The sequence below is a fragment of the Euphorbia lathyris genome, chromosome 3 (genome assembly GCF_963576675.1).
Source record: "Euphorbia lathyris chromosome 3, ddEupLath1.1, whole genome shotgun sequence".
Classification (NCBI taxonomy): Eukaryota; Viridiplantae; Streptophyta; class Magnoliopsida; order Malpighiales; family Euphorbiaceae; genus Euphorbia; species Euphorbia lathyris.
Window position 1 is genome coordinate 95145166 of NC_088912.1, and position 72089 is coordinate 95217254.

The window sequence follows — 72089 nt, forward strand, 5'->3', positions numbered from 1 at the left end:
AGATCCATGTCCAACCCTAATCACCTATCTTTCATGTTTAACACTTTCTAGCCCATCTTTTAACACGACATACAACTTTCGTTTTCTTTCATTGCTTTTAGTATGAGGCAATCAGCTGATGTGATTGTTTCCTCCACCATCTCAATCCAAAATTTCACCAAATTGATTAAAAATTTGTTGTTTCCGCCACTATCTTAATCCATTCATCTAGATTAATTCCTTTCAATTATCGGCCAACCATCACTAATAATTTTGGATTATCTTGGCACATTGTTACTATTTTCTAGTGCATTATTTCTGAATTTCAGTGTCATTGTTTCCTACAATTCCACCTTTCAATTTGAACACCTTCAATCTTCCTCACCTAAATCTTTCAACTCAAGGCTTTAATCAGCTTCCATTTTATCACAAATGTTTTTATGAACTGTAGTAAAAAGCACCTATTTTCTACTCTTTTTTATGTCAAAAAACCTTATCCTTATCTTGGCAAGGTCAACTCATGAGTGCACATTGACCAAGTGATGTCCTCTACTTTTATACTTCATTACACGACAACCTTAGCTTCATTCTAATCACATCTTGGATATTCTCTATATTAGACATGATCAAAACATTTAACAAACCTATTCGCTGGATTTCTTGGCACTTTGTTACTATTTTCTCGGCGCATTTCTGAATTTCAGTTTCATTATTTCCCACAATTCCAGCTTTCAATTTGAACACCTTCAAATCATCTTCCTCACCTAAATCCTTCAACTCAATGCTCTCGTCAGCTTCCATTTTATCACAAATGTTTTTATAAACTATAGTAAAAACCACTTTGTTTCAGCTCTTTGTTATGTCCAAAAACATGATCCCTATCTTGGCAAGGTAAACTCTCCCCTTCAGTCCTAAAAAATGATCACAAAGCTTGTCCATCTAAGAGCACCATATATTAGCGCACTTCTCCAAAGTTGTGTGCTTCTGTTCCATACTTCATTACTCGACAACCTCAGCTTCATTCTAATCACGTCTTAGATATTCTCTATAGTGGACCGGTTGGAAGATACAAGACGTAATCAAAACGTTCAACAAACTTGTTCGTTGGATATGTAAGCAAGGTGGTCTTTCCCATGCCCCCCATTATATATAAACCAACAACACAAACTTGTTCCTTCATAATGGATTTGAAAATAGTATGCAAACTAGACAACTTCACAATATTACACTCCAACTGTAGACGGTCAGAGGCACTTGTACCTTCTCTAAAAACGGTTTTTAAAGTAAACATCTTTGGATAAAGCAAACACATTTAGGGATGAGTGTGGATCTTAAATATATAATATTAGATCAAATATTCGAGGAAAAAATCCAAAATTCGACCAAACTGTTGACATTTTTTTATCAAACTGGTCGAATTCGGTCAAATATAATCAAAATTTCATTCTAATTTCTATCATTTCCCTTAAATATTTGGTCCAATCTAGTATCTCCAAAATTCATGTCCAACCCTAATCACCTTATCTTTCAAGTTTAACAATTTCTAGCGTATCTTTTCACACGAATTACAACTTTCGTTTCTTTCATTGCTTTTAGTATGAGGCAATCAGCTGATGTGATTGTTTCCTCCACCATCTCAATCCAGATTTTCACCAAATTGATTAAAAATCTATTGTTTCCTCCATTATCTTAATCCATTCATCTGGATTAATTCCTTTCAATTATCGGCCAACCATCGCTAATAATTTTGGATTTTCTTGGCACATTGTTACTATTTTCTAATGCATTTCTGAATTTCAGTGTCATTGTTTCCCATAATTCCACCTTTCAATTTGGACACCTTCAATCTTCCTCACCTAAATCTTTCAACTCAAGGCTTTAATCAGCTTCCATTTTATCATAAATGTTTTTATGAACTGTAGTAAAAAGCACCTATTTTCTACTCTTTTTTATGTCAAAAACCTTATCCTTATCTTGGCAAGGTCAACTCATGAGCGCACATTGACCAAGTGATGTCCTCTCCTTTCATACTTCATTACACGACAACCTTAGCTTCATTCTAATCATATCTTGGATATTCTCTATATTAGACATAATCAAAACATTTAACAAACCTATTCGTTGGATTTCCTTGGCACTTTGTTACTATTTTCTCAGCGCATTTCTGAATTTCAGTTTCATTATTTCCCACTATTCCAGCTTTCAATTTGAACACCTTCAAATCATCTTCCTCACCTAAATCCTTCAACTCAATGCTCTCGTCAGCTTCCATTTTATCACAAATGTTTTTATAAACTATAGCAAAAACCACTTTGTTTCTGCTTTTTGTTATGTCCAAAAACATGATCCCTATCTTGGCAATGTAAACTCTCCCCATCAGTACTAAAAAAGGATCACAAAGCTTGTCCATCTAAGAGCACTGTGTATTTGCACACTTCTCCCAAGTTGTGTGCTTCTGTTCCATACTTCATTACTCGACAACCTCAGCTTCATTCTAATCACGTCTTAGATATTCTATATAGTGGACCGGTTGGAAGATACAAGACGTAATCAAAACGTTCAACAAACTTGTTCGTTGGATATATAAGGAGGGTGGTCTTTCCAATGCCCCCATTCTATATAATCCAACCACACAAACTTCTTCCTTCATAATAGATTTGAAAATAGTATCAAAACTAGACAGCTTCACAATATTACACTCCAATGGTAGACGGTGAGTAGCACTTGTACCGTGTCTAAAAAAGTTTGTCAATAATGCAATCACCTTTAGGGATGCATGTGGATCTTAAATATATAATATTAGATCAAATATTCGAGGAAAAAATCCAAAATTCGACCAAACTGTTGACATTTTTTGATCGAACTGGTCGAATTCGGTCAAATATAATCAAAATTTCATTCTAATTTTTATCATTTCCCTTAAATATTTGGTCCAATATAGTACCTCCAAGATCCATGCCCAACGCTAATCACCTTATTTTTCAAGTTTAACACTTTCTAGCGCACCTTTTCACACGACATACAACTTTCGTTTTCTTTCATTGCTTTTAGTATGAGGCAATCAGCTGATTTGATTGTTTCCTCCACCATCTCAATCCAAATTTTCACCAAATTAATTAAAAATCTGTTGTTTCCTCCACCATCTTAATCCATTCATCTGGATTAATTCCCTTCAATTATCGACCAACCATCGCTAATAATTTTTTATTTTCTTGGCACATTGTGACTATTTTCTAGTGTATTTCTGAATTTCAGTGTCATTATTTCCTACAATTCCACCTTTCAATTTGAACATCTTCAATCTTCCTCACCTAAATCTTTCAACTGAAGGCTTTAATCAGCTTCCATTTTATCACAAATGTTTTTATGAACTGTAGTAAAAAGCACCTATTTTCTGCTCTTTTTTATGTCAAAAAACCTTATCCTTATCTTGGCAAGGTCAACTCATGAGCGCACATTGACCAAGTGATGTCCTCTCCTTTCATACTTCATTACACGACAACCTTAGCTTCATTCTAATCACATCTTGGATATTCTCTATATTAGACATGATCAAAACATTTAACAAACCTATTCGTTGGATTTCCTTGGCACTTTGTTACTATTTTCTCGGCGCATTTCTGAATTTCAGTTTCATTATTTCCCACTATTCCAACTTTCAATTTGAACACCTTCAAATCATCTTCCTCACCTAAATCCTTCAACTCAATGCTCTCGTCAGCTTCCATTTTATCACAAATGTTTTTATAAACTATAGTAAAAACCACTTTGTTTCTACTTTTTGTTATGTCCAAAAACATGATCCCTATCTTGGCAATGTAAACTCTCCCCATCAATCCTAAAAAATTATCACAAAGCTTGTCCATCTAAGAGCACTGTATATTAGCGCACTTTTCCCAAGTTGTGTGCTTCTGTTCCATACTTCATTACTCGACAACCTCAGCTTCATTCTAATCATGTCTTAGATATTCTCTATAGTGGACCGATTGGAAGATACAAGACGTAATCAAAACGTTCAACAAACTTGTTCGTTGGATATGTAAGGAGGGTGGTCTTTCCAATGCCCCCATTCTATATAAACCAACCACACAAACTTCTTCCTTCATAATAGATTTGAAAATAGTATCAAAACTAGACAGCTTCACAATATTACACTCCAATAGTAGATGGTGAGAAGCACTTGTACCGTCTCTAAAAAAGTTTGTCAAAGTAAACATCTTCGGATAATGCAATCACCTTTAGGGATGCATGTGGATCTTAAATATCTAATATTAGATCAAATATTCAAGGAAAAAATCCAAAATTCGACCAAACTGTTGACATTTTTTGATCCAACTGGTCGAATTCGGTCAAATATAATCAAAATTTCATTCTAATTTCTATCATTTCCCTTAAATATTCGGTCCAATCTAGTATCTCCAAGATCCATGCCCAACGTTAATCACCTTATATTTCAAGTTTAACACTTTCTAACACATCTTTTCACACGACATACAACTTTCGTTTTCTTTCATTGCTTTTAGTATGAGGTAATCGGCTGATGTGATTGTTTCCTCCACCATCTCAATCCAAATTTTCACCAAATTGATTAAAAATCTGTTGTTTCCTCCACTATCTTAATCCATTCATCTGGATTAATTCCTTTCAATTATCGGCCAACCATCGCTAATAATTTTGGATTTTCTTAGCACATTGTGACTATTTTCTAGTGCATTTCTGAATTTCAGTGTCATTGTTTCCTACAATTCCACCTTTCAATTTGAACATCTTCAATCTTCCTCCCCTAAATCTTTCAACTCAAAGCTTTAATCAGCTTCCATTTTATCACAAATGTTTTCATGAACTGTAGTAAAAAGCACCTATTTTCTCCTCTTTTTTATGTCAAAAAACCTTATCCTTATCTTGGCAAGGTCAACTCATGAGCGCACATTGACCAAGTGATGTCCTCTCCTTTCATACTTCATTACACGACAACCTTAGCTTTATTCTAATCACATCTTAGATATTCTCTATATTAGACATGATCAAAACATTTAACAATCCTATTCGCTAGATTTCCTTGGCACTTTGTTACTATTTTCTCGGCGCATTACTGAATTTCAATTTCATTATTTCCCACAATTCCAGCTTTCAATTTGAAAACCTTCAAATCATCTTTCTCACCTAAATCCTTCAACTCAAAGCTCTCGTCAGCTTCCATTTTATCACAAATGTTTTTATAAACTATAGTAAAAACCACTTTGTTTCAGCTCTTTGTTATGTCCAAAAACATGATCCCTATCTTGGCAAGATAAACTCTCCCCATCAGTCCTAAAAAATGATCCCAAAGCTTGTCCATCTAAGAGCACTATATATTAGCGCACTTCTCCCAAGTTGTGTGCTTCTGTTCCATACTTCATTACTCGACAACCTCAGCTTCATTCTAATCACATCTTAGATATTCTCTATAGTGGACCGGTTAGAAGATACATGACGTAATCAAAACGTTCAACAAACTTGTTCGTTGGATATGTAAGCAGGGTGGTCTTTCCCATGCCCCCATTCTATATAAACCAACAACACAAACTTCTTCCTTTATAATGGATTTGAAAATAGTATCAAAACTAGACAACTTCACAATATTACACTCCAATTGTAGACGGTCAGAAGCACTTGTACCGTCTCTAAAAACGGTTGTCAAAGTAAACATCTTTGGATAAAGCAATCACCTTTAGGGATGAGTGTGGATCTTAAATATATAATATTAGATCAAATATTCGAGGAAAAAATCCAAAATTCGACCAAACTGTTGACATTTTTTGATTGAACTGGTCGAATTCGGTCAAATATAATCAAAATTGCATTCTAATTTCTATCATTTCCCTTAAATATTTGGTCCAATCTAGTATCTCCAAGATCCATGCCCAACGCTAATCACCTTATCTTTCAAGTTTAACACTTTCTAGCGCATCTTTTCACACGACATACAACTTTCGTTTTCTTTCATTGCTTTTAGTATGAGGCAATCGGCTGATGTGATTGTTTCCTCCACCATCTCAATCCAAATTTTCACCAAATTGATTAAAAATCTGTTGTTTCCTCCACTATCTTAATCCATTCATCTGGCAAGGTCAACTCATGAGCGCACATTGACCAAGTGATGTCCTCTCCTTTCATACTTCATTACACGACAACCTTAGCTTCATTCTAATCACATCTTGGATATTCTCTATATTAGACATAATCAAAACATTTAACAAACCTATTCATTGGATTTCCTTGGCACTTAGTTACTATTTTCTCGGCGCATTTCTGAAGTTTCATTATTTCCCACAATTCCAGATTTCAATTTGGATACCTTCAAATCATCTTCCTCACCTAAATCCTTCAACTCAATGCTCTCGTCAGCTTCCATTTTATCACAAATGTTTTTATAAACTATAGTAAAAACCACTTTGTTTCTGCTCTTTGTTATGTCCAAAAACATGATAACTATCTTGGCAAGGTAAACTCTCCCCATTAGTCTTAAAAAATGATCACAAAGCTTGTCCATCTAAGAGCACTATATATTAGCGCACTTCTCCCAAGTTGTGTGCTTATGTTCCATACTTCATTACTCGACAACCTCAGCTTCATTCTAATCGCATCTTAGATATTCTCTATAGTGGACCGGTTGGAAGATACAAGACGTAATCAAAACGTTCAACAAACTTGTTCGTTAGATATGTAAGGAGGGTGGTCTTTCCCATGCCCCCATTCTATATAAACCAACCACACAAACTTCTTCCTTCATAATGAATTTGAAAATAGTATCAAAACTAGACAACTTCACAATATTACACTCCAATGGTAGACTGTCAGAAGCACTTGTACCGTCTCTGAAAACGGTTGTCAAAGTAAACATCTTCAGATAACGTAATCACCTTTAGTGATGAGTGTGGATCTTAAATATATAACATTAGATCAAATAATCGAGGAAAAAATCCAAAATTCGACCAAACTGTTGACATTTTTTTATCGAACTTGTCGAATTCGGTCGAATATAATCAAAATTTCATTCTAATTTCTATCATTTCCCTTAAATAGTTTGTCCAATCTAGTATTGCCAAGATCCATATCCAACGCTAATCACCTTATCTTTCAAGTTTAACACTTTCTAGCGCATCTTTTCACACGACATACAACTTTCGTTTTCTTTCATTGCTTTTAGTATGAGGCAATCGGTTGATGTGATTGTTTCCTCCACCATCTCAATCCAAATTTTCACCAAATTGATTAAAAATTTGTTGTTTCCTCCACTATCTTAATCCATTCATCTGGATTAATTCCTTTCAATTATCGGCCAACCATCGCTAATAATTTTGGATTTTCTTGGCACATTGTTACTATTTTCTAGTGCATTTCTGAATTTCAGTGTCATTGTTTCCCATAATTCCACCTTTCAATTTGAACACCTTCAATCTTCCTCACCTAAATCTTTCAACTCAAGGCTTTAATCAGCTTCGATTTTCTCATAAATGTTTTTATGAACTGTAGTAAAAAGCACCTATTTTCTGCTCTTTTTTATGTCAAAAACCTTATCTTTATCTTGGCAAGGTCAACTCATGAGTGCACATTGACCAAGTGATGTCCTCTCCTTTCATACTTCATTACACGACAACCTTAGCTTCATTCTAATCACATCTTGGATATTCTCTATATTAGACATAATCAATACATTTAACAAACCTATTCGTTGGATTTCCTTGGCACTTTGTTACTATTTTCTCGGCGCATTTCTGAATTTCAGTTTCATTATTTCCCACAATTCCATATTTCAATTTGAACACCTTCAAATCATCTTCCTCACCTAAATCCTTCAACTCAATGCTCTAGTCATCTTCCATTTTATCACAAATGTTTTTATAAACTATAGTAAAAACCACTTTGTTTCAGCTCTTTGTTATGTCCAAAAACATGATCCCTATCTTGGCAAGGTAAACTCTCCCCATCAGTCCTAAAAAATGATCACGAAGCTTGTCCATCTAAGAGCACTATATATTAGCACAATTTTCCCAAGTTGTGTGCTTCTGTTCCATACTTCATTACTCGACAACTTCAGCTTCATTCTAATCATTCTTATATATTCTCTATAGTGGACCACTTGAAAGATATAAGACGTAATCAAAACGTTCAACTAACTTGTTCGTTGGATATGTAAGGAGGGTGATCTTTCCCATGCCTCCCATTCTATATAAACCAACCACACAAACTTCTTCCTTTATAATGGATTTGAAAATAGTATCAAAACTAGATAACTTCACAATATTACAGTGCAATGGTAGACGGTCAGAAGCACTTGTACCGTCTCTAAAAAAGGTTGTCAAAGTAAACATCTTCGGATAACGTAATCACCTTTAGTGATGAGTGTGGATCTTAAATATATAATATTAGATCAAATATTCAAGGAAAAATCCAAAATTAGACCAAACTGTTGATATTTTTTGATCGAACTGGTCGAATTCGGTCAAATATAATCAAAATTTCATTCTAATTTCTATCATTTCGCTTAAATATTTGGTCCAACCTAGTATTTCCAAGATCCATACCCAACGCTAATCACCTTATCTTTCAACACGACATACAACTTTCGTTTTCTTTCATTGCTTTTAGTATGAGGTAATCGGCTGATGTGATTGTTTCCTCTACTATCTCAATCCAAATTTTTACCAAATTGATTAAAAATATGTTGTTTCCTCCACCATCCTATTCCATTTATCTGAATTAATTCCTTTCAATTATCGGCTAACCATCGCTAATAATTTTGGATTTCATTGGCACATTGTTACTATTTTCTAGTGCATTTCTGAATTTCACTGTCATTGTTTCCCAAAATTCCACCTTTCAATTTGAACACCTTCAATCTTCCTCACCTAAATCCTTCAACTCAAGGCTTTAATCAGCTTGAATTTTATCATAAATGTTTTTATGAACTGTAGTAAAAAGCACCTATTTTCTGCTCTTTTTTATGTCAAAAAACCTTATCCTTATCTTGGCAAGGTCAACTTGTGAGCGCACCTTGACCAAGTGTTGTCCTCTCCTTTCTTACTTCATTACTCGAGGAGGGTCATCTTTCCCATGCCTCCTACCATATAAACCAACCACAAAAACTCCTTCCTTCATGATGGATTTGAAAATAATATGAAAACCAGACAATTTCACAATATTACACTCTAATGGTAGACAGGCACAAACACTTATACCATTTGCCAAAAAGTTTGTCAAAGTATACATTTTCGGATAACGCATCACCTCATCTTTCAAGTTTAACACTTTCTTCCCCATCTTTTAACACGACATCCACCTTTCGTTTTCTTTCTTTGCTTTTATTATGGCATAATCAACTAATGTGATTGTTTCCTCCACCATCCTAATCCAAATTTTGACCAAATTGAGCACATCCATTAGCTTTTTTTATTTAAAATCCGTTGTTTGATGTCTTTTTTCTATTATCAAGTTGTATGCTTGCATCTTCTAAAGCCTAACCATTAATTCTCAGATTATTTAATGTTCTCGTGTGATATTGCAGTCAATTACAACATGGTTCAGTAAAGGTAGTAAGAAACTCAAGTATTTCAGTGATAGCCATAGAAGCTGCCAATAAAAGCACCGCAGTAATAGTCATAGAAACTCAACCATAGAATACTAAAAATCTTGCAAGTTTAAGCAAAAAAGAATATTAAAAATACACACATCAATACAAAGAAAAAGAAAATCATAAACTCTTTTGAAAAAACAAAGGGCAAAGTACGGAAAAAATGCTCATGGTTTCCCTTATTTGCAAATATAGGTCTGTGGTTTAAAAGTTTGCAAATAGAGCTATGTAGTATGCTTTTTTTTTTACAAAACAAAGTATTTAAAATTAAACTTTCAAGTAATTGATGAAAATCAAGAGCATTTTTTAATTTTTTTCAATTACATTTATATATTGACAAAACACAACTCCCAAAATCAAATTGCAACTGTGTAAAATGAACTTAAATATCAATTTAGTTTATAAACTATCAAATTAATAAAAAAAAACGTAAAATTCTACCATATTGTTTATTGTTTTGATTTTTGAAGTTGTTTTTTTTTGTTGTGTTTTGCTGATATGTAAGAATAATTTTTTTAAAGATAAAAAAGTCTTTCGTTGTAATTAGACCTGGGCATGGGCCGACGAGCCCGCCCGGTCCGTCCAGGCCCAGGCCTAGGCCCATTTAGCCAGACTTGGACACATGAAAATGCATTCAGGCCCGACCCAAGCCCGTATAAGTCCGTCAAAAACTGGACGGGCTTGGCCTTTACACATTTTACATCGGGTCGGCTCGGCCCGACCCGATATAACATATATTCTAAATTTATAATATATTATATATAATTATATAAATATTAATTATAATATAATTTTATAAACAAAAATAAAAATATTTAAAGTTTGGTGTTTAACCTAAATTCTCCTCTCCTCCATCCAAAGTTCCAAACGCCGCACACAACAAACACAAAGAGAAGAGCCCTCCTTCACTTCACGTTTCATGTCCTTCACCGCCGCCGTAGGGAGCCATCCTTCACGCCGCAGGTTTGTTTTCTATTTTTGTTTCTCTATTTTCGTTTTCTTTTTCTCTGTATTTTCGTTTCTCGTATCTTTTTCTCTGTGTTTTTGTTTTACACATTTTACATCGGGCGCCTCCTTTGCTTTCGTTTGTCTGTCGACTATCTCCTTCTCCCTCTTTCTTCCCACTCTCGTTTTCTCTCTCTAATCCTCTGCCCTGTAAGATTCTAGTAATTTCACTGTGTTTTTTTCATGATTTTGGTTTGTTGCATTGTTTAGCTCAGAAAGATCCATTGCTCTTTGATTTTGGTACTGTTTGAGCTTAATTTTGAACCGTTGTTGTTTTTGGCTCTATTTTGTTTTGTGAATTACATTTTTTTAAATATACAAATGGGCTTGGATGGGCGGGCTTGGGATTCATATCTCAGGTCCGAGCCCAGCCCGAGCCCGATTAAATTTCCTGCGGGTTGGGTTGGGCTTGGGCTCATCAGGCTTTATTAAAAGCACGACAGGCCCGGCCCGAGCCCGGTCCATGCCCAGGTCTAGTTGTAATCAGAACTTAACTGTGTATTTGTTATATTTTGCTTTGTAAATAAAACATACCACAGATCTTTATTTGTAAACTTTTAAACCACAGACCTCTGTTTACAAATTGGGCAAACTACGGGCATTTTTTTCGTACTTTTCCCAAAAAAAATAAAATTAAGAACAATATAATACTAATTAATATCTTACATTTAAGTAGGTCCAGCCAACAAAATAAGCATTTATAAGAATCATAACCTAAGTACAAACACACAATAACATAGTCATATCATGCCTTAAAATACAAACGGCAACTCCTAAAAAAAAGCTATTAACCCACCTATCTAACAACAAGTCTCCAGTTAATAGAACTTTAAATACCATCAACAAGTCTCAAGTTTGACGTTCGTGTTACTTACCAAGATCATCCACCATGGAGGTTAACGGTTTCTATTGGATGCCAGAAAGATGTCGTAGGAAAGACTCTTGAGCCCTGTTTAAGCACTTATCCACTGTATCTGTGGAGCCGTGGGTGGTTCTTGGGGACTTCAATGATCTTCTTCTCCAGTCAGAAAAATATGGCCCTCATCGTCATCCCCCATCTCTTTTGTGCGGCTTTAGCGAAACAGTTGTTCAATATGGTCTATTTGAAGTTCAAATGGTCAGTGAGCCATTCACTTGGGAAAAGGGTCGTGGTACAGTAAATTTTGTTAAGGAGAAGTTAGACCGTGTCCTTGCTTTGGAGTCCTAGATGGTGTTACATGGTTCTGTTATTGTTCACAATCAAGCTACAACCTCTAGTGATCACTTTGCCCTATTCTTGTCCTTAGCCAATACAACTAACTATTGGCCGAAGCAATTCCGCTTTGAGAACAGCTGGTATAATGAGGCTACATGTCGAGATAAGGCTATTGAAGGTTGGAATTTGGGAAGCGGGTTGAATATGGTAGGCAAGCTTCGGCTTTGCTGCAATTCACTTCTCTAGTAGGAGATAGTCTGTGTAACCAATGTAAGGAATAGATTAATCGGTGCAGGGGTCTCCTATGTCATACAAAATTTCAGGGATCTATTAGCACAACAACAGTACTCTGACATCAGGCTGCGACTGGATGAGTTGTTGCATCAGCGTGAAATTTAGGCAGAGGTCCAAACAGAAGTGGCTAGTGGACGGGGATCAGAATACAAAGTTCTTCCATACTGCTGCTTCGGCTCACCGAAAGAAGAATGATGTCTAGCGATTAAAGAATGACATCGGTTAGTGGGTTATATGGGATACATGTATGGACTCGTTACTGCTGCAATATTTTTCTTCAATTTTTACTTCGTTCGTATGTGAGGCAGATGCGGTTATTGCGAGTGTGGAGAGTAAGAATACACCAGAGACTAATATGGAGCTGGGTAAACCATTTACACCTAAAGAAATTAAAATTGATGTTTTCTCCATACACCCGGATAAGAGCCCGGGACCTGATGGTTTTAATCTGTTCTTTTACCAAAAATTCTGGGGTGTTGTAGGTGGTGCGGTAACTGAAGTATGTCGGTAATGGTTGAATGAAGGCTCGTTCCCTGAGGAAATTCATGATACTAACCTGGTCTTGATACCAAAGAAATCCCAGCCAGAGACAGCTGCAGATTTAAGACCTATTGCCTTATGTAATGTAATCTATAAGATCCTCTCTAAGGCTATTGCTTACCATTTGAAACCGGTACTAGACTCTATCATTTCAGAACAACAGAGTGCCTTTATCCCAGGACTAATCACTGATAATGTCATGATAGCGTTTGAGGTGAATCATTATTTATGCAGGATGACTCATGGTCGAATAGGGATGGCATCTCTCAAATTAGATATTTCTAAAGCTTATGACACGGTTGAGTGGAAATTTCTAGATTTGATGATGGGTGAACTCGGTTTTGAGGATAAGTGGATTGTGTTTATGATAGAGTGTGTTACTATAGCCTAACCATCTGGGTCTTCAACAAGGTGATCATATCTCCCCTTACCTGTTTTTGATTTATGTTGAAGGCATATCCTCTTATGTTTCTCTTCTTAAACGAAGAGGGTCGATTCATGGGTCTAAGGTTGCTGGACAGATGATGCTCGTAAAGTATATAGCATTTAATAGGACAAGTGTATCTTATCACAACAAGTAATATTGTGCTAAGCACGAGATCGAACCACAAAGACTATTTGTTACAACTAGTAAATCTACCTAAAGTGATCTAATTGTTTAGAGGGTTGGATAAAGATTTGGGTTTTTGATAAATAACTAATTGAATTAAATGAATTGATATGACAAAATAAGGTGAACAATTGACAGAGCAGAAGGTGAATTAATGGATGACACAACCTACGCTGAGGAATCCTTTGATTAAATCATATGTATGGGTTTAGGGAGTTCAGATTTATGTTTTACCAATGATTGAAGGTAATTGTCCTAAGTGAAAGACTAATGTGATCAGTATTGTCCTTCCTATTCACATGCATTCGGGTGATGGCTTGATTAGGCATATACCCTACGTCATGCAAAGCATTAGGTTTATTGACAACTAAGGCTAAAGCCGTAGCCCAGCCACAAAGCCTCATTCCTAGTGGTCTCTAGCGAAGTCAGGTTAATACAAATTCGGTATAGACGATTCCGTGGTCAGGTTCTCATCTATCTATAATCCTATTTAATGTCAGGGTCACAGGCATTAAGCACATTATATACATAAACAGGCTAGTTGATCATTATCAATGTTCATTCTAGCATAAATCATGTTCCTAACAATTTCTAGGCATTAAGCATGCATAAACTGATCAATCAAAGGTCCTAGATCCCTAATCATACATATTCATACAATCAATTTCATCCCCATCCCAAATTGGATGAAGATCAGTTCATAGACAAACCAATCATAGCAATAGGCATATATGAATAATCGAAAAAGCTTCAATTAAATATAAAAGGAAAAGATAAGAGGGAGAGATAGAAATCCAAAACCCGCTTGTCGATTCTGATTACAAAAATAGAAGATCTGGAGCTTCTCCCATCAATTGTTCTTGAAAGAAGTAACAAACTGAAAATAAACCTAATCTAGAAAGCAGGAAAACTAAACCAAAAGCTAAAAACTACATTGTGGAGGAGAGAAACCCCTAGTGGCTCTCTGATTTATTCAGTGGCTAATCCCCCCTCAAGGATTAGGATTAGCTCCCTATTTATAGAGTTAGGGAGGAAACCCTAATGCCTCAAGGGTAAAAAGGACATTTACAAAGTGTTTTTAATGGGCTTTAGGGCCCGATCCGCACATTTCAGCAAGAGGGAAGGCACTGGTGCGCCTTTCCCCGCCTCGTCTTGTCGAGACAAGGAGTGTCTCGACGAGACGAGGGCCTGTCTCGACGAGACAGGTATTGTCTCGACGAGACAGGTCCTAAATGGGGCGATTTTGCTCCGGCTTTTATCTGTTTAGGTCCCTGGGCTTTCGAAAAGTGCTCTAATAGTCCCTAATGAATCCCAAAAGTGCTCTGATGGTCCCTGAATAATTCGGAAATGCTCCAATAGGCTTGGGTCTGGTTCGAAAATGCTCAAATAGGCCTAAAAACACCTGAAAACACAAAAAATGCCAAAAATAACAGAAATTACTAATTCTAACTAAAAGATAACAAAACGATAATAAAATTAAAAGGAAATAAAGCAAAAACGAGCTAAAATGATCCTAAAAACCCTATACAAATGGGAGCTATCAACAGACCCCGGGAATTTTCAACTATCTAAAGAACATGATTAAGAAATGGGTTCGGAGCTGGAAGTCACAGTATCTGTCTAAGGTAGGTAAAGAAATTATGATTAAGTCGGTACTGCAATCCCTGCCATCCTATGTTATTAGCCTTTTTCTGCTTCCTAAACAACTATGTGGGGACATTGAAGGTATGTTAAATGCATTTTGGTGGGGGTCTGATCATGGGTAAACGCAACCATTGGCAGCGTCTCTATCGGCCAAAATCTATAGGTGGTATGGGGTTTAAACGATTACATTGCTTTAATTTGGCATTACTAGCAAACAAAAGGTGGCAGTTGCTAGTGTACCCGGACTCGTTGGCAGCTAGGGTATTTAAAGCAAGGTATTATCAACACCCAACTTTCCTAGAGGCGGCCCTTAAAGCAAATCTGAGTTTTGTGTGGCACAGTATCATGGAAGCACATGCCTTGATTAGACAGAATGTTTGTCGTCTTATTGGGGATGGCAATAGTATGAGTATCTGGACTGACTCGTGGCTTCCTATTAAGGTTAATCCTTGTGTTGAATCCATACCTGCTGTTGGTCTTGAGGATTGTCAAGTAAGCAGCCTATTTTGTGTGGAGCAAAGAGCATGGGGATATTGGAATAGTCTCTGGCCTTTTTAACTCCAAGGATCAGGCTTTGATCATGCGGATTCCTATGAGTCTCCGAGAGGTGGAGGATCATTGGTGGTGGTGAGGTAATAGGTCGAGTTCCTATTCAGTCAAATTGGGCTATCGACAGCTTCTTGGGAATTTCATGTCGAGTTCGACATCATCGGTCCCTAGAACGGTGTATGGTCACTGGTTGTGCCCCCCTCAATTCAGTCTTTCATGTGGCATGTGCTTTCTGACTGCATCCTAACTCTATGCAATCTTCGGCTTAAAAGAGTTGATATCAACCCGTTGTGTCCATTGTGTGCCAGATGTGAGGAAGATATTTTCCACGTGCTAATTGGGTGCTCTGTAGCGCGACAGACCTAGAATTTTTCTTTGTGTGGGGTTCGGAGTTCGCTGTTCAACTCATTTGTGGCGTTCTAGATGTGGCTTGACCAACAGTTAGATAGGCAAAAGGTTAAGAAAGCTTATAGGGGTCGAAAACCCCTTTAGGTACGTTTTTTAGGATGGTTTTGTTTAGTTTTCATTCAATAAGTAAGCAATTCTCGCACTTTTATGCATGTGTGCGTGTTAGTTAGTTTTAGTATATGTTTTATTTACTTTTGTAGTTTCTAGCTGATTTCGGATTGTTTTCAGGCAAATATTGCCAAAATAGCACACACGTGAACTGCCACTTATTTATTTTGGCTAGTTGATCCACCAAAGGTCGCACCAAACAGAGTTTTTACTCAAATCTGACGACTGGTGGATCAGTTTAGCCTTTAGACTAATGTCGTTTGGAGTTTATGTGCGTGTGCATGTCAAAACAGAATCAATTTCGGGTGAAAATCGTGTCTCGGGGAACCCCGACAGTCTCTCGACGAATTGGGCATGTTCAGCCCGCTGAACTGGCCTCTGTAGGCAAGGTTGTAAAAGACGCTAGGCACTAGTCGGGCGGAGAGGGCCCTTACTGATTAATCGGTGATTAATCGGCGATTAATCGGGATTAATCGGATTTGTATTTTTTATATTTATTTATTTTTTATTAAATAAAGTATTATATAAATACCATTAATATATTAATTATACTATGTAAAAATAAAAATATAAAATATTTAGGATAGAAAAACATATATATTTTAATATTATTTATATTAATGTCCTTAAAAAAATAACAAATAGATCAATAAAATAATATTTATAACAAAATGTGTCAAAATAAAATAAATTTAATATTCTTAAAAATAAATTTAATAGTTTATGGTTTTTTTTTAATTTTTTTGTTATTTAATATTTTTTTTAAAATTAAAAAGGTTGACCTAAAATTTAAGGACCAATTTTTTCAAAAAGGCCGTCTGGGAGCCACCTAGGACTGCCTGGAAGCCGCCTGGGACCGCCTAGGAGCCGCCTAGACCCGCCTAGCACCACCTGAGACCGCCTAGGCGGCCAAAAATTGGTCAACCGATTTATACCGCCCGATTAGTGAAAATCGGGACGGTGTTCTAAAAATCTCCGCCTAGACGGCCGCCTTGGCCGATTTTTAGAACACTGTCTGTAGGCCATCTGGACGAGCTGATCTTGCCAGTACGGCGAGCTGGCCCTCAGGTAAACGCCACAAAGAAAGATCGAATCCTTTACCATGGAGTGGGATCCCTTTATTTATAGGTTTTGTCTGTGGAAAGTACAAAGTCCTTAATGCCCTTGGTACATTAGGTACCATCCGCGGTCCTTAACCGTGCGCGGACGCAAGAGGCAAAAGAGCCTGGTTGATGGGCCAGTTTCTACGCGTGGGAAGCACGTGTAAGCCTTTGAACCCATTATTCATGGGTAACTATTAAACTCCATCACAATCTTTTCATTGGGAGAGTATGATTAAAAAGAGTATAATAAGTGGTTCATCATACCCCATTTAGATGCTCAAAGCGTCAAACAGGATTATTCCATATGTAGTTTGGGCAAATTACATCTATGCCTCTAAAATTATAACGCTATTAACATTATAATCCATTCATGACATAACTACAAATCCTTCAACTTTACATAATTTAACATTAAAATCCAAACAAAAAAATCCATTAAAAAATTAACAAATAAGGATGTGATCAATTTGACTAAATAATTGACTTTTTATACATGTTACTGTAAAAATATCTATTTCTAGATCATGGTAATTTTATAGATTTTTTTTATTTGAACTTTAATATTTAAAGTTGAATCATTTTTATTAGACTTAATACATCATTTTATTCAAAAAAAAGCTTGTATAGCCCCTGAACTTTCAAGGGAAAATTACACAGAAATTCATCTTTTCAAAACTATTTACAACTATGTCAAATCATAATTTTGGTTTATGTCAAACTAGTATAATCAGTACTTTTAATATATTTTAAAGATTAGAATTTATAAATTAGAAGTCTAGTATATATTTTTTAGGGTTTATGATATATGAATTGGAGTCTAGAACTTTTAAATTAGGGTGTAAAATCATAATATATAGAGAATAATGACATATTAAGAATTAAGTTTGGTGATATGACTTAGTTGTAATTTTGTACTTAATTATGATATTCATGTAATTAGGCCAACTTTCAAAGTGTCCCGATAGCCTCCTAAACTTGCATAAAATATTCATTAGCCCCTTGAACTTATGCAAACTGTAATCAATTGATCACTCGGTTGCAAAAAAAAAAAAAGTAAGTTAAATGCGGAATATGTATTGCACGCGTCTTAAAAAAAGTAAAACGATCAAGATTGGGGGTATACGGTTTTAATATTAGCGAAAACAAGTTTTATACCTTTATAATCTATTTTTGAATTATGTAATAACATTCTAAGATGCGTGGACATCCATATTTAATTTACTTTTTTTGCAACCGATTGATCAATTGATTACATGTTACGCATGTTCAAGAAGCTAGCTGAATATTTTATGCAAATTGAGAGGGCTATCAGAACATTTTGAAAGTTCAGGAGGCCAATCAAACTTTTTGAACAAGTTCTGAGAGCAAATAATGTATTAAGCCTTTTTTATTATGTTGAAAATGAAGTTCTTTAAAAACCATGATGCTAGTATCCGTATCGATATATTTTTACTGTCTTTTATGCTTGTTTTGGAGTTCACATCCAATGTGTTTACTCTTGTCACTGTTATCACAATTATACTAGCAGCAACTCCTGCAGTCATTTGCTTAGCCGCCATGCTGGAAGTTCCGTTTTCAGACACCGAAAGATTGGCAATATGTTATTCTTTATGTTCTCTGTGTTACCTGCACAGCTAGGAAAAGTTTCAGTCTTTCAATTCTTTTTCTCGTGCTAACTCGGGAGCTCATTGTTCTAAACCAAGGTTATCAGACATGGACATGATCAGCCAGACCGGAAACCAGCCAAGTCTCCGGTCTGGGTTTTGCTGGATTGTCAATCTTCAATAACCCACCAGAACCAGGGTCAACTCGGGTCCAGAACGACCCCAGTTTCTTGTAATCTATATCACTTACCCTAATTGAGTGTTGTTTGAGGCATAATGGGATTAAAGTTTGCATAATTTTGTGGTAATTGTACTAGTATTTAACACTGCACATCAGGACCAGACCAGTAGTAGCTTTTCTATTACAAAAGAATGATAACTACTTTGCTCAGAAACATACCTCACTTGACTTCCATGTAAGGAACTAATGCAATTACGATAAACGAAACATAAACAAACACACAAGAATTGTTTACCCAGTTCGCCACTCAATTTGAATGACTACGTCTGGAGGCACTACCAAGCCAGGATATTTTACTATAATTTTCGAAATGCGGATTACAAAGAAAGAGGCTATATTTATACTCCTCAAGAAACCCTAATCGCCCAAAAAAATTTCGGCCTATCGCTGAAGTTGGGCCTATCTATTAGTCTCCAAAGCCCAACATTCCAAGCACCGGATAGTGAACTTCGATTGCTTACTTGTGTCTCGCCATATGACTTCCAAAATAAGATTAATTGTAGCTTTGAGTGGATCTCCAAAAACTTCCATCACTCCTTGCTTGCTGCACTTAGTTGATGGACTACGGTGTGGGAATGATGTATTGCAGATCAATGATGTTGTGGATGTATTCACAATAGAGAAGAAAACTATGATCCATCGAAGCAAAGTCGTATCGTCTATTCCGGCCATGTACGAGGATGTTTGCGATGCATTGATGACTTTGAGACTGACAAAGTGGGGATTAAGCTAACCAACCAAAAGGTTTTGCACCGTGCCCCTTGCTCCGTAGGGATCTTCGTGGACATAGGACAAACAGGGTCTTCAACTACCAACCTCTTTCAGTGAAATGTGTAGCAGCATTGATTTTTGAAGAACCCGATGATTGCGATGCATTATTTACAAGGGTTGTGTCATACTGCACACTAGATCAACACTCATCTTGTTTCCTACCAGCATCACCAATTCAATGTCGCAGATGGTAAAGAAACAACGGAGACCCTAAAAGGATTGAGAAAGAGGTTTTCACTGCTAATAGTAGGAAAGGATGGGAGGACACTCGTCGGTGACAACCGGCTTAAGTGACTGGGAAGAGTGTCCAAATCTCGGGGTTGTTGGAGACCTCCTCGCTTCTTCAGGGTGTGACATTGATGCTTCAGTTTTTGTCATTCAACGACATGACCATCAATCAGAAAATGACTTCAGAGATAATTAGAAGTTAACATCTCATTTTGTTTTCAAATGCAATTAACTGTATATAAAATATAGAACAGTTAGGCTGATTCAGTCCTCATTTTCTGATTTATAACTCTCAACAAGACTCGAATTCTAGACCTTATCACCAGAATGCATCTAGACCTTATTTATAACTCTCAAATTGTTTTATTTTCAAACATAAATCTAACCACAAACAGTGCCTCATACTGCAAGTTGCAAGAGAAACTTGTATCAAGCTCTACGGAAGGGGGGGCATAAAATGTTAAAAAAATTCTTGCAGCAACGGCAAACAACATACTGCAGAAAAATAATATAGATATCGACAAGCACGCGCAGCAATCAAATAACCTAATCCTACAACAGAAATGTAAATTATGGCACATCGTGTTAAGAGTTCAAGCGAAAAGGCAAAAAGCAAAAGATTTTTGCATTGTATAAGAGCTTATCTGAATTGCCATGTTAGCGACTTTTCACGAGAATCCAGAGATGCAACAAGTACAAAGTTAAGAATATAATTTCCAATAGAAGCAGCATAGAAGGTAACCTTTCATTTAAATGGTTTGAGAAGATTTCCATTTTCGGGTTCAGTATCTACACTAAAAAAAAAACAGGGGTAGCGGCAGCTATTCTACAACTCACCGCACAGACGAGACCCCATGTCATGCACTTCTTAGTATACACAAAGTAGAAGAAATTGTGCAGAGCTAGAATTTACAAGGTTAAAAAAAGTAACCTAGGTTTCTGGTTGCTCTGATTTTATATGAGCACCTGATGAGGATGCACAACTCCCATTCTGAAGGTTCCCATTCTGAAGGTATAAGCTGTTGGCCACCATTGAATCACTAACCAAACCAACATCAACATCATCAAAGTTAAGGGAACCTCTAACCTTCCTGTTACTGAAGAAAAAAATAAAACAAAAAATCACAATATTACTGATTTAAATTAAAAGAATTGAGTTACTGTCTAGGGAAAATGCAAAAGGAAAGCATACCCATTCAAGCGGTTATTTATAGCAGCTAGGTCTTTTGAAGGGCTCTGGTATGCACGAGTGCTTTCTCCCACGCAGGCGTAGTAACTTTTTGAGCTATGCGATATTAGAGCATCCATCTAAAAGTAGGAAAACAGATCAAGTTACATAGACTACAATAAGTACACAGGTATACTGTGTTTACCATGCACCAGTTTAATTTCCAAGTTAATAGATGGATCCATAAACTTCTATTGGTGCAGCACCCTATGTTGCATGAAAAAGGAAATAGGAATTGAAATGAATATTGGGAAACAACATTGTAAACAAATGGGAACATGGAGTGAAACATGTAAATAATAAAAATATTGAATATTCATAAATTTTGAAACTATAAGGCTGCATTTGCAAAGAACTTGATTTTTTCATTTTGAAAGCTTGAAAAAATTTAACTAAAAACAAACAAGAGATTTAGTATGATGTGATCCATGCATGATGAACTGATCAAGAGAATAAGAAAATGATTAAGTGCATATTATTCTAAAAATTGAGTTTTCAATTTCCTTAAATCACTCCAAAACTTTTTATAGAAGATTTTGAAACCATCGGTGTCCGAAACGTCAAAACTCTTCAATATCAAAATTTGTGTGCAACGTGGATGGACCACATTTTTGCTAGGAAGTCTATGACAATCAGCAAGTAAAAAGGAAGGCCTCGGAAGGTTATGACCAAAAAGATCCAGATCAAACCCCAATCCATCTAGATTGAATTTTGAACTGATCCTTGACTGCGGCACGCCCTGATGGCAATATCCATACCATGCATGGAACATATAACACAAGGGCTGGGCTGCATTTTGCTTTTGCTAATGGTTCACAGAAATTTAATACGAGTGTGCTCAATCTATAAGGCACCCCAGTAAAATCAAATGCAGCTATTCCGCACTGCAGAATTACATTGACACCTTATGTTTAATCGATTTTTATAATATTACCACTTCTCATAGTTCATGTTAGAGATATTCAATTACAGCTATAATCATTCCTGATTTCACAAGGATGCCATGCATTTGAAAAATGTGTAGTAAAAGAAAAGGTGAGATGCAATCAAGGTCGCACTATAGCGAGGCAAACTAAGTATAGAACTCAATTTCTTACTGAGTGTTGAGATACAAGATAAACAATAACTTATATGACCTATTACTGGGAAGATCAAAAAGTAGAGATCGGCTAATTCTCAGAGAAGAACTGGAGACATAGTCTCTAAACAGGCACAGTTGAGAAATAACAAGTACCTTGGAAGTGCGCAATGGAGAGACATAAACATTATGCGTGGCAGAAACTTTTTTGGGGGACATATCTGGAAGACTTGGGAAAGGAGATGCTTTAGGTGATTGAGGACATGGACCTAAATAAGACAAACAAAAACATGTCAAATAACAACTTGGAACAGCAGCAGCAGGAGATACCAATTATAACATAAGCATAGATAAAAAAAAAAAAAAAAGTAATAATAATAATAAAAACATGCCAAAAAATTACCATCTTTGATGTTGATGACTTCAGGAACTTGAGTGGTTATTGTACTTGTTCCAGCAGAACCAACCTCCACAAGCACCGGTTTTGCAATAGGAACAAATATTTCATTGTAAAAAGAAATAATGTCAATGTGATCCTGACCCATCCTCTGTTATCATAACAGTCAAACGGTTAGACTCCAAAAAATGGACCAGCAAAGGGCTTACTGATAACGTAACCTACCCCATTTTGGCGTGCTGATGACCAATCGACAAACACACTACGGAATACTTGCGGTTTACATTGTGGTTGCTTCCTGTAGTTGCAAATGATCTCCCTGAAGGTTAGGTTCAATTTAGAAACCTGTAGGCCAAAACACCAACAATGAGAACAAAAAATAAAGTGTGATGGTAAAAATTCAAAAGCAGCAAATAAATTCCCACAAGTTACAGACAGCGAACCTTTGCAATTCCATAGAAACAACAAAGGATGATCTGATCGATATGGCGGTTGAAGAACAAGGACGTCCGCTGACTAAGTACTTGTTGAAAAAGGCGATAGACATTCTCTCTTATATGTTGCTGAGATGGCTGTAATCTTTCAATCATACCATTGATTCTGACAGCAGCTAACTTATTAATCTAGGAGGAGAAAAAATATGCATAAGTAAATTTTGAAACATCACAAAATCAGTTTATGTAATAGCAGTTAAATCTTAAAAGTGATGCTTAGTGGAAAATCGGGTAAAAACACTCATTTAAATAGAGGCCCGAATATTTGGAACAGTCTTGAGCCACTGAGATCAGCTCTTCCATTCTTGTTTGCACCTTCAATTCTTGAAGGGTGCATGAGATGGCAATAAGCCAATCCCAGACATTTAGCCAGGTTAAATTCACAAGCCACATACATGCCTAGAACTTAGGCTCCAAACATAAACCACCTCTGTTAGTGGAAGTTGAGAATTTCCTCGTATGAACTCTTTTTTGCTAATAGTTAGCCTTTTTGTTACCCAAGCAAGAAATGCAGTAGATTGAAATCATTAAGTTGCTGCTATCAGCAGTTAGCAATTGTAAGTTTAGGATCAAATTGCAGCTAATTTTTTTGTAAAGCTTGTAATATAAACTCTAACAAAAATCATCCTCTTTCTTGAGAGAGAGAGAAAATTTTACTTCTAATCTCCTTTGAATTAAGGGTCAAATTGGTCCTCAAACTTAGCAATCAGGATCAATTTAACCCAAATTGAAGTTTAGGTATCAACTCAGCCTCAACTTGGCAAATTTTGACAAACTGGCCCAAATTTTATAGATTTTTTGGTATTAAAACTGATTGAATCAGGGTCAATTTGTCAAAATTTGCCAACTTGAAGGCTGAGTTGATACCTAAACTTCAATTTGTACTAAATTGATTCTGACTGCCAACTTTAGGGACCTTTTTGACCCTTAATTCAATCTCCTTTCTATTTTTGCTTCTAGATTTTTATCAATAAAACTTTTCTATTCAGCACTTGCATACCCATCTCTTTTCTCTATTCATTTGTTATCAACTCCAAATTAAAAAGAAAAAAAAAAAAAAAATTAAGGAAGAAAACACTTAAGTCTACTACTGGTAGAGCAAAATGGGGGACAACTTATCTAAAGCTCTAGGATATGCAGTAATATTCTAGTTTATAGAGATGATGATGCAATAACCATTGACATTAGCACATTTTATGCATTACCTTGCAAAAGAATATGTTAATTGCAGTTTCTGCACATGTTTCCCCTCCTCCCCCAGGGTTTGGACGTGTTGGACTGAAATTACCACAGAAAGATACATAATTAGATAACATATAAAAGCTGTAACATGGTCCAGAAGTCAGAGATGCCACTTTATAACCCCCAAAAATACCAGAATTACCTCGCAAATGCAGACTGAAGAGGTGGAGGTAGCTTTGATTTAAGATTACTTAAAGCAAGTAGGCGATCCTTCACTGGTGATGTAAAGGAGTTCCGCTCCACTAACACACTCCGGTAATCTGGGCATGGCCTCTTTGGAGACCTAATATCCGTATTCTTACCTGGAAAAATGATTCAAGGCAGCATTAAATGCTTTGCCAGAAACAAGGAGATGCATAGTTCTGACAACCAACCTCACTAACTTAAGATTAGGTGTTTCTCTTTCAAGTAAAATGATACCTGGAGATAACTCATGCTTCTGCACAGATGGCAAAGGTGGCAAGCTTCCAGAAGAGAAGTTATTGCGCATAGCAATTGCATCCAAAGATGGCATTGGTTCTGCTAATAGCCCAAGACGATTTATCTCTGCAGAGAGTGATGGTCTTGCAACCGTCAAAGAATTATACATGGACGACCCCTTTTCCCATACCATGCTTTCTAAAAGTCGTTCTTCCAGTGAATTTAAATGCCGCCTCAATTCCCTAGGGAGAGAGTCTTCGTGTCTAATAAAACTCTCTATCACCTTGCTCAGATCAAAAGCTGTAATGCCTGTTCGCTCCAGAACTGCAGGAAACAACATGGTGACAGTCTTATGTGTCGCAAGAACTAGTTCAGCTGAACATGATAGCATACATCTGTGGAACCTTTCATTAGTTAATAAAGAGGTCAAATTAGTAGCATGCAATATTTGTGCCTCTGCTGTGCACATGGCTTCCAAAACCCTATAATATAATTTAAGGGCCTCCAATCTTCGTTGTTCTGCCCATATGTTTTCTGATGGGTTCATATTCTGCAGACCTCCCGTCACACAATGCTCTCCCAAACCACTACTTGGAAATATAGCCTCCAATATTATCTGTGCTCTACGTACGACATCATTAGTTACATCCCTATCGCATGAAGTGAGGAAACGTTCAAGCTGTAATGAGGCTTTTGATGGAAGTGGAGAGATAACAGTTCTGAGCCACTTTGCAGTTGTCATTGCTGTGGTCACAGGTGTTGCAGCCATTTTAGAATATATTCCACCAAGGATGCCATTTGCACGTGATGCAGGGGAACGGAAAGGAGAGAGTGGACTTGACATTGTCTTTGTAGGAGAGAATGGACTTGAAATCGTCTTTGTGGGTGAGGATATCAGATCAAATTTTCTCTGCATAAAAGAATAAATGAATATTCAAATTTCCAATAAAAAATTGCAACTTTGACAGTAGATTATATTTCAGTGGTATAAAATGTGTAGCTGGAATGAAGTTTACCTTGGTGCCAGTTACACTTATAGCACCTCCAGATAGGCTTTCTGAACCAAGCAAACTGTCTTCCTCATTGATAAATACTGTCTCATCCAGTTCACCCTTGCAACTGATTGCATCTTCATAATCTCTCTGTAAAATATTCAAACTGGACTGCAACGATGCTTCCTCCATTAAATCATAATAATAAACCAAATCATCTGTAATCAAAGAGAATCAAAGAAACAGAAAGTGAGAATATGTTGTGTACCAACAAAAAAAAGTAAAACAAGATCAACCAACGGTATGTATGGAAAAAAAAAATATTCAAACACACCTGTATTTATATTCTCCAGGTTTTTATTTTTACACTCAGAAGCCAGATGAGGTTTTTTCTTTAAGATATCTACTATTAAATTATTGGTCTTCTCCAATATTTTTCTCAGATCATCTTCTGAAATGTCATATTGGTTGCAAAGTGATGCCAGTAAGTCAACACCCTTATCAACCTTCTTGACTGAACCATAAAAGGAAGCATCCAACATCAGTTAATGATTTTAAAGGTTCAACACTCATAAAAGTAAATGCCAAATAGAAAGATCATTACCAAATCGTTGATCATTCAAGTTGAAATTTCTGAAGCGGGCTGGAACGTGGATAATCAAAATAGCCTGCAAATTAAATTAAATGTCAAGAACAAGTCATCTCTTCTGAAACATGATGGTCTTCTAATATAAAATGTTTAAATAGGCACATTTGGCTAGATAATTGATTCTTAGGCACAAGATTTGTCAAGTATATGAGACGTAAAAGGCAATGACTCCATGAAAGCAGAACACTATTTTAGAATCAATAATTGATGAAAAAGAACTGTTCCAACTCACCAGCACTGACACCAAACCATGTATACAAGGCACCAAATCTTTAAATCTTCCGATTGCATGTTTTCGGAGTGCCAAAAACAGCAACCATCCAAAACGATGATAGTCTGATATGTATGCTATGTTACCAGAAACTGCTGTTTTCTTATCACCATTTGGATCAATTGTCAAGAAAAGCTCCCGATATGCTCGTTTGTAGTGCCTTGTTGTGACATTTAATAACAAAATAATATGTCATCTATATAAACCATTTCAGAAATCAAAAATAAATCCAGAAAAGCAACTATAGACTCAAAATTCAGCTGCATCGTGAAAGACTACCCCTTTGACTGAACAAGAAGATGCAGATATACAAAAGTATAAAAAGAATTTGCTATGTTCTGAAACAAGTCATGGGACAATTAAAGTATCATGGGTCATCATCTTATGGACAACTTATAATGTACTTCTAAATAGAAAAGAATGATGAATATAAAAAATGGTGACCAAAGATGTTAATCTCTCAAAAACCAAATTGAAAAATGGAAGAAGCATGCACATTCCTGCATGCACATCTGTTTCATTATGACTATCATCGCAACTTCTCTAGAATCAGCGGTGCAGTAAGTTCAACGGAAATTTCCTTCTACTCTTTAAGAAATCAATTTGCATTTACTGAGCTACAAAAAGTCCATGTTGTTCACTTAGATTGACACATGAACTAGAAAAGGAAAAGCCAAAAGAAATGTTGAAGTAGAGATAAGCAACCTCTGTCAAATAATGATCAGAAATACAATTAAACAATGTGATACCTGCTTAAAATGCTTAGGTGCACAAAGTTGGCTTGCAACTCCTTTGCCTGATAGAGGGAAGCAGAAAATAAAACCATGAAGAAAATCCTAAACAACTACGTATAGGAGAAAGCTTTGAACAAAACGAGATAAAAAGAAATCCAATCACCAATCTCTGCTACATTAATGTACCTCAAGTCTGCTCTCCCAATCCGCACCATAAATATTACTCAGAATTGGACCAGCTTTGACAACATATTGAGGCAGCTCTTTAAAAAAGTCTGTGATGCTGATAAATATCAAAGATAACTACAATTAGTTCAGCGGTTAAAACAAAACTACCAAAATGCAAGGACATTAAAGGGAGAACATACTTCAGTTTTGCAAATCTCAGTATTTGGCACAAAGTAAGTCCGTTATCATTAGAGCTCTGCAGCATATTGTCTCTATTCTTCTGGCTTAGCCTCTTAACAGAGAATAAAACAAATGCAAACCAAAACCTCTCTGCTTCTTCAAGCTAATACATAAAATATTAACAACTATCAAATTTTTACCCATGTCAGAAAAAGATAAATTATTTGAAAGAAAAAAAAAAGATTTACCGTTCCATTCCCAATAGCTGATGTGTTCGCCAACAGAAGGTGTTTTGTTCCTTTGAAAAGCTCCATAGCTTCTTTACAAGTGTCCTCATCCACATGTAATCCATCCTGTCACAAATTAAAATTTAATTAAGTAAAAGCCAAGCAAGACAGTATCTTCTAAGTTTTTCACAAAATCAAATAACAAACAACTATAAAAATTTAAAATTAGAAAGAGCAGAAAGTTCATACCTTACAAAATTCAGCAAATCTCACTTCAATGTCGCCATCTCCTTCTCTTTTATCAGGGTGTGAATTCTTGCTTTGTCCATTTGAACGCTTTGTCTCTTCCATATTTTCTGAAGTGGCTGAGCTAATTCAAAACCTAAGGAGATATAATCCATTAATTTAAATTTCAGGAAGAATTAGACACAACACAATGAATCAGAAATTTAGCATTTCCCTATCAATTTCGCAAAATTGAATAACACCCATCATCACAAACCCAAAATACCACAACTTAGACCTAACAAACACTTATTTAAACAAAGAAAAAATCAAACAAACCCTTGCGCAAAGTACAAAACTTGCTTTTTAGAACAACCATTACTTCCAAAAAGCTCTAAGAAATTGTTACTGCAAAAAGAAGAATTTTGAAAAAACGAAGAATACAATGCATAAACTACATTTTCCCCAAAAAAAAAATCAGCTGGAAACACAAAAAAAAAAATTAATATAAAAAAAAGAAAAAGCATACTGATTTTTATGCTTCAGATCTCGAAAATGTCTTCAAAATCTGGTTGATTTCGAGATCCACCGGAAAACCCCGAGCTTCAATTCTCGAAAACAGCAAGGATCAAAGGACTTACAGAGTTGTAGTTCCAGATCGAACAAAAACAGTGAAGAAATGTTTTACAATGAAACGCTATCTGTGTTAGTGTTAGTCTCTTTCTTCTCTCACTACTAGCGCGGGAAAATCCAACATGACTTTTGCTCATACATACATGACATGATGGCATACATACATCATTAGCCAATGGGGATTGGACACGTTGTTGGTGTTAGGTTGTTTTACCGCCAAAAATACCGCAATGAGAGATTCCCCTAATTTCGACTTATTCGAGGGAATGATTCTCCGTAACGGCAGGTTGACGGAGGGGTGTTTTTGTGATTATCTTATCTCTTTGCGATCGTTATCTAGAATTCCGTGTGTCGTTTTGTGATTTAAATGAATAAATATTTACACTTTAAACGGTTCAGATAACAATAACAAATGAGTATTTATTCATTTTATTTTGTTTTCCAAATTTACACTTTAAACGGTTTGAAAATAGTTTATTTTCTATGTATTATAGAACAAAAAATGTAAAATTGACAAATTAAATTTTCAAAAAAAAAAAACAAATTAAATGTTATAATTTACTAATTTTAGTAAGTGAAAACTTAATCTTACTTAAAATAAATAATCATGAAGTGATAAACTAAAAGATCAAATACTATACCAAAATTGAAATAATTAGGATCTTTTTGAATGTATTTTACCGTTTACAGTTAAGCTAAGAGAATATAAATATATCCACGTGATACTACGAAATCTAAACTGCCATTTTATAAAGAAGACACGTGGAGTCATTATAGAAAATATGCCCTCAATATGGCCCGGTCTTAATATCTTGGCTCGGTATCTCCTTAAATCTCGTCAAGGCTCAGCTCGTTACAACAATCACGTTTAATCTCATGAATCACAAACCGAGTGGTGTTAAAGGATACTGAACTCTGATCTATGGGCACACATTCACCTATTAACATGTGACATATAGCATGGTTCACTCGAAAGCTTATAACCACCTCTCATGGCATAATATAAATAGAGTAAGACACTCTCCAAAATACTTCATATATTCATTCAATCTTACATTATAGTTTTGATTTACTATTATGATCATCTTCAAGTCCTTCAACGAAATTGACTTAGACATTAAAGTGGGTTAGCTGGACTCTGGCATCAAAGTGGGTTAGCTGGACTCTAACCCTCCTTTGACCTTATTTTTGTCTTATCGCATGCTTACAGAAAGATTAACAGGATTCAGCTGCATCAAATTTGTGCGATAAATGTGGAACAAACATAACAATCAATCGTTTAAACAATTCCATTCTGTTCCTCTCCTTTAGTAAACTCCATGCATCTAGATCTAGAGACCAGTGGAAGAAGAAGCACATCGACTATAACAGGTTAATAACGACCTAGCTTTGGAAATGGTGGAAGATGATGAAGTTTTAGAGCCACAACAACAAAAACTCTTAGGCGCAATCTCTAGACAATTGGCAGAAAATCTTGGATCAGTCCAGGGCGATATCAGCATAATGCGGTAAGAGCATGCAATTCAAATGGTAAAGGTTAAAGAGAAATTAGATATATTAGAAAAGACCATCAGTTACATGAATAAATATGAGAATACGGTTTGCTATACCGAACATTAACTGCTCATGGCATGCCCCCTCAACGAACATGAAACACAACATGTGGCAAGTAGAGACAAATTGTCGACAACTTGAAAGGCGTTCAACTAAAGATAAACACGCTCTAATAGCAGACCAAACGAAGGGCAAATCAATCGTTGGGAGCATATGCATTCTCCTCATCATTCCCTCAATTCTAAAAAATCCCCAAAACATCAAGATTAGGGGTAAATTACATACGTGGTGTACAACATTTACCCGTAATCACACTTTGGTGTACAACCAAAATTTTATCACACTAAACTGTACAACCTTTTAATGACCTCCCACTAAAGTGTACAGCAGGTAAAAATGACCGGTCAATGCTCAGTCAACGCGCCACCTCAGCTTTGACCGGTCAAAAAGTAAAAAAAATTCAACCACTTAATATAAAATTACTTCTATACCCTTATTTCTCCATATCTTCATCTTCTTCCTTCTATTTCTTTCTCTCTCTTCAAATTTCTTTCTCTCTCTAAGCACTCTCTTTGAATTTTTTTTATCTCACTAACCTCTCTCACTAAAATCACTACCATCAAATCTTTATAGGAAACTTCAAATTTCTCTCTCTCTAACCTCTCTCTTTAAAATTCTCTCTCAAACCCCTCTAAATCTATTCTCTCTCTCTAACTCCTTTCTCTTTATACCCATTCCAGAGCTTTTGTTGAAATTGAAATTTCATTAGTGCCTTGCCTTGTAAATTTTGTTCTCCGCCATATTGCTGGATTTGGTTGTGATGAATAGTTATTTTATGGATAAAACTTGAAAAAGATAGCAGAACCATATATATGGATCTTCATCGCCTCTCTTCAATTGAAAAAGATAGTTTTTTTTTATGGATCTTCATGGCCTCTCTTCAATTGATGATCAGTAGAGCCATTTTTTCTGCTGAAGATATTGAAGAAAACCCATCCGAATTTGCCCAATTTCTTCTTTTTCTGCTGCTTTACTTCGCTGTGATGATTAGAGTTTTGCATCCTAAGAAAGTGAAATTTGAGTTTCAGGAAACTGAAGTGGGTTGCAGAAATGGGTGGTTAGCTGGGGATAAAATATTAATCTCTAATAGGCTAGTTTAATTGTAATTTCCGCTGAAGAAGAATCAAAACAACATTAACTTTGAAATTACAAAACAATTGCAATTCACATCAGGTGGAAAAGGAACAATGAAACTACAACAAAAAACCAGCATCTTCTCTCTCACTGAAAATATGTGGAGAGAGAAACCACAAAAAGAGGAGTCGTAATTGCCTTTAAGTGGATCGTAATGGGCGGTGGAGACTACTATGTTTCTTCCACGACGAGGAAGCAAGGTCGGCAGTGGAAACTGGTTGCAGGAGATGAAGCCGTCGGTGGAAACAGGGAGAAGATGAAGGTCGGTGGTGGAGACTACTGCTATTCTTTTGAGGGGTAAATTTCATCAATGATATACAAACTTTACATCATTTCATATTTTGGTGTACAACCTTCATTTTGTCACACTAATTAATATGTACAACTTTATAGGTGGTACAGCAGGTAAAACTGATCGATCAACTCTTAGTCAATGCGCCACCTCAATAGTTTGACCGGTCAAAAAATCAAAAATTGACCCACCACATATATAATTACTAAAATATCCTCGTTTCAATTTTCTCCCTAAAATTATCTCTCTAACCCTTTTCATAAATCCACCATTTCTCTCTCTAAAACCAGTTTTAATCTCTCTCTAACTCTCCTGATTGATGATTGATCCTCAATCAGAATGCAATTGATCCTCAACAGCACCTGATTGATCTTGGAGGAACAAAGTCGCAAATTACAAGTCTAACACATCACAACTGCAGCAAATTTAATGACTTGCATGTTGCTTTTCACCCATAATGGAATGAAGAACTAAAAAGAGCAGTACAAGATGAAGCTTCATCATAAGTAAGTGCTAGTGGTGTCATGTGAAGATGAGAGAGGATTCCAATTCCAGCAATCATTCGAATACTCTACTGTTATTGAATTAGATCAAAACGGACACCAATATTGAATATCATCATAACCAAGGTAAATCAAAGGGGGCCTTTTCTTTCTTAAATTGACAATTTAGTTGACGCAATTTAAAAATCCTAAGTTTCCATCGGCTCAGTTGCGGAATGTGAAATGTGATAAGGTAAAAGTACCTGTCATGCTGTATCTGATTCTGCTGTAACGGGTTTTACGAACAATTTTGTATCTGATTCATGTCGTATCCGATTTTGGTAAATTACGAACAATGTGCTGCTGATTCCCAAAGATTTCTTGCCAGCACTTACGTTTTCAACATAAGAGAAAATCGCCCTCATGCTTGCCAAAACCCCACTGCTTTCTTCCTCGATCGCATTTCCTTAACTCCGGATGGACATGAAATCACCGATGGAATCATCGCTTATTACATTTACAACCAAAATTATGTTAATTATTGCCACGACATTTACTCAATTAATTCTTAGATGGGTTAGTTAGAGAGTGGAGTTTGTGAGAGAGAGGGAAAGTTAGAGAGAGAAATTATTTACAGAAAATAAACTAAGGACAGAGAGTGTATTTTTCTATTTTAGAAGGAAACCCATGATGGGGTATTTTAGTAAATGTATATGTGGTGGGTCCATCTTTACTAATAAGTGGAATGAAAACTGATGAGGTGGCACGTTGACCAAGAGTTGATCGGTCATTTTTACCTGCTGTATACCATAATGGGAGGTCACTCATAAGGTGGTACATTTTAGTGTGACGAAATGAAAGTTGTACACCAAAGTGTGAAATGGAACAAAAGTTGTACACCATTGATGAAATTTACCCTTCTTTTGAGAAAGGATTTAGAGAGAGAAAGGAAAAAAGTGAGAGATAGGTGTTTCAAGAAGGAGATAGGGATATTTTAGTAATTTCATAATAGATGGTCATTTTTTGACTTTCTAAAGTGGTCAAGAGGCTGATGTGGCATAGTTGACCAGCGTTGACCGGTCACAAAAACCGGTTGTACACTTTAGTGGGAGGTCACCTAAAGTTCGTACGGTTTAGTGTGACAAAATTTTGGTTGTACACCAAAGTGTGATTTGGGGTAAAGGTTTTACACCATGTATGTAATTTACCCTCAAGATTAGGCTTTCTCATTATTAAAGCTTGTGTCTACCTTTGATCCAGCAAGAATAAATAAATCCAACACCCCTAGGGACATGGCTTTTCCGTCCTAAAGAACAATAAAATTAACTTGGAAGAGACATCTGATATCACACGAATATAAACATACCTATATGGCACTTACGAAGTATGAACTGTCATTTGAGAAAGTGAACACGTAAAGTCATCATAGAGAATATGCCCTCGATACGATCCAATTTCATGATCTTGGCTCAAGTGATCTCCCTAGATCCCATCAAGGATCATCACGTTACAATAATCACGTCCAATCTCGTGAATCACAGACCAAGTGTGCTTGAGGGATGTTGAATCCCAATCTGCGGACACACATTCACCTATCAACAAGTGATATGTAGCACATCTTGCTCCGAAGCTTATAACCACCTCTCATAGCTCGATCGTAATATAGATAGAGTAAGACAATCCCCAAGGTAATTCATATATTCACTCATTCAAGCTTACATTTAGCTTTAATTTATTATTGTGATAATGCTTGAGTCTTTCCACGAAACTGACTTAGACATCGGAGCGGGTTAGTCGATCCCTCCTTTGACCATATTTATGTCTTATCGCATATTTACAAAACAATCTTACATGATTCAATCACATCAATAATATATTAATTACAAAAGAAAAGAGAAAATCATGTTAAAATTTATTTTCTTTAAAATTGTATCATTTGAAAACTGGAAATCTTTATAAATTTTTTTGATAAGGTACAAAAATACCCGCAACAACAGTATAGCAACAAAGAGTGATTTACTTTAACATCATAAATAGTACAAAATGACCTTAACATTTACGAGTTGGATCAATTTTATCTCTAACTATAATTACAACCTAAGTAATCACGAAAAGCTCAAAGATACAAGTATACACGTGATAAAAAAAATGTAAAAAGTTAAAAATTAGTATATCGTATGCACACATGTCATTGATATGGTACAAAATATGAGATAAAAAATTTAAGCATTTTTTCCACATGTGTACACGTATTTTTTTTACCTATTAACATGATGCACTTATGAAGTGGAAATAACGAATTTTATAACTGTATAGAGTGTTCTATCAATAAAAAAAAATATTAACTCAACGTTCAAATGTTAAGAATAAAATTGACTTAACTTGCAATTAAGAGTATAGTTATTTCATTTATAACTTTAAAGTAATGTTTGGTTAATGGAATATATTAAGAATATAATAGGTATTCCTAGAGAATTAAACCTCTCATATTTGTTGATAATTTGTTTCACATTTCACGCAAAAAAAAAAGGTAAAAATACGCAAAACGCAAAAAAAAAACGCAAAAAAAAAAGGAAAACTTGAAAATTGTAAAAACGATAAAAATGAGAAAAAGTGAAAAATTATAAAACGTGAAAAACCACACAAAAATGTGAACGGTTAAAAATGTGAAACCTGAAAACCGTAAAAACTTAAAAATGTGGAACGTAAAAAATGTGAATAACTATGGTAAAAATCATGTTAACTGACTTTTTTTCGTTTTTCACATTTTTTTGTTTATCGTTTTTCACGTTTTCCTTAAATGAAATATATATTAAACATTTGAATAATTTATGCTAATAATTAAAGTTTAAAATAAATAGAAAATGCACTTGACGTAAAGCTGCCTTTTGAACAACAACATTAGATATTCCACATAATCTCATTCCTCCAACCAAACATAGAATAATTATTTCTAAAGAATACATATTCTATTTTTTCATAATACCTATTCTATTCCATTTCGTGAACCAGACGATACATTAGAGCTCGTTTGGTTCGTTCATGGAATAGGATAGGAATACAATAACTATTTCTATTCCTAAATTTGTTTGATTTTTTTTTCCATGAAACAGTTATTCCATAAGTGGAGAAATACATATTCCTCAGTGAACTTAAGAATACTTATTCTTTAAGTAATACTTTATTATGTTCCAAAAAAAAACCTCTTTCATATATCGTACAAAACAACAAAAGAGAGAATAACAATATATGAAAAACATGAAAAAAGGGAAAATGGTAAAATGGCGAAAAAAGCCGAAAACGAAGAAGACAACTAAACATAGAATAGAAAGAAAACGCAAAAAAACCGGAAAAGATATGAAAAACCTAAAATGTGGAAAAACGTATAAAAATGCCAAAAACAAAAAAAAAACATGGACAAAATACAGGAAAATATAGAAAAATCTGAAAAACATAGGAAACGTAAAAAAGTAAAAAACTGGAAAAACATTAGAAAATGGGGGGAAATGCGAAAAACGGAAAAAATGAGAAATAAGAGAAAGCATGAATTGCGAAAAATGCAAAAATGGAGAATACCGGAAAAACACAAGATACAAGAAAAATCAATTATATATGAAAATATATAATACAATAAAAACACAGAAAATGGAAAAACGTGAAAAGGTTAAAAACACGAAAAACAACAGCTACGGATTAAACATAGAATACGATAAAAGTACAAAATACAGGAAAATATGGAAAAATGAGCATATGGGAAAATGCAGATACATGAAAATGCAGAATATAAGAAAAACGCATAATACAAGAAAACCACAGAAAACAAAAAAAAATACGAGAAAACTCAAAATACAGGAAAAACGCAAAAAAAAGGAGAATATAGGAAAAACACAATACTGGAAAAACGTATAATACTGGAAAATGAGAAAAATTGTGGGAAACAAAAAATATGGGAAAAATATAGAAATGGGAAAAACGCAACAAATGTGAAACCGGAGAAAACATGAAAAATGCAAAAAACGCTGGAAACACGTAATATAGGAAAAACATTGGAAAAACAAATAATATGGGGAAACGAAGAATTCAGGACAAACAATAAAAACAAATAATACTGAAAAATTGCAGAATATTGAAAAAACGCGAAAACGCAAAATACTCGAAAAACACATAATATAGAAAAAAACGCAAAAAACGAAAAAATGCAGAATATTACCTTTTGCTGTGTTTTTCCCATATTTTCTATTTTTCTCGTTTTACTATTTTTTGTTTTTCATGTTTTTCCATATTATATATTTTCTTCTTTTTTTTTTGCATTTTCCCATTTTTAATATTTTTTCCATGTTTTGTCTTTTTCTTGTTTTCTGCATTTTTTCCATTTTTACTGCTTTTCTTGTTTTTCCCTTATTATTTGTTTTTCTCGTTTGCTGCATTTTTCCATATTTTGTGTTTTCCTTTATTATGTGGTTTTCTGTTTTTCTCCTTTTTATATTTTTTTTTGTGTTTTTTTTTGTATTCTACATTTTTCCCGTTTTCTTCATTTTTCACATTTTTCTCATTTTATGCGGTTTTCGCATATTCTGCATTTTTTTCGTATTTTTTGTTTTATGTGTTTTCCTGTTTTCTACATTTCTCATGTTTTCCGCATTATCCCATTTTCCATGTTTTTCGTTATATATATATATATATATATATATATATATATGAAAATACTTGAATAATTAATGTCAATAATTTAAAATTTTTAAAATATTCCAGGCGGTGGCCCAAGGCCCTAACATCTTAGGGCCCAAATATAAATTGCAGGATGACACAACCTTCCAAATTTCAACCACAATATTAATGTAAATGGGTTAAATATACCATTGGTCACCGAACTTATATGGTTATCTTAAAATAGTCACTTAACTTCAATTTGTCTCAATAAAATCACTCAATTTTGAGTTTTGTCTTAATTAAGTCACTATAACGATTTTAATGATTAAAAATCATCGAAATGATGACATAAGTGATATGTCAATATGAGACAACTCATATTTCTAATCGAAATGACACATGACATCCACATATGCGCCATATGGCTATCATGTGTCGATTATTTTTATGGAAAAAAAACTAAAATTTAGTTTTTTTCATAAAAATACCCGACATGCGGCTATCACATTTCCTTCCGGTCAGAGATTTGAATTAACTCATGTTGACGTGTCATCCATTTCATTATTTCGATGCGTTTTAACCACTAAAATCGACGGAGTGACCTAATTGAGACAAAAACTCAAAGTTAGGTGATTTTATTGAGACAAATTGAAGTTGAGTGACCATTTTGAGACAACCATGCAAATTCAGTGACCAATAGTACATTTAACCCTAATATAAATTGCAGGATGGCACTCAACATTCCAAATTTCAACCACAATATTAATATAAATCACCATATAAATATTGCTAAAAACTCACATTTCTGCCCATATTCGGAGTAAATGTTTCAATTTTGACATTGTGCTTGAATTTCGACCCATCATTGCACCATTTATTTTGAAGGCTTTTTACATAAAAAATCATAATTACTTATAAAATTATAACTAAATTATACTACTAAAATTAATTCTCAAATTTATCACTATTTTTTAATTATAATAAATAAAATATTATTTGCTACCCTAATATAAAAATCCTATATGTTGTTTTGCAACTAATTTTTTTCAAAGTTTGTTAATCAATTCTAATCAAATCTGATGGTATTAATTAAACACTTCATTAGTTAGTTAGGATAGTGGATAAATGAAATTATTACTTTAATGCAGATTCATGTTTAATGAAAAATTTAATTGTCAAAATTTAAGATTTTTAGTTTCTGTTGTATTAATATAGTTTGGTTGGTTAGTGTTCTAATATCATCTATGTTCTAGTTTGTGTTTTGATTTTATTAGTGTTTGATCAATTTTTTTTAAAAAGAGTTGAGTGTTGTGGTAGCTGATTCACGGTTAAGTGGTTAAAATTTAAGAATGTATAACTTTAGTCGTTTAGAGCAATTTCGGTTTTGTTAGTCCCTTTTAAGGTTGTATTCTTAACTTCTTGTTCTTATTTTTTGTTTTTTTAATAAAATTCAGGCTTACGTGTATTGGAAGTTTCGTTAGGGTGTGAAACCTAGTTGGAATATCCGATAATTTCTTTTTCATCTAGCTTCTAACTTGTAATAAAAAAAAAATTAGAATGTATATATGAAGGGATCCAAATTTATCATCTCGTCCCGGGCCTTCGGCCCTATCCACAACCAAACGACACTTTAAGATACAATTGAATTTTTTATATCAGGGGTTTAGACTTCCATGTCAAATGGAAAATCTCCAATTCATATTTTGACTTGTGTATTGTGACTATACTTAAATAAATATATATAATATATAATGGTGAAAATGTATGGATCCGCAATACATATATCAGAATGTGTATTTGAGGTCTGCATATGATATGGAAGTCTAACGCTCCAATAAGTACAATTCGCCTTAGCTAACATTTTAATACCTTATCTAAAAAGGCTAACTTAAAATAGAAACAAAATGTAGAGGTAAGCATCGATTCAACCAAACCGAATTGAACCGAACCAATATCGGTATAATTTTGAAAACCAAACGGTACCAGATAACTTTTTTTTGAAGCAAAAAAAAAAACAATGCTTAAAACTAAAATTTTGAATTTTCTTGTACAAATTGAAATATGAAGAATATGTAATATAAGTAAAATTATATTTCTATTTAAATATAAATTCGGTTCGATTTTCGGTTAAACTGGTCTTTTTTTCGATTTAAATATAAGTAAAATTATAGTTTAGGGTTTCATTTTCGCTATTTAAGAAGTATTTACAAATGTATAAAGCAACTTTTGATATTCAATAATACTATTTCATATTTTTTCAGAATTTTCTGAATTTTGAAAGTTGATTAACGGATATTCATGCGCGAATCAATATTTGTTAACTTTGGTGATATTTTTGTTACATCACTAATCAAGGATACTCTATTAGGTTGATTCATGCATGTGAACTAACAGAATATATTATCACCTTACAGTTAACAACGCTATCAAAATATAACGTTACGGGACTAGAGCATACACTAACAGACACCGGTACAAGTAATTATCGTCACTGAAACTGATATAGTCATGATTATATTTCAACTCCACGCTCACCGTGCCAATGATATTTTGCCCTGATGCATGGTTGCTTCTTGCAAAACAAAAGAGTTGTTGGTTGTCCAACGTGGATCCTCCGATGACTAAGTCAGTAGATTTCTCAAGAAAGGAGAGCAATCTAAGCTATGTAACATACCTTAGAGCTTTCTAGTTCTTCCATAGTTCTAACTATGGTAAGACTTCAAAACTTCATTTTCGTGAATTAATGTCCTAACATGAATATATTGTACCCAAATTGTAGGGAAAATTACACATAAATTCATCTTTTAAAAACTATTTACAACTATGTCAAGTCATAATTTTGAATTATGTCAAACTAGTAAAATCAGTACTTTTAATATATTTTAAGGATTAGGATTTATAAATTAGAAGTCTATAGTATATTTTCTAGGCTTTATGATTTATGAATTGGAGTCTAGAACTTTTAAATTATGGTGTAAAATCATAATATATAGAAAATAATGACATAATATTAAGAATGAAGTTTGATGATATGACTTAGTTGTAATTTTGTACTTAATTAGTGATATTCATGTATTTGACCCATATGTCCATACATCTAGATATGGATCATCCGGCCCAAACAGCCTATCAAGACTCAATGGATAACAATCGGCTGTTATCACTGCTCGGTAAATATTATACGATGAATGTTAAAGCAATTGAAATGGTAATCTTATTTGATAGGTTTATATTAGGGCTAATTACAAATCTAGTCTAATTAAGAGTAGTTATTTACATATCTAATCCACTTTGATTCCATCTTACTAAATTTGACCATTTCATCCATTTTAGACAAAATTACCCTTAGTTCTATTGATCGATGGATCTGCTTCTTCTTCTTCTTCTTCGGTTCTTCTTCTTCGATTTCTGATATCAATCGTTAGCGATTTTTGAGATTTTTGAAGTATTATGTTCAATTTTCCGTAGAAATGGTATGTTTTTAGCTTATACACCTGCTTTTCTCGCTGGTCTTGCCTCTTTCTTCATCTGTATGGTATCGTTTCAATTTTCTATAATTTCCACCATTTTCCTCCATTGTTGTCGCATTTCTGACGAAATTTGTCGCATTTCGTCAGAAATGCGACAACAGTTGTTGCATTTCATCGCAAATGCAACAACACTTGTCGCAAATGCGACAACTCTTGTCACATTTGCGATGAAATGCGACAACTGTTGTCGCATTTGTGACGAAATGCGACAAATTTCGTCACAAATGCGACAACAATGGAGAAAAATTGTGGGAAATTGAGAAAATTGAAACAAACCATTATAGATTAAGAAAGAGGCAAGACCAGCGAGAAAAGCAAGCGTATAAGCTAAAAACATATAATTTCTACGGAAATTAAACATAATACTTCAAAAATCTCAAAAATCGCTAACAATTGATATCAAAAATCAATCCATCGATCAATAGAATTAAGGGTAATTTTTGTCCAAAGTGGATGAAATGGTCTAATTTGGTAAAATGAAAGCAATGTAGGTTAGATATGTAAATGATCCCTCTTAATTGGGCTAGATTTGTAATTAGCCCTTTATATTATATAATTAAGTGTAAGATGAGAATTTGAGGTGATAATGAGGAGCAAACTAGGGAATGCATTTTCAAAGCTGAAACGAAAGAGGATCAGTCTATCTTATTAAACTGTGCCTCTGACTTAGCATGCAAGTGGGGCGGGAATTCCCCATTCCGGTCGGTGACCCGCCCCAACGGGAACGGAGAATCACCGATAAAAATCCCAATGGGATGGGGATGGGGATAATTTTATCCCCGTGACAGGGATGGAAAATGATATCCCCGTCTCTGCCCCATTAATCCCCGATGGATCCCCAATTATTTCCCATTATAATTAAAATTATACTTTAAATATTATAATTTATAACATTTAAGTTAAATTAAATAGACTTATTTTCAAATAAAAAATTAAATGGGATACATAAAATATTAGACAATGACTAAGTGAATATTTTTCCTAACTTAAACTAAACTAAACTAAAGGCACAATATCTCTGCCATTCTTTCGAACAAAACCTAGAATTAGAAATGAGAAGAGAAAAGAAATATATACTGATTTAAAAAAATATATAAATGGTGATTCACCACGGGAACGGAGATGTGGAATAGGAAAAAAGTGTTTTTAAACAGAGATCGCGGGACGAGGATGGGGAATCTCCGACTAGTCGGGGACGGGGATGGAAAATGCATTCTCCGCCCCACCCCACCCCACCCCGTTTGCATCCTACCTCTGATTGAAAGCTAGCTGTTTCAACTCCAATAATTGGGTAAATTACACACATGACCACTGAATTTTACTAATTTTCATAGTCTGACCACTAACGCAACATAAAAGTCATTCAACTTTACACTTTCTAACATTATAACCTAAACTTTAACTAACGTCTCAAAATGGTCGTTAACGATTTCAGTTTAAACTTTAACTAACGTCTCAAAATGACCGTTAACGACCTCAAAATGAAAACGTTCAAGAATTAAAATTATTTTAAACGACATTTACCATGAAACCACATTTTTTATTTTACAAAATCACCATCTGTGGATCTCTCTCTAAAAAAAAATCACTTTCTCTCTCCTAACCAAAAAACACCTAAATTACCTCAAAAAGAAAATTTGAAGAATTAAAATTTCTTAGAATTTCATCATTTGAAATATTTTATTTTGAAGTCGTTAACGGCCATTTTAAGGCGTTGATTGAAGTTTGGTGACCATAATGTTAGAAAATGTAAGGTTGAGTTACATTTTAAAGTTTAGTCGTCATACCGTAAATATGCATAAAGTTCAGTGGTCATGGATGTAATTTAGCCTCCAATAATTGGTACCAAATCAAAAGGAAATTTAATGCAACATATACAAGTTGAGAAAGGAGACAGAAAACATATTCTCTAGGAACCTGCAATAAAACAAAATACACAATGTTGAAATACTGCCCCAAAAAACTAAATAGATCCACAGCAAACATATTGTCAAGCAAGATACTTTGTGTACAAATCTCTAGATATAGCAAGGGCATCTCCACTTTCCTTTGTGGGGTAAATTTTAGTGCTTGCTTGCCAAGTATTTGAGAATGCTATCCATTCTTTCCTCCATTCCTCTATGCTCAAACTTACATTTTCTTTCAAGCTTTTCACTAAATGATCAAAGTAAGTCGAGGCTCGCGGAAGATAATAGTCTTCCAGTAGACCGCTCCAGAACTTGTTAGCTAATCAAGATTAGATAGAGAATGAGTTAGTTCACTTGTATATTATAACTTTTGAATGTAACAACATATGCTCTATGCTCTAGTAAGTAAGCAGTAAGTAACATTACCATAATCATGAAGCTGGCTTTGATTAGTGGTTGTGGTATCATACCACATTGTCACTTGCGTTCTTGCATTCCATTCGTACTAGATTTCAACAAATATATATATTAGCATTCTTTCAAGATATCACTCACTCTACAAGAAAATAAAAAGTTAAATCCAACCGAGTCTGATCAGCTGCCCTTTAGATCCGTACAGTAAGAATCATATCCAAAACCTACTTAAGCGAGGGTTCGGGGAGGGGTCCCACCACAAGGGTGTATTGGGGTAAGCCTTCCCCCTTCCAATTTTTTTGGCAAGAGGTCGCTCCTAAGACTCGAACATGTGACCTCTCAGTCACACGAAAACAACGTTTACCGTTGTGCCAAGGCTCACCCCATAGGGATTCCTTAAATAAATAAATAAAATTATATATTATATGAATTATACATTAATATTTTCCATATAATTTAGATAATTTCATACAAACAATTTAAATCTAATATTTTTCTTATAATGTTTTTTTGTTATTGAATGTTCGATGTGTTTCTACATGGATAATTGGTAGTATAAATGGATTTCTTGATGTTTATTTTTATATTTAGATAATAATTTGAGTTAATTTCAAATAAAACCATGTGATTGGTATTTGTGGTTGGTAAAATTTTCATTTTTCCAAATTTGGCTGATAACGATCTCAAAATGAAAATTTTAAAGAATTAAATGATATTTTAAGCACCTTTAATTCTTCAACTTTTTAGGTTTGAGGTCATTTAGATGTTTTTTATGAGAGAAAGTTAATGTTTAGAGCGAGAAAACTCCAAAAATGATGATTTTGAAAAGTAATAATGTGGTTTCATAGTAAATATGATACTAAACAACTTTAATTTTTGAAAATTTTCATTTTGATGACCTTATCGGCCAAATTTGAAAAAATGAAAATTTTGCCAACCACATGTACCGATACAACAACAACAACAACAACAACAAAGCCTTAGTCCCGAAATGATCCGGGGTCGGCTAACATGAACCATCATATAAAACCGTGAAATCAAGTCGTGTCAGCGACACAAATTCGCTCCCTCCACTCCGTCCTATCCACTACCATATTTTCCTCAATTCCCAGTAAACTCATATCACTCTCGATCACCCTCCTCCAAGTTTGCTTAGGTCTTCCCCTACCCCTCACCACTACATCCCTTTGCCACTCTTCGATTCTCTTAACCGGCGCATCAAGCGCTCTACGTCTCACATGGCCAAACCACCTTAGTCGGTTTTCTCTAATTTTATTCTCAATAGATGTGACCCCTACTTTTGTCCTAATTATTTCATTACTCACCCGATCCTTTCTCGTATGACTACACATCCATCTCAACATGCGCATCTCCACCACGGATATCTTATGGATGTGGCAGTGTTTCACTGCCCAACACTCCGTACCATATAACAATGCTGGTCTAATTGCCGTCCAGTAGAATTTTCCCTTCAATCTATTAGGCATGCCGGGGTCACAAAGGAAACCCGTAGCACTCTTCCACTTCGACCAACCAGCTTTAATCCTATGAGCAACATCTCCATCTACTTCTCCATCCGTTTGAATAATCGATCCTAAAATACCGGAAGCAATCCGAGGCCTGAACAACTCTCCCATCTAGGGTGATTGTCCCTGCCTCCCTACTCCTATGGCCGCTAAACTTACACTCCAAATATTCTGTCTTACTTCGGCTCAACTTAAAGCCTCTAGATTCTAGAGTTTGTCTCCATAGTTCCAACTTCCTCCCCATTCCTTCTTTCGTCTCATCAACCAACACAATATCATCTGCAAGCAGCATGCACCATGATATACCATCTTGAAGTGAACTTGTTAGTTCATCCATAACGATGGCAAAAAGAAATGGGCTTAGTGCGGAGCCTTGATGCACTCCAATCGTAATAGGGAACTCTTCAGTCTTCCCAACACTAGTACGTACACTCGTGCATGCTCCCTCATACATGTCCTTTATGATGTCAATATATTTCCGTGAAATGCCTTTCCTTATCAAGGCCAACCACCTGTACCGATCTACAAAAAAAATTTAAACAGGGCATTTATTTGAAATTAACCCTAATAATTTTTATTTTTAGTGGATTGATGCATTGCTTATGATTCATTCATTTTCTGTACAGTGATTATATTACTATACTTTTATATTATGTTTGCATTATTGATTCTAATGTATTGTAAAATTTTAAATCTAGAATTTGAGGAATGTGGAATGTTAGGTATCTACGGGATGCGGATGGGGACGGGGATGACCCATAAAATTTGCAATGCTACGTATTCCAACCCATAGAATTTGTGAAAGCTAGAGATTCTGTTATAGCTCACCTGCTTTGTTTCCTTCGGATTCACTGCCAGGTCCTTGGCGCTTTCTAGCCATGTCCCGAGTAGAAAATTATCATCCGAAGCAAGAAGCACATCAATATCCCTAATGAGCTGTATAAATATCTGGCTGTGAAGATTCAAGGCATCAGCATGTTTCCTTTGGAAAGCAGTTATTGCATCTATGTATACTTGGTTTGCTAGCTTTGACAAAACTTGCCGTGTTAAGTCAACCAAGTCATATCTGTTCAAATTTTCAGCATATATAAACATGTTTGCATCAAAAACTAATGTTCAGAAATGGCATAAAAGACAGTTTTAGTTCTAACCTGTACGTCAGGCTTCCATGCAGATCATTTCCGGCTTCAAGAAATAGTTGTAATGCATTGATCACCTTCTTAGGAGAATACCATATGTGTGCCTTAGGCATGTTTGAGCTTGCACTTTGAAACAAAACTCTTCTTGTTCCAGGTAGGGGGAGAAAGCTATGTATCCTGTCTTCAGAATTTCGTGATGGATCCCAGTCCGGAAATTTTACTATGAAATCTGTGTTGTGGTCCTGCAACAAACAGAAAACCCTATCTTAAGTCAAATACATGGAAGAAGATTAGAGGGGGAAATGAAAACTTAAACTGTATCATTATCAATTACAAAGGAAAAGAAGGAAAAGTATAGTGAAACATTTTCGGAAATTCAAGCGACTTACAAGTGTTTCAAAATGATACTCCCTCTGTGTCACAATACATGTCCTTTAAGGTTAATGCACAAGAATTAAGAAAAGCAATTAATTTTAACTAAAAGTCTTTGTTAGCTGTCATGGAACCAACTCAACTAAACCCCCCCCCCCCCCCATACGCGAATGCCCACTAAGCTTGAAGCGTGCACAACACAGGCCCACATTACCATGTCCTACAAATAACTCAACAAATGGGGCTGTCAGGAATCGAACCCTGAACCACTTGGTCACACTGACTCTGATACCATGTCATGGAACCAACTCAACTAAAAGCTCAAGCTTATTTCATATTAATAGTTGACATTACCCTTGTATTAATTGCATCCACTAATTATTTTTATTTATTCCCAAAGTAAAAAGGCAACTTAAATGGGGGTATATTCGGTAAAAAGCAATTAATGTGTATGGATTGAATCAAAATGACATGTATTATGGAACAAAAAAAACTCTCTAGAAAGACATGTATTGTGGTACGGAGGGAGTATCTCACTAACCAAAAAATATGACATGGTGATGATACAGTTAATCAATAATAAGCAGCACATACAGCAATTCCATCTGTACAGTTGTAGATAGTGTGGTAAAGGATCTTCCAAGCTGCCTCAATATGATGACTAGCTTTACCATATCGTCTGCGAGAATAGGTCTTCAGCCATTCCTACAGAAATCGAAGAGCTAAAACATAAATGCACAGCGAAAAGCAATCCAACTATGAGCTCAAAATTTCATATTGTCATGGAACCGTCCTGCAACTAAATCAACAAATGGGGCTGCCACGAATCGAACCCTAGACCACTTGGTCAAACTAGCTCTGATACCATGTCATGGAACCAATTGAACTAAAAGCTCGAGCTCATAGTTAAAGGTCCACTTCATATTAATATCTGACACATATAAATCATGATTCGATATGAGCTCAAGCAAATAATGAACCAGAAAAAACATGCAACCACTGTCAAAAGAATAGGCCTTATGTAAGAATTAGAGAAGTTACCAGAACATGAACTTTTTCACTGCGAAATGCCATTTCAGACATCAACTCGAACACAACTGGATTATGCTCTATTCCCTCCATGCACAACCCGACACCAACCTACGTAAGACATTATTTTAAAATTTTAAAATAGCAGCCCGATGGCCAGGACCAGTCTGGAAATACTGTGTCCCACTGTGGGCAGATACTATACACAAAAGGAGATCATTGTAAAGATGAAATGTAAAGAAAACGTTGGCGACAAATTTTGATGGTAATGATATTTACAAACAAGATCCTCAGCGTACCATGGTTGAATTTTCACTGGTACGGGCATCAACTGGACCTGATGATATGGAATCCAATATACCATACATTTCAATATTCCCCCCAAAATTATGCAACATACACCTGATTTAATGAATACAAACACCAAATGAATCTGAAAGGTTAAAAGAGGCACAATGAAGCATGATTTAGGAGAGATTATCATGAAGATTAAACAAATTGCTAGTGCTGAACTAAACAGCTATTTACCAGACATAAGGAGTGCCATAAAACTGAGAGGAAGTTCTCCAAATCGGTTTCACGTCAGCAAAGAGATCAAGGACTATCATCTTCCCAAATGGAACCGAGTGTAAAAGAGCCTGAAAGTACCAATAATAAGTATAAGTATATTACAATATTCTGAAGATCATTATGGTAATTAATATATTCTTTCATCCAGATAGAGATGCATACCTTCATTTGAAGTGGCTTCCAGAAATGAGAGTCTGAGTAGAAGAGCCAACCCTAGACATTGGAAGAATCTCAATTGTAAATAATTTGTGCATAATGCATTTCAAAGCCTCAAAGTAGATAAGGAGAAAGCTCAATCTTTTTGCAGTTATGTAGGTTTAAAAAGTAAAAGAGACTTGTACAAAGAGATGTAGAAGAAGACTATTTTTCAAAATCATCGTAAATTTTTTTCTCCCTAAATATTAACTTTCTCTCTAAAAAACAACTCCTAAATGACCTCAAACCTAAAAAATTGAAGAATTAAAGTTGCTTAAAATATCATTTAATTTTTGAAAATTTTCATTTTGGCAAATTTGGCAAAGTCAACCAAAAATGCCTAACGATGCCAACCACATGGTTTGTTATATTCTAGATTGCAGGAGACGTGCAGGAACTATAACAAATAAGAGGAGTAACAGAAACCAGAGCAAGAAAGAATTAATTATCATAGCAGTGTGAGACAATTGGCTGGTTCATTTTTGTGAATTTAAATTCTGAGCTGCACTTAATGTTCCTGAATAGCTAATGACATGTTTATCTCATCAGCAATGCAAACTGTTCTGTTACAAAGGAGTACAAAATCGATAAGGTAGGATGAAAATATTGAAGGAAACAGAGGAGCTGTTTTCCTAAGACTTCATTTCGTACCCATCCATATGGTAAACAGATGATTTACAAAACAATTATTGCCATGAACACCTCTGCTTGTTGAGAAATCTTGCCTGCATGAAATTACTTTTGTGCTTCCAACGTTTTCAATTTAATTGACGAATGTACGTATATAGAAAATAGTCAAAAAGAATTTCTATTCAGACATTGACTACGGGAAACATGATAGGAAATTGTCTTAGGCTAAGAGTAAGAGAGTGGCGTACTTGCATTAACCACACAGCATCTTCATCACCTTTGGACATAGCTTTATATACAGCAGTACCTAGTGAAGAGATGTATGCTGCATCATTTGTAGGTGGGAGATTTTCATTGAATGTATCACTACATTAAGCATGTTAATAGGTAATAAAATCATGTTAGTAAATCGAACATGCATGAAGAGACAAATATCGGAAGAAAAAGAGCGAATATATTATCATGCAGTCTCTAATAAAAGTTTTTAAACATGCAGATTCTTATATTTATCGATTCTTTCCTTTTGTTTTCTTTGCATCACTAAATAAGATTTTCTTTCTGCATTAAACAGCTGAAATTGTAATATTCAAAGAGCCACAGCATCATAAGACAGGTCCTAATTTTACTCAATGACCATATATATGAAGCTTTTGATCGAAATAATCGGCCTTCCATTACCACTGGCAATGATATAGTGTTGTGCGGATTTAACGAAAGATAAATAAACGAGAATCGAAAACACAGATTTACGTGGTTCACCAACGTTATGTTGGCTAGTCCACGGGCAGAAGGAGAATCGCTTTTACTAGGAGGTGGAAAATCAGATTACAAACTAGGTTTACATAATAGAGTATTTATAGTATTCAATCTAACCTAATCCGACTTGGAACCCACGATGTCGCTTCCAAGTAGAAAACCGAAAGCCAATACTAATCCGAATAGGAAACAAGATATACATATACCGTCGGGCCGGGGGCGACTCCGCCCCCCGGACCCCAGGCCAGGTGGCGCATCGCCCCCTGGACCCCCCGATTCGCTGACCGGGCAGCGAGACGCCGTTGCTTCCTGTCATAGTGTGTTATACTGATTCAAGGCATTACGACATATAGTACATGGCATCTTCATATTATTGTCAAACTTAAGAAGCTAACATTACATTTCATTTTTAGTAACCGAAGTGCAATTATAAATTTCGGACTCTTGGTCTGCACTGATGGAAGCAGAGCTCAAGAGAGAATGAAAGTTTCCCAATGACATTAGATGTGAAGGAGTTCTCAACTATGACATCCAAGTTCATGAACAAATTTACATTACATGATGACAAGATGCACATTGTTATTTTACAAATAAAAGACAAATTACCAGTTGTAGATGTCAGTCACGTCCCCATATTCTGAAATAAATACCAAAAAGTAGGATAAGAAAAATCAACAATAATACTTTCTAAGCAAAAAGAAGACATATATCATAAGCAAACCAAATTAAACACATCTTGCATCTGTCCATTTAAACAGAGTTGAAATTACTAAGTAATCAAAATGTAGAATTTCAATTGATAAATTGTAGAACTTCACTAACTGACTCCAGCAAACCATGAACTGTTTGCACTTGCAGTCTACATTTCTTGGACTAATGTTGAAAGGAATTTGTTAATGACATAATATATTTCTATCTACAGAATTAAGAATCTTTAATCTTTTCTGTGATATCTGAATAAGAATCAATACAACATCGAGTCTGATTTTCGATTCTTTTATTTAGGAAAATAATACTTTTACAAACTTGAACAATGTCAACAATACACCAGCCCAAAATAAACTATAAAAGACCCTCTGGACATCATTTGCAGGTATGATTGACGTGGTCGTTGCATTCTCAGAAGTAGAATGCAAGTCCATTGTTTCCCTTTTTTGGTAATATTGTTTCCCTATATTTGATATTACTCCAAATCCTAGTAATTTATAAATGTTTTAATGCCACGAAATTTATAATGCTTCAAACCACATATCTTTCAAACAAAGGCAAAAGTTATCCTAGCATTCGAATGTCCTGGTTGTCCTATATAAGCTGTTGGCAAAGGTCAAAGTTGTATCTGAAACTGTCTGAGGAATTTATTTTGGGTAAATCATATGAGCATCTCTCCTATCATTGATGGCCCTATCTTCTTTACCAGCTTATAGATACAAGACCAAGTGTTTTGGTCAACTATTCAAAGCCGTAATACATTTTCCACATAATTTAAAACCATTTAACTTATATCAAGCTGATAAAAAGAAAGCATAAATCACACCTTTAACTTGTTGCCTTATAAAGGCCTCCCCAATTTCAAGAAACAAGGGATCTGAAGGATTAAGGAGGTAGGTACAACACCAACGGGGATCTTTATTCACAGTGTTCCTGTAGCAATGAGTAACGAAACAATTATCAGCAAATGAACATAGGAGGTTTTTGCATGTCAATGTGAAACTCCCTAGTCTCGAATCAAGAAGACAACCATGCTTCCTTTTGCAGCATGAAAAATGATATTCCCTATGTTCCATAATATTTGTCTTTTAAGGTTAACCCACAAGAATTAAGAAATGTAATTAATGTTAACTAAAAGACTTTATTAACCTTGTATTAGTTTCATCCATTAATTAATTTTTATCTATTTCTAGAATAAAAAAACGAACTTAAACGGGGGTATATTTGGTAAAACATCAATTAATGTACATGGATTGAATCAAAATGTCAAACATTATGAAACAAAAAAAAATTCTCTAGAAAGACAAATATTATAGAACGGATGGAGTATTTAGTAATTAGGTAATTGGAAGTTGTAGGCCTCTCCCAGTCACTAAAAGGTATGTATTATGAATCTCATATAACATTGGATGGTTGTAAAGCACACAAATGGGTAAACAAGAATATGTAAGTACCAGTCCCCGAGCCTAGTTATGTTTGCTGCAGGATAAATCTTCTTTAAAGCTGCTGGAACATTCCCAGAGAATGCTGGGAGCACTGGAATAAAGAAGAGTACACATTTTGGTCAATACATTACAAAGGCTATATACAACAGAAATTTAGATTACCATTGTAAAAAGCAAGTAATCTTTTCATAGGAAACTTAACCGTACCTGGAGTCATGCCCAGCTCTAGCATCCTAGAGAGGATTTGTTTCTGCAAATTCAATTGTTTATCCAACCAATTTTGGGACAAAGGCCCACCCCACCTGTAGTAAAATAAATGCTAGGATCAGGAACTCAAAATATGTAATAAGAACAAGAAAAAACATGATTAGCCTTTCTGGAAAAGAAATGAACTTGCAGTTCAGGAATCCAAGGTAGACAAATCTCTGATATATCTGCAGCTATGTTGCACGGAAACGGGAAATGAAACGGATACCGGGAACGTTATTTCTAAGAAAAATTAGCTTGGAAACGGTAATGGAAACGGAAAAGATACGGAAAATGACATGAAACGCGGAAACGCTAATGGAGAAGAGTTTCCGTGCAACATTGATCTGCAGACAACACTCTCTGGTGTGCTTCCTTATAATCATGTTTTGGATGGATAAAGAAACAATAGAAGGGTTTCATAGTTTACATACGCATGTAGATTACCCATACGGGCCCAAGCAAGAAAGGCAGGTCCTCCAAAGAAATCATCCAGATCTTCTGCGCTAATATTAAATTTCTGCATTGCAAAGATTTCTCATGGGATATTAATCGAGCAATAAGATTTTCAAGCATGTAGACAGTCAAAATTCCTCAAACAAAACGGCAACTGGACTAAACGTATTTAATTTAACTCCATTTGCATCCATTCGTGGACACAAAAACAAAAAAGGAAAAGGACAGTTGAACTGATTATTTCAAGTCTATGTCTATTAATTTGAAAGTCCAAATACCCTTATAAGGCCAACACTCAAAGCAGCAGCAACAACAACAACAAAGCCTTAGTCCCGAAATGATTCGGGGTCGGCTAACATGAACCATCATACAAAACCATCATACCAACACTCAAAGCAGATTAAAAAAGACGGAACTTGTAATAAAATTGAAATTCTAGGTATTAGCTGGAATAAAGTTGGAGAAAAATCCTGAAGCGCGCAACATTAAAAGAAACGTCTTTGATATATGCTTACCATGAAAACTTTTTGCCAAATGGCTTCTTGTCCTGTGAATGCCAAAGGCATATTAATCCCCTGAAGAGCCATCCAATCTATCTCTTTCTCCCATCTTTCCCAATTCCACCAAACATATGAGTCTTGAAAGAAGAATTGGTATCACATATCACCAACAGTAACCAATGTCACATGTACTATACCCTAACTTCATATGTTATATTTACATGTGCATTCAATATGATTAAATGGAAAATTGTTATAGAAAACTCTTGACATTACAAGGAAGGATAATGTTCCTACTTGTAAGCAATAGACTATCGGATGGACTCTAGATGCTTGGACAAAAAAGTGATAGGAACAGATCTGTGTAGAGGTGGCAAAAGTACACACAATCCGATTACACGAAACGAAATCGACACGCAATTTTAGTGTTTGGGTTTAGCTTAGTAGGTAATGTGTCATTTTTGGGTTGACATGCAAATTTTTGGGTTTGGTTAGGGTTGACATGTGAACCTGAAAACGACACGAAATGACACTAATATTGAAAATTATTGTTATATTCTCTCGTGTTTTTTATGTCACTTTATTACTTGTAAATATTGATTCGAACCTCCTAAATTGTTATAAACACATTACATGACCCTCTAACTTGATATTAACGAACTTTTCAATGGTTAGTGTTAACATACTAATCTAAAAACGACATAAAATATTTAAAAATAGTATCATATCTTCTTATATTTTTACAAGTTATCATATCTTCTTATCTTCTTATAACAAAATTACATGTAACCCGAAAACACGACACGAAATCGACATTAACCCGAACAGGTTAACATGATTTTGACGCGAAAGTTTTTGGGCTGGGTTTGGGTTTACTTCTTTTCTTAGCCCTTTTCTTGCTTTCGAAACCGAATCTTTTCTTGTAATCTCGTAACCAGCCTGGGCCAAATAGCTTCTTTTTGACACGAACCCGAAATAACACGAGTCGAACACGTTAATTGGCAGGTCTCGTGTTTATGGCAAAGTATTTCAAGAATGCAGAAGTTAAATAAATCATGTTATCTGAAAGTTTAGCAAGTAATATAGGATCAACTTATGATATCCAAATCCAAAACTGCAGCAAACTCCTAGAAATAACAGTAATCACAAATGCCGCATCTTGCAACATAGCTACCGAAAAGAATCCTGATGAAAACAATATGGAAGATTCAGTACTTACAACTGGATGTAACAACATTTTGGTAATAGTTCCATGGTACAGGCCGTCGAATTATTACACCTTCTTCCTTTACACGAGGAAGTGATCCAGGCTTAGGAACTGAACCTATCTGCATCCCACCAGTCTTGTCCCATGAAATATGAGCACCACACCAATACTTTATATACCAATGGAGACCAGACGCAAGCTCTACAGCTGTGGAACCTTTAACGCTGAAGGAGTGATAAAACAAAAGGTGCCATTTGCAAATAGTTCATGTACACTTCATTTTGTGAACAGAAAAGAAAATACACATCAGATAATTTAGATCCCACGAAAAACTTCGTTGTCAGAGCTACAAATGTATGTTCTCATAAATCTTTCAGTTACAGTCTTCAAGCTTTTCAGCCTGTGCTCGTCTAAATTCAAGAATTAACAGTATAAAACAAGTGCATATTTGATAAGACTAAAAAGATTAAGGACTCACATTCTCTCCTTCTTGAGAAAGTAATTACAATGAAAAGAGAATAGGTATCTATAATATTACTTGTTGTGCGGATTTAGCGAAAGATAAATAAACTAAAAAACGAAACACAGATTTTACGTGGTTCACCAACGTTGTGTTGGCTAGTTCACGGGTAGAAGGAGAATAGCTTTTATTAAGGAGGCAGAAATCAGATAACACATTAGGGTTTACATAAGAGAGTATTTATAGTACTCAACCTATCCTAAACCGACTTGGACCCCAAGACATCGCTTCCAAGTAGAAAACCGAAAGCCCAATACTAATCCAAATAGGAAACAAGATATACCATTGGGCCAGGGGCGACTCCGCCCCCCGGACCCCAGGCCAGGGGGCGCATCGCCCCCCTGCACCCCCGACTCGCTGACCGGGCAGCGAGACCCCGTTGCTTCCTGTCGTAGTGTGTAATACAAATTCAAGGCATTAGGACATTACTCTTATTCTATATCAAGTAAGTACACTGTTTTCACCGTATTTGAACATTGAAATTCAACTTCATTTGAATACACTGAAAGAACAAATGATCTTTAATACCATAGCTATGGAAAGAATTCATGAAGGCATATTCAATTTACAAGAATGACAGAAAAGCCTTATCAAATCCACAAAATAACATTTGACTTGTGGAATTGTGTCCTAAAAGTGTTGCAGAAAAATCGAAACTCCGAAAAGCACTGCAAATTGACACTATGAGGACAAGTGAAACCTACTTACATTATCTCTGGCCCATTCTTGCTCGGTTGAATGGAATTCTGAATAAGATAGCAACTTTTTCCACCACAAACATCCTGATATTCAAAGGTGAAACATTTCAGTAGCTCCAGATTTTAATGCATAATACCACCTAGACCAACAGAACCCAAATCCAGCTCACCAAAATCTAATAAAACCTAAACCAAAGACAACACATGATACTGCCATTATGCAAAAGCAGTTACCATATAAGCAGGTTGTTGTGCGGATTTAGTGAAAGATAAATATACAAATATTGAAAACACAGATTTTACTAAGCTAGTCAACGGCCAGAAAAGAGAATAGCTCTTATTAACGAGGATTTAGTGAAAGATAAATATACAAATATTGAAAACACAGATTTTACTAAGCTAGTCAACGGCCAGAAAAGAGAATAGCTTTTATTAACGAGGCGGAAAATCAGATTATAGATTAGGATTTACATGAGAGTATTTATAGTACTCAATCTATTATAAACCGAAAGCCAATGCTAATACAAATAGGAAACAAGATATACCCTCGGGCCGGGGCGACTCCGCCCCCCAGCTAGCGACTCCCAGTTGCTTCCTGTCTTAGTGTGTTATACAGATTCAAGGAATTAAAGGTAATAAAGTATTGAAACAGAATACCACTAAAAAAAGCAAAGGCATTTGGAGCTTGAGATGAAAAAAGAAAGAGGGAAATCATTATACCAAAATTGGGTCATTTCATTTCATATCAAATCAAAGATACCTTGGGCACAATCTTGAATTGGAAGCTGTGTATATGGGAAGGAAGCAATCTCTGCAAAACACCTTTAGCTGCAGACTCTTGAAGATTTGGGGATAATCTTTTAGAATCCAAACGATTGAGCAAAGCCCCTATAGCATCTGTTCCTGAACTGGACAAGGCTAGAGGTAGTACAAGTAGAAATACTACCGTTAAAAGATGCAGATAGGTGTGGATAGACATTCTGGGTTTGTTGAGCTGGGATTGAATCAACAGTGGCTCAGTTTTCAGTAATCATTTGAGATGATCATCAAGGAATAAGCTTTGAATAACAAAGACACTACCATTTAACTTTTCTGCCCCAGCAGGTCAAAGCAAAAACGACATACTATTTGGGAATCGAACGGCAGAGAGTAAAAAACAACAAAATTTGTCCACAACTCACCTAATTTATAGGATTTAAAGGATAAAGTTGATTTTTTTAAGAAAAGAACTTGAGCAAAAGATGACTAATTTGCCACCGCAACTAAAACCAAAACCTTGGGACTGAATTGAAACACTTGAAAATCACGGAAAAGATGATTGTTTAAAGGACCAAAAAAACATCAGTCTGCAATCTTGGTAATCTTTCCGGTAATATGAGGTATGGAAGCCTTTTCCAGCAACATAAAGACGAGAAATTCAATTGTTCTGTCCATGTTCAGTTAGTCGGTAAATGATTATAAAGCTCCCTCTTTATTACACTTTTGCTAGAGAATTTTCGGCGGGACAAAGCTCGCCGGCGCATTTTGGACCTTCGTATTCAGCCGGGATTGGCTACTCCGACCGATTCCGGTTACTTGGGCAAATTTGTCATTTACTCAATTTACTATAAAATTTATTTTAGTGACATGACACCTATGTTAAAACAAGTGAATTACTGTATCTAGCCATTAATTTCCACACATAGCCTCGAGAATAGACCGAAATATCCTTTACTTAAAATTAAAAAATCTCAAAACCTGTCAAACACCCTAAACTCTCTTCGATCAAATCCGAACTAATTTCTCAATGAAAACATGGATCGTGGGAGGGGCGGAAGATGCAAAACGCTAATGGTACGAAATATGGACTTATTTTGTCGATTTTTGGTTGATTTTTAGCATCTGTTCGTGATTTGTGGAAAAACCGAATCAGGGGCTGGGGCGTGAGGCTATCACTCACGCCCGCACCTATGGTGCGGCGTTTGAATATCACGCCGCACTATAGGTACAAGCGTGATAGCCTCACGCCCTCACCCATGTGAGGGCGTGATAGGCTGACGCCCGTCCCTATTTCGGAGATTTTTTTTAAAATAAATTTTATTTTGTTTAAATCTTAATAATTGTTATTTGTTTAAATTAATTTGATTATAATTTTTATTTTTAAGAAATTTGTATGTTGTAAATTTTATTTTGTTTAATTTAATTTAGTTTAAATTTTTATGTTGTAAATTGTATAATGTTAATTATAGGTAAATTTAGTTGTTGAAAATTATATTTTTGTTTAATTTAATTTTGTTTAAATTTTTATGTGTAGACGGAGCGAGAGACTGTCACGGGGAAATCTATCCCGTCATCAGCTCGGCGTCTAGATATGGACGAGGAGGAGGATACATCATGTCATACGAGACTGTGTGGTATTGATGTATCAGGTCGTAGATGGAGAGGGGTTGGGACGCAGCAGGTGCGGGGAGCTTCGATAGAGCAGGCTGTGTTGGATCAGTCCGAGTTTGGGGGAGCAGAGGCAGATCATTCTGATGACCGAGATCCTGGTCTTGATATTGTGGATGAGTATTTCCAAGAGAGAGTCGAGGCACAGCGACGGCCGGGATCTGGTGGTGATGGTGATGATCTGCAGCTGACCCAGGGCTCGAGCAGACAACGCAGAGGTGGTCGCTTTGCTAGTACATGCATTATTATAGTTTTAGTATTATTTATAATTCTAGTATTATTTATTATTTTAGTATTATTTAACATTTTAGTATTATCTAGTATAGTATTATTTAGTATTATTTATAGTATAGTATTATTTATAATTTTAGTATTATTTAAAAAATTTAGTATTATTTAGTATAGTATTATTTATAATTTTAGTATTATTTAGTATAGTATTATTTAACATTTTAGTATTATTTATAATTTTAGTATAGTATTTAAAATTTTAGTATTATTTAAAATTTTAGTATAGTATTTAACATTTTAGTATTATTTAGTATAGTATTATAAATAATTTAGTATTATTTATAGTATAGTATTTTTTAAAATTTTAGTATTATTTATAATTTTAGTATAGTATTTAAAATTTTAGTATTATTTAAAATTTTAGTATTATTTAGTATAGTATTATTTAATATTTTAGTATTATTTAAAATTTTAATATTATTTAGTATAGTATTATTTAACATTTTAGTATTATTTAACATTTTAATATTATTTATTATAGTATTATAAATAATTTAGTATTATAAAATTTTAGTGTTATTTTAAAATTTTAGTATTATTTATAATTTTAGTATAGTATTTAAAATTTTAATATTATTTAGTATAGTATTATAAATAATTTAGTATTATTTATAGTATAGTATTATTTATAATTTTAGTATTATTTATTTCAGAAACCAGTAAACGTCCCAAAGCTAATGAGGACCGCAGCTGGATTGTTTCTAGGCCGGTGGATGGTGGCCCTATTGATGGTTTCGTGATTCCTAATTTTCTAGGACATGTTGCCTCACGGATGCTGGGAGGGGATCTTCGATCGTATCTGACATGCTACAACAGATCATTAGCATGTCAATCATTGGTGGGATGGTTATGCGGTGCGACACCCGAGGTAAGAATAATTTGGTCAATAAATTATTTTACTTAGTATTTTTAACCCTAAACCTCAAAAACATTTAGTAATTGTATACTTGTCATGTTTACAGCTGCAGGATATGGTCGAGAGGACTGGGTTGTCTCACCTCCCATCCACCATGTTCAAGAACCTGGACGCGCCGCTGATATCTGCGTTCGTGGAGCAGTGACAGCCCGATACAAACTCCTTCCACATGTCGTTCAGAGAGATGACTATTCTACTACATGATGTATGACCGATTCTGCATATCCCAATCCACGGTCAGATGGTCTCCGAGTCATGCAGTGCTGAGCGGCTGCATGCCATGTGTATGATGATGTTCGGGGTCACTCAGGAGGAGTTGTTATCGCCAGCCCGACATTACTGGAGTGGTGGAGGTGTTTTCGCTGATGTTGTGGATAGACTTACCCACGAGGGGAAGGGTCGGGATAACGAGACTCGAGCCACAGCGTGGATGTGGCTTATGTTCGGATCCACCTATTTTGTCGACAAGAGTGGCGATAGGATCAGGTCATTCCATATCCTTGAGGTTCACGGTGATGTCAGAGGGGCAACTGGACTTTCTTGGGGGTTTGCTACACTTGCCACGTTATATCGGCAGTTGGGGATAACATACAGAGGAGAGTGCTCATGTATTTGCGGATGTTTGACCCTCCTCCAGACGTGAATATATGAGTATTTTTCGGTATTCTGTCCCCATCGACTACCACTCCAAATCCCAGCTGATTCTCCCCGGGCGTGCAGATGGGAGGTCGAGGTTCCAGGCAGGAAGCCCGTCCGACTCAAGACTATACGTGCACAGTTGGACCGCATGACGGCAGCCGAGGTATTATTTAAAATTTTAGTATTATTTAACATTTTAGTTTTATTTATAATTTTAGTATTATTTATAGTATATTATTATTTATACTTGAGTATTATTTTTTGCAGGTGACGTGGTTGTCTTATGGTCCAGTCGTAGACGACGATCAGCTACGAGTGTCCTACGCCGGTTGGATACAGTGTAGAGACATTGTTGAGCCGTATATGCCTGATTGAGTCCTACATTAGGTCGGATATGTTCAGCCTATCCCGACTGAGCGTATTAGACCTGATACTGCATTCTGGCCATGGAAGTCTTTATCGTACAGGCTCGCGCATTCATCTGTCACAGTTGATGATACCTGGCAGAGATTTCCATCGACTCGTGGCTTTGATCGGAGGAGATGCCAGCCAGTTGGATACGATCCCACTGCTTGTGATGCGGGGTACATGGAGTGGTATAGACGATATTCACATCCTCATCTCCTTCATGCCCCTCGGGATAGGCCGGTCCAGCATGCTCGCTCCAACAACGAATATGTAAGTTTATTATTATTTTGTTATTTATTATTGGTTTACATATGTTTGTTTTCTAATATTTATTTTTCTGCAGTGGGTTAGCCGTTTGTGGCGTATCACTCAGAGGTCGGCAGCGGGGCGACATGATGAAGAGGGTCCACTTATTATGAGAGATATGGATGAGTTTATGGACGAGTGATGCCAGACGGACTGATATATGTTGTTATTTACTAGAACTTATTGTTTTTAACACATTTTAACACTTTTGAAATTATATGTAATATTTTGTGTTTATTAATTAATTTTAGTGTTAATGTTGTTAATTTTTATTTCTAAAAGGTTAATCCGCAATAAACCGTATAATCCGAGTAATCCGCAATAAACCGTCTATTCCGCAATAAACCGTATAAAACATACACTAAATAATTTTTTCCCCATAGCCACACGCCTCACCTTGTGGTGAGGCGTGATAGCCTTAAGCCTCACCTTATGGTGAGACGTGATTTCCTCAAGCCCGCATGGTGGGAGAGGAAAAAACTCTCAATTTCCCACCCCAAAACCTCAAAGGGTATTTTCGTCATTTCACTGGGCTAGGGGTGGGAAATTGAGGCTATGTTTAACAACACCCAAAAAATAATGGAAAAATTATAAAATCGGATCAAATTGAGACTCATTTATATTTTTAACCCATTTACTCAACCTGCTACATATCTAGACTATGTTTGTGTGACTTTCTCAAACTACCCTTTGAAGGAAATTAAGGCTAAGGTATAGCAGCGGAAATATAAAAATTTTAGCCTACTTCCTTTTAACCATAGGATCCGTTAATCGTTATTTCATATAAAGAGGGATAAGAAGAAATACCTTTCGATGATCAATCTACCGTTGCAAACGAAGTGCCCACAACTTCAAAGGAGATGTAAACTGTTTACCAATCTGCCCCTATCCGAAACAGACCTTCCAGACCTCCAAACGACAATCCCTTTGGTGGAAACGTGGAAGAATATGTCTAGAAGCTACTGTCCGAAAATCGCGACGATCCGACGGTTCAATCTCCGGGAATCCGCGAAATAGTGAACTGACCTGATGTAGGCGAAGAAAAACGAATTTCTTCCTTTTGATTGTTTTTCCTTCTTTCATGAACACGGTGAGATTAAGTTAGAATCAACCCTTATGAGATGCAACCAAAATAGATTGCCTCTAATTAACCAACACAAGATCAAAGAGAAAAGGAGATGAATGAAAATTAATCAATCGATGGAAGACGTATGAATTATTGTCCACGAACTAGGGGATGCGAATTCACTTTCTCTCTCTAAAGGAGTATTTCGAAAATCACCAAGAGGGGAGGGTATAGGCTTAGTCGAAATTCTCATAAGGAGGGGGTATATATAGTCGCTTGTATCTAAACCCTAGTTAGATAGGAATAGGTTACTTAATAGGAATTCCATTCGGAATAGGATTCCTAATTATTATCTTATAATATATCAAATACATTTAGGATAATAATAAATAACCTAATTAGATAATAATAGGAGTATATTAATCTAATTAAAACTCCTAACTTAATTATCTCTTAATTAATTTAATTCACAAACCTAATCAAATTAGGATTAATGGAATTAAAATAATTCCTTATTTCTATATATAAATTTCGGCCCCCTCCATTTAAATGGGCCTTACTGGGGTCAATTGGGCTTCCATCTATTAATCACATCCATCTCTCTTTTTGTTCCAAGTCTTATGTGTGATCCATTAGGTTCTTACTACTTCTGGCCGTATGCAACTATTAAATTAATTTCTTCAAGAATTATATTTAATCCTTGCATAACGGAATGATGTACTGAGTATGTTATTGGCAAGTCTGTAATCATTCCCCCAGAGTCCGTTAAGAAGACAGGTTGATTCTGTCGTTAACCCTTCCGTATTAGTTACAGTATAATTCGATCATTTATCAACTACATCCTTGAACTGAATCTTATGACTATGGGTGATGTCAAGTCACATATAGCGAGACGTTCATTTTACTTGTACAGGCCGAGTCAACTCAAATAGATATGTTAAGTGAAATCTGTATTTCTACTCTTAAGCTATCACATTGCAAGGATTTAGAGTCGAGTCTTCCACAAGCGATCATTGGATGTATCTCCCATTAATCGGGAGTGATAAATGCTCAATCCAATGTATAACTACCCTGACATTACCTCCTGTGACACCCAACCTTTGCAGTTCACACCCCAGAGTCATCTCTGTTAAGGATCGTGGGACCACAGGATCAAAGTCTCACATTCAGTAATTCAGGATGACCAATTAACATTCCTTTGAGTCTGAGGATTAGTTATACCTATTAATACCAATGAGATGAACATGTGATAAGGAAGAATCTACCCATCCTGTTATCTCAAATCGGATCCCCAATCCTAATGAACGACGTTTCATCGGATCTATGTAACTGTCCAGATATCTATATATATGAAGCTTGTGAGATCAGCTTTCTGTCGGACAGAAGACATTGTTACATACAAGTCTCAACAGTGATATATCAATCCTAAACATATCACTTGACTTGGGGTGGTTTTAAGTTTATTAGTTTATTATAAAGTTTTGTCTCACTTCATGCTTGTATGAACACTTTATAATCACTTTAAACAAACTTACGGATTTCCTTTTATTAGACTTTATTTAGTGCTTAAAAGGGATTGCCTTTATATAGTTATAAAAGATATATCTCATTAAAACAAATGATATAAAGAACAATTCATTTACATTAAGTTTGTATCCTGCAACAATTGTCTATAGGACACTAAACCCCAACATACTCCCACTTGGACTAAAGCCAATTGTTTCTAAAACTTATCCCAGTAGAAGTTAAATGACGATCATGTACTTTCTGGGTTAAAGGCTTTGTCAACGGATCTGCAACGTTGTCCTCTGTAGGTACTCTTTCTATTCTCACATCTCCTCTAGCCACAAGCTCTCTAATGATGTGGTATCGCTTTAGGTAGTGCTTGGATGCATTATGAGACTGTGGTTCCTTTGCTTGCGCAATGGCTCCATTGTTATCACAGTACAGAGTAATGAGATTGACAATGTCAGGCACCACTCCTAGTTCTGTAATGAACTTTCTAATCCAAACTGCTTCCTTTGCTGCTTCCGCAGCAGCGATGTACTCTGACTCGGTCGTAGAGAAAGCTATGCTTCCCTGCTTGGAACTTTTCCAACTGACCGCGCCCCCATTCAAGATAAACAGGTATCCTGATTGGGATTTAAAATCATTCTCATCTGTGAGATGACTAGTGTCTGAAAATCCTTCAATTTTGAGATCTCCTTCTCCGTACACTAGGAACATATCTTTAGTCCTTCTCAAGTACTTAAGAATGTTCTTGACGGCAATCCAATGCTCGTCTCCCGGATTCCCTTGGTAACGACTCGTTACAGATAACGCGAACGCTACGTCAGGTCTAGTGCATAGCATAGCATACATAATCGAACCGATCGCGCTGACGTACGGGACTACAGCCATGCGTCGTTTGTCATCATCAGTTTTAGGACATTGATGATTGTTTAACTTTACTCCATGTACCATGGGTAAGTTACCTCGTTTCGATTCAAGCATGCTAAACCGATTTAGCACCTTTTCAATGTATGTAGCCTGTGAAAGACCAAGCAGTCTACGCGATCTATCCCTGTATATCTTTATACCAAGTATATAGGCTGCTTCACCAAGGTCTTTCATTGAGAAGTTACCGGATAACCATACTTTCACCGATTGTAATAGAGCAATGTCATTTCCCATTAACAGTATATCATCCACATATAGTATAAGAAATGCTATAGAGCTCCCACTTGCTTTCTTGTAAATGCAAGCTTCTTCGCAATTTTGTTCGAAACCAAATTGTTTTATGGTTTCGTCAAAACGCTTATTCCAGCTTCTAGATGTTTGCTTGAGTCCATAAATGGATCTCTGAAGTTTGCAAACTTTATTTGCATCCTTTGATATGAAACCTTCAGGCTGCATCATGTATACATCCTCAAGCAGATTTCCATTTAGGAAAGCTGTTTTCACATCCATTTTCCAAATCTCATAATCAAAATGAGCGGCAATTGCAAGCATGATTCTGATTGATTTGGACATAGCAACAGGAGAGAAGGTTTTGTCATAATCAACACCTTGTTTCTGCCGATATCCTTTCGCTACCAACCTAGCCTTGTAGGTGCTAACCTTTCCATCCATGTCAGTCTTCTTTTTGAAGATCCACCTACACCCAATGGGAATTATCCCTTCGGGTGGATCAACCAAAGTCCACACTTGGTTAGTATACATGGAATCCATTTCAGAATCCATGGCTTCAAGCCATGCTTTAGAATCTGGACTAGTAAGAGCCTCTTCGTAGTTTTCGGGTTCGTCGTCTAACATGGGAACCTCGTTATCATCTCCCACTAGAAAACCATATCTAACTGGGAGTTCATGAACTCTTCGTGATATACGAATAGGTGCCACTGTTGTCTCATCTAATGGGACTTCTTCGGGTACCTCAACCGCTTCTGTTGTTTCAGTCGGCGTTTCTTCCTCTTGAACTTCGTCGAGTTCAATCATGTTTCCCTTTTGTGTTTCTTCGAGAAACTCTTTCTCTAAGAAGGTTGCATGTCTAGATACTATTACTTTCTGATCATCTGGATGATAGAAGTAATACCCCATGGTTTCTTTGGGATATCCAATGAAGAAACATTTATCAGATTTAGAATCTAATTTGTCGGACGCTATGCGTTTGACATGTGCTGAACAACCCCATACTCTCATAAATGAGAACACAGGTTTCCTACCAACGAACAATTCATATGGTGTGGAACTAGCGGATTTAGTTGGTACTCGGTTTAGGGTGAAGAGGGCAGTTTCTAAGGCATAGCCCCAGAACGACTTTGGAAGTAAGGCCATGCTCATCATGGATCGTACCATATCTAATAGGGTACGGTTTCTCCTCTCGGATACACCATTGTGTTGTGGTGTATAGGGAGGTGTCCATTGTGAGCATATGCCACATTCAGTTAGATAATTCAGAAAATCATCTGAAAGATATTCGCCACCTCGATCGGATCGAAGTGTCTTTATTTTCTTTCCTAATTGATTTTCTACTTCATTCTTGAAGCATTTGAACTTGTCAAAGGCTTCCGATTTGTGCCTCATCAAGTAGATGTAACCATATCGAATATGGTCATCTATGAAGCTTACGAAGAATCTGAATCCTCCTCTTGCTTGGACTGACATAAGACCGCATACATCTGAATGAATAAGTCCTAGAGTGTCTGATACACGCTCACCTCTATTGCTAAAGGGTGTCTTTGTCATTTTACCTTTTAAACATGATTCGCATGTTTCCAATGATTCAGGATCAATTGGATCTATAAGCCCATCTGAATGTAGCTTTAGCATGCGTCTCTTGTTTATATGACAATGCCACAAGTAAGTTGAATTATCTATCTTATGTCTTTTGGTATCAATTGCGAAAACAGAAATCAACACATAAATCCCATTTTGTGATATTCCTGAGAAATAGAAAATCGAATCTCTATAAAAATTGCAATGTTTGTTCTTTATAGAACATACCAGACGTTGGAGTACCGGCTTTTCCCTTCTGGAGGGTAGCTCGGTACAAAGAACAATTTCTCTTCCAATGCCCACGTCACCACACTAGTGGCACTTTCTTTTAGGCTTCTTCACTTCCTTTCCCTTAACTTTAGTGGGCATGGCTTTCTTACCTTTCTTAGGATGTTTAGGATTGGGAGAATTCCCTTTCCACTTTTTTTTGATCCCTCTATGACAATAGCCGGTATTGCCTTGTCTTTCTTCATATTGGGCTCAACTGACTTGAGCATATTTGCAAGCTCTTCAAGAGAGGTTTGCAAGTCATTCATCTGATAGTTCATGATGAACTATGAATAACTCTTTGGGAGGGATTGAAGAATTAAGTCTACACTTAGTTCGTTATCCATCGCGAATCCAATACTAGAAAGTTTGGTAATGTAGCCAATCATCTTGACACAATGTGTCATTGCAGATGTGCCCTCTTGCAACGATATAGCAACTTGGATATCTCGTAGCATTCGCACCTGGTCTGTTTCCCAAACAGTTCCTTTAGGTGCATGATGATGGAACAGGCATAGTTGCCTTTGTAATTCCGATGTCATCGATGCAAGTATGATGCATCCGGCATGATCGTCATCAACCTTGTGCTTCTGATAAGCATTGATTGGGAGCATCATCCTCAGGGATAGGGGGTATCGATGTATCAAATACATACCCTATTTTATCAAACTTCAAAACAATTTTGAGGTTGCGATACCAGTCGGTGAAGTTTGAACTATTCAACTTGTTATCGGTAAATGTATTTTACAGATTGGTGTTAGTCATGATTTTAAGAGTGTTTAATTAAACTGAGAGTGAGAAAGAGTAAACGTATGTTATTCATTTGCTTTAAAGTATAACAATCTAAAATTATAGGCCTTTTAATTTATTTCAGATTGCTCCCACTATTTTGCCAAATTAATAACCCTCCATATTAATTCGAAGAATTTCACAAATCCTTTAATGAGCTAGGATCCTAACTCCTGAGATTTCGCCTTGACTTTAGCCAACAAGCTAGTCCCATTTGTTAGGTAGATTCATGCAATCAATCACATCTCGAATGTGATTCCTAGGTTATTGGGTTACTAACCACATTAGTAACTAATATGTCATTCATATTAATCCCAACCATTTTGCCCATTAGTTTATGACAACATGAGTTTGCCCATCCAATTATCATAATCTAATTTAAGTATTACCCCATATTCATGAAAGAACGATTTTCGATAATCCAGGTGTTACCATAAGACCCCGAGCTTGACTTTAGCCAACAACCCAAAGGCCCCCAGTACTGCCGGCTGAATTATAATATTAGGGAGGGGCAACCGATTTTAATAACTTGCTTATTTACTTAACTTTTTAACGAGGGATTTTATTTAGGTCTCATAATCTAACTTAGTCTTGATTTGCTTTAGCATACATCAGACACATACATTCACATACATTGGCGTTATGGACATATCATCTAAATTATTCCGTCGAGCCAGAGACGGAATAAAAGGGCAAACCTAAGGAAATACTAACTATTACATATTTCTCTTTAGGTCCTCCGTCTTCTCCATGGCGCCTTGAAATTACATATTAATTTCTATACTACTATAAGAAAACTTCAACTGAATTGAAGGGAATTAGATGAGAGGAGAAATTACAATAGATAGTAGAAAGGCAGGACGCGCAGGCCCTATTTCAAAAATACCAAAAGACTAAAAGAGGGTCCAAATATGTCCATAACTCCAAACATGCAAAGACTCAATTAAATAAATTTAATTGGTTGATTACATAACCGTCTTATGTAATATTTAAGTTAATCACATTAACTCGTCAAATTAACTTTCATCCAATTTTACATCTTATCGTTTCATATCTTTATATTAACCCTTAGATTAATATAACCATATAAAACGTCGATTATGCATGTCCCAATTATTTTGATTTCAATTCATTTAACGTTTTGATTTACAACTTGGTAAAAACAAACTTTTAAACGAATTTTTCATTCGATAATCAAAACAGAAAACTATTGATTTCCGAATCATATATATATATATATATATATATATATATATATATACAAATTTTAAAACGGTTTAAAAACGACTTTCAGAAATAGGAAAAACTACAATAGATTTCCGTTTTATCTTTTAGAATTAATAAAACTAATTTTATTAACCTAACTATAAAACTGATAGATTTTGTTATAATGATTATCAACCGAAATAATTAGGAACATACGCATAATCTATTTTAATTAACAATTAACTAAAATTTATTTATCTTTAGAATTAATTAATCAAACAATTTGTTAATTAATCCTAACCATAAATATTTATTCAATCCTATTGAAAAACTTCTAAATTTTTATATATGAAATAACGGATTTAACGATGTCTCTGATACCACTGAAGGAAATTAAGGCTAAGGTATAGCAGCGGAAATATAAAAATTTAGCCTACTTCCTTTTAACCATAGGATCCGTTAATCGTTATTTCATATAAAGAGGGATAAGAAGAAATACCTTTCGATGATCAATCTACCGTTGCAAACGAAGTGCCCACAACTTCAAAGGAGATGTAAACTGTTTACCAATCTTCCCCTATCCGAAACAGACCTTCCAGACCTCCGAACGACAATCCCTTCGGTGGAAACGTGGAAGAATATGTCTAGAAGCTACTGTCCAAAAATCGCGACGATCCGACGGTTCAATCTTCGGGAATCCGCGAAATAGTGAACTGACCTGATGTAGGCGAAGAAAAACGAATTTCTCCCTTTTGATTGTTTTTCCTTCTTTCGTGAACACGGTGAGATTAAGTTAGAATCAACCCTTATGAGATGCAACCAAAATAGATTGCCTCTAATTAACCAACACAAGATCAAATAGAAAAGGAGATGAATGAAAATTAATCAATCGATGGAAGCCGTATGAATTCTTTTCCACGAACTAGGGGATGCGAATTCACTTTCTCTCTCTAAAGGAGTATTTCGAAAATCACCAAGAGGGGAGGGTATAGGCTTAGTCGAAATTCTCATAGGGAGGGGTATATATAGTCGCTTGTATCTAAACCCTAGTTAGATAGGAATAGGTTACTTAATAGGAATTCCATTCGGAATATGATTCCTAATTATTATCTTATAATATATCAAATACATTTAGGATAATAATAAATAACCTAATTGGATAATAATAGGAGTATATTAATCTAATTAAAACTCCTAACTTAATTATCTCTTAATTAATTTAATTCACAAACCTAATCAAATTAGGATTAATGGAATTAAAATAATTCCTTATTTCTATATATAAATTTCGGCCCCCTCCATTTAAATAGGCCTTACTGGGCTCAATTGGGCTTCCATCTATTAATCACATCCATCTCTCTTTTTGTTCCAAGTCTTATGTGTGATCCATTAGGTTGTTACTACTTCTGGCCGTATGCAACTATTAAATTAATTTTTTCAAGAATTATATTTAATCCTTGCATAACGGAATGATGTACTGAGTATGTTATTGGCAAGTCTGTAATCATTCCCCCAGAGTCCGTTAAGAAGACAGGTTGATTCTGTCGTTAACCCTTCCGTATTAGTTACAGTATAATTCGATCATTTATCAACTACATCCTTGAACTGAATCTTATGACTATGGGTGATGTCAAGTCACATATAGCGAGACGTTCATTTTACTTGTACAGGCCGAGTCAACTCAAATAGATAGGTTAAGTGAAATCTGTATTTCTACTCTTAAGCTATCACCTTGCAAGGATTTAGAGTCGAGTCTTCCACAAGCGATCCTTGGATGTATCTCCCATTAATCGGGAGTGATAAATGCTCAATCCAATGTATAACTACCCTGACATTACCTCCTGTGACACCCAACCTTTGCAGTTCACACCCCAGAGTCATCTCTGTTAAGGATCGTGGGACCACAGGATCAAAGTCTCACATTCAGTAATTCAGGATGATCAATTAACATTCCTTTGAGTCTGAGGATTAGTTATACCTATTAATACCAATGAGATGAACATGTGACAAGGAAGAATCTACCCATCCTGTTATCTCAAATCGGATCCCCAATCCTAATGAACGACGTTTCATCGGATCTATGTAACTGTCCAGATATCTATATATATGAAGCTTGTGAGATCAGCTTTCTGTCGGACAGAAGACATTGTTACATACAAGTCTCAACAGTGATATATCAATCCTAAACATATCACTTGACTTGGGGTGGTTTTAAGTTTATTAGTTTATTATAAAGTTTTGTCTCACTTCATGCTTGCATGAACACTTTATAATCACTTTAAACAAACTTACGGATTTCCTTTTATTAGACTTTATTTAGTGCTTAAAAGGGATTGCCTTTATATAGTTATAAAACATATATCTTATTAAAACAAATGATAGAAAGAACAATTCATTTACATTAAGTTTGTATCCTGCAACAATTGTCTATAGGACACTAAACCCCAACACCCTTACCCTTTCATCTTGCTCCTTCCCCCTTCTCCTCCTTATGCGAATGGTTGCTCTCCCAGACTTTTGATCTTCCTCTCTTCCTTTAAATTTCACGAAATCTGCACCATTTCTCCACATCACCATGTATTTCTCTTCTTCCTCTCTTCATCTTCCTAATCCTAGAAAACGAAGCCATGGTTCTTCATCGTCCTATTCCTGCTCGTACTTTGGTTTCTTTTTTATTGTGACCATCGAAGAAATGGTTATTCTACGTTATTTTCATCATTTTTCCCGGTTTATCATATTGTTATTGTCGATTTTAAGGCCGAAAAATGTAAGTATGTACTGTTTTCTCTGCGGTTTTCCAGAAAATCACTTCGCATAGTCGATGATTTCTATCTCTCCCTCTTATCTTTTACTTTGATAATCTATTGATGTTTTCCATTATTCCTTTACTCCCTATTTCTATGATTAGTTTGTCTATGAACTAATCCCCATCCAATCTGAGATGGGGATGAGATTGATTATATGATTATGTATGATTAGGGACCTAGGGCTTATGTGTTTACCTTTAATTGATCAGATTATGCATGCTTAATGCCTTGAAGTTGTCAGGAATAGGATTATTGCTAGAATGAGACTCGATGACAATCAACTAGCCTGATATACAAGGGCGAAGCCAGCCCAGGGCTCGGGGGAGGGGGGCGGAGCCCCTCCGGCTACCGGCTCCGCCCTTGAGTACGAATCGATTTTTCCCATATAGCCCCCCCCCCCCCCCTAAAATTAGTATATATAGACTCTATGTGGTATTATTTCAATGTTTAAAGGTAGATGAAATGGTTAAGAATGCATACTTCTATTTGAGAGGTCCTATGTTCAAGTCTCTAGCTATTTTTTTTTTTGAAAATTTACCCTCAACCACACGACTAAAATTAGCCCCCCCCCCCCCCCCCAATTTAAATTCTTAGCTCTGCCACTACTGATATGTATATATGTTTGTGCCTAATGCCTATAACCTGACAAAGATAGGATTATAGATAGACATGAACCTGACCATGGGATTGTCTATACTGAACTTGTATAATCCCACCTCGTTAGAGACCACTAGAAGTGCGGCTTCGTGACTGGGCTACGGCTTTAGTCTTAATTCCCAAGGAAACTATTGCTTTGCATGCCCTAAGTTATATGCCCAATCAAGTCGTTAGCTGAATGCATGTGAATAGGTTGGATAAATCTTGATCACATTTGTCTTTCTTATTAGGGCAATTACCGTCAATCACTGATAAAACATAAGTCTGAATAATTAGAGATTTGATCAAATCAAAGGATTCCTCATCCTGGATTGTACCTTCCATTAATTCACCTTCTACCCTGTTAATTGTTCAATTTATTGCTTATTTTGTTATTTCAATTCATTTAATTAATTAGTTATTCAAAACCCAAACTATTATTCAACCTTATAAATAATTAGATCACTCTAGGTAGATTTACTACTTATAACAAATAGTCTTTGTGGTTCGATCTCGTGCTTAGCACATTACTACTTGTTGCGATAGGATACACTTGTCCTATTAACTGCCATATATTTTACGAGCATCACTAGTACATGGAGAAATTTTTATGCAGGTTTGTCACATTCACTTTGAAGTGGTTTGTTAGGAGTTTATTGTGGCAATTTTGTTGTAAATTTTGATAATGTTATGATTTTAATATTGTTATTGTGGCAATCTTGTTGTAAATTTTGATAATGTTATGATTTTAATTTTAGAATCCCTTGTTGTATGGTCTTTTTGTTATATACCACTTCGCGAATTTTGTTAAAAAGACGTCCAGATTTCGCATATGCGAATTAAAGTCATCAACTAAACCAAACATTAGATTCCCAGACTTCGCGAAATCATCGATATGTAATAGGTTGAGTAAATGGGTTAAAAATATAAATGGATCTCCCATTTGACCAAGTTTTATAATTTTCCCTTACAAAACACAATAATATTAAGAAATTTGTGTTTTTATATTTTCTCTCCATTTATACTAATTTTTATATATTTTATATTAATTGTTGGGTCCGAATTGCTTTTATTTTTGCCACCAAGAGTATTAATTGTACATGTATTTTGATTTTCCAGACCTTTAGAAGGATTCCGACTGTTAGAGATTAATATAAGATATATGATTGGGCCTTAACTATCAGCTTAAGCTTTTAGTTCAATCGGTTCCAGAGTCTCTTGGACCAA

At 35.5% G+C, this 72089-nt stretch overlaps 2 protein-coding genes across 5 annotated transcripts; both read right to left on the reverse strand.

The window, feature by feature from the left end:
* Positions 1–20605: 20605 nt before the first annotated feature.
* Positions 20606–32879, reverse strand: LOC136223526 (retinoblastoma-related protein). Of its 2 annotated transcripts, none has more exons than XM_066011568.1 (19): positions 32616–32879; positions 28222–28354; positions 27994–28098; positions 27766–27908; positions 27584–27680; positions 27413–27459; positions 26625–26823; positions 26348–26411; positions 26078–26257; positions 25768–25961; positions 24752–25661; positions 24474–24633; positions 24295–24367; positions 23039–23218; positions 22821–22940; positions 22602–22746; positions 22355–22467; positions 21085–21200; positions 20606–20989 (listed from the first exon to the last, which is right to left on the reverse strand). In XM_066011568.1, the coding sequence occupies exons 2-19, from the start codon at positions 28321–28323 to the stop codon at positions 20824–20826; spliced, it is 3114 nt and encodes a 1037-aa protein (XP_065867640.1). In that variant the 5' UTR covers positions 28324–28354; positions 32616–32879; the 3' UTR covers positions 20606–20823. The 2 variants fall into 2 exon arrangements, with proteins under 2 accessions (XP_065867640.1, XP_065867639.1); XM_066011567.1 differs by lacking the exon at positions 32616–32879 and adding an exon at positions 28727–28944.
* A 9448-nt stretch (positions 32880–42327) lies between these two features.
* Positions 42328–56283, reverse strand: LOC136223529 (alpha-N-acetylglucosaminidase). Of its 3 annotated transcripts, XM_066011578.1 has the most exons (19): positions 55611–56283; positions 54861–54934; positions 53645–53856; positions 52441–52562; positions 51904–51989; positions 51431–51525; positions 51233–51314; positions 50605–50711; positions 49677–49707; positions 48563–48680; positions 47652–47702; positions 47448–47557; positions 47219–47321; positions 46932–47030; positions 46485–46595; positions 45531–45760; positions 45208–45445; positions 42866–42944; positions 42328–42758 (listed from the first exon to the last, which is right to left on the reverse strand). In XM_066011578.1, the coding sequence occupies exons 1-19, from the start codon at positions 55827–55829 to the stop codon at positions 42523–42525; spliced, it is 2403 nt and encodes an 800-aa protein (XP_065867650.1). In that variant the 5' UTR covers positions 55830–56283; the 3' UTR covers positions 42328–42522. The 3 variants fall into 3 exon arrangements, with proteins under 3 accessions (XP_065867650.1, XP_065867651.1, XP_065867653.1); XM_066011579.1 differs by lacking the exon at positions 55611–56283 and having other exon boundaries at positions 53645–53906; positions 54861–54911; XM_066011581.1 differs by lacking the exons at positions 52441–52562; positions 54861–54934; positions 55611–56283 and having other exon boundaries at positions 53645–53830.
* Positions 56284–72089: the final 15806 nt, after the last annotated feature.

What these genes read in the sequence shown, in the direction of transcription:
- LOC136223526 (XM_066011568.1), bottom strand. Translation starts at nt 28,323, where the DNA reads ATGGAAGAGACAAAGCGTTCAAATGGACAAAGCAAGAATTCACACCCT. An exon ending in CACCTAAGCATTTTAAGCAG is followed by an intron (nt 26,824 to 27,412) that starts GTATCACATTGT and finishes TGTCACAACAAG; the next exon opens with GCACTACAAACGAGCATATC. An exon ending in CTTGAATGATCAACGATTTG is followed by an intron (nt 26,258 to 26,347) that starts GTAATGATCTTT and finishes TTTATGGTTCAG; the next exon opens with TCAAGAAGGTTGATAAGGGT.
- LOC136223529 (XM_066011578.1), bottom strand. Translation starts at nt 55,829, where the DNA reads ATGTCTATCCACACCTATCTGCATCTTTTAACGGTAGTATTTCTACTT. An exon ending in TATAAGGCAACAAGTTAAAG is followed by an intron (nt 49,708 to 50,604) that starts GTGTGATTTATG and finishes TATTTATTTCAG; the next exon opens with AATATGGGGACGTGACTGAC. An exon ending in ATGCTGTGTGGTTAATGCAA is followed by an intron (nt 47,703 to 48,562) that starts GTACGCCACTCT and finishes TCCAATGTCTAG; the next exon opens with GGTTGGCTCTTCTACTCAGA.